The 72,089-nt window shown below is 36.8% G+C and overlaps 4 protein-coding genes across 17 annotated transcripts; 2 read left to right on the forward strand and 2 right to left on the reverse strand.

The window, feature by feature from the left end:
* Positions 1 to 14,689: 14,689 nt before the first annotated feature.
* Positions 14,690 to 17,553, reverse strand: LOC125211001 (beta-glucosidase 18-like). 2 transcript variants are annotated; one of them, XM_048110671.2, is made up of 12 exons: positions 17,363 to 17,551; positions 17,230 to 17,296; positions 17,055 to 17,113; positions 16,898 to 16,973; positions 16,736 to 16,810; positions 16,585 to 16,672; positions 16,237 to 16,489; positions 16,030 to 16,145; positions 15,682 to 15,955; positions 15,489 to 15,591; positions 15,315 to 15,417; positions 14,690 to 15,054 (listed from the first exon to the last, which is right to left on the reverse strand). In XM_048110671.2, the coding sequence occupies exons 1-12, from the start codon at positions 17,516 to 17,518 to the stop codon at positions 14,853 to 14,855; spliced, it is 1,572 nt and encodes a 523-aa protein (XP_047966628.1). In that variant the 5' UTR covers positions 17,519 to 17,551; the 3' UTR covers positions 14,690 to 14,852. The 2 variants fall into 2 exon arrangements, with proteins under 2 accessions (XP_047966628.1, XP_088923082.1); XM_089066956.1 differs by having other exon boundaries at positions 17,230 to 17,553.
* An 11,811-nt stretch (positions 17,554 to 29,364) lies between these two features.
* On the reverse strand, positions 29,365 to 33,744 carry LOC125211391 (beta-glucosidase 18-like). Of its 13 annotated transcripts, none has more exons than XM_048111155.2 (14): positions 33,441 to 33,743; positions 33,039 to 33,249; positions 32,879 to 32,945; positions 32,734 to 32,792; positions 32,543 to 32,618; positions 32,372 to 32,446; positions 32,215 to 32,302; positions 31,842 to 32,094; positions 31,653 to 31,768; positions 31,312 to 31,585; positions 31,139 to 31,241; positions 30,960 to 31,059; positions 30,605 to 30,745; positions 29,365 to 29,498 (listed from the first exon to the last, which is right to left on the reverse strand). In XM_048111155.2, the coding sequence occupies exons 2-14, from the start codon at positions 33,180 to 33,182 to the stop codon at positions 29,465 to 29,467; spliced, it is 1,530 nt and encodes a 509-aa protein (XP_047967112.1). In that variant the 5' UTR covers positions 33,183 to 33,249; positions 33,441 to 33,743; the 3' UTR covers positions 29,365 to 29,464. The 13 variants fall into 13 exon arrangements, 12 of the variants coding, with proteins under 12 accessions (XP_047967112.1, XP_088922838.1, XP_047967114.1 ...); XR_007174502.2 differs by having other exon boundaries at positions 29,373 to 29,498; positions 30,605 to 30,726; positions 33,441 to 33,742; XM_089066712.1 differs by lacking the exon at positions 29,365 to 29,498 and having other exon boundaries at positions 30,463 to 30,745; positions 33,039 to 33,114; positions 33,203 to 33,249; positions 33,534 to 33,744.
* Positions 33,745 to 49,378: 15,634 nt separating this feature from the next.
* On the forward strand, positions 49,379 to 50,404 carry LOC125209548 (uncharacterized). Its single transcript, XM_048109149.2, has one exon. It carries the CDS (start codon positions 49,379 to 49,381, stop codon positions 50,402 to 50,404), a length of 1,026 nt encoding a protein of 341 aa, XP_047965106.2.
* Positions 50,405 to 64,523: 14,119 nt separating this feature from the next.
* Positions 64,524 to 68,172, forward strand: LOC125216274 (ABC transporter G family member 9-like). Its single transcript, XM_048117947.1, has 4 exons — positions 64,524 to 64,607; positions 66,052 to 66,844; positions 66,917 to 67,233; positions 67,425 to 68,172. The coding sequence occupies exons 1-4, from the start codon at positions 64,524 to 64,526 to the stop codon at positions 68,085 to 68,087; spliced, it is 1,857 nt and encodes a 618-aa protein (XP_047973904.1). The 3' UTR covers positions 68,088 to 68,172.
* Positions 68,173 to 72,089: the final 3,917 nt, after the last annotated feature.

A 72,089-nucleotide genomic window follows, 5' to 3' on the forward strand; every position in this document is an offset into this window, starting at 1 on the left:
GCACCATAGTGTGCCCCTATAGGGTGCGTTAAAATGACAACACTCTTAAAATGACACTGTGACACCACACTAGACTGCAATATTATAAACGCTAGACTGCAATATCCAATACACTAGACTGCAATCTATAGATTGCAGTCCAACGTATTGGATATTGCAGGCGGGAAAAATTGCAGGCTAGCGTATTGGATATTGCAGTCCGCGAAAATTTACCCTTGAGCAATTTTTATGATTGCCACATGGCAGCTGATTATTCGTCCATGTGTACAAATGATTGGATAGGATTGGTGGTATGGTGTTACCTTAAGAGGTGCTATCATTTTAACACAAACCTATTAGAAATGAAATAATTGTTACTTTTAAGAGGTGTTGCCATTTCCTAATCTCTAGTTACATTTTAACACAAACTTTTAGGCAAGGAGGATAATAAATTGTGTTGAAAAGTGAGAGAGAGAAATAAAATAGAAAAGATAAAGAGAAAGTAAACTTGGTGTGGAATAAAGTAAAAGTGGTTTGATGTTTTGCTTTTAGTCAAAAAATGAAATGACTTAATTTAGTTGAGACATCTATAAAAGGAATACGACTCAACTTACCTGGGATGGGAGTATTATTTTTCAATTCGAACGATTAAATTATCGAATTATCATCGAAACAAATCAAATCCAATCACCTATGTTATCGGGCTAATCCTAAGTTAAAGAGAAGTCAGGAAAGAATTCATCAATTACCTACCAGAAGCACCTCAGTTTTCCATTCAAATATGTGGTGACAACAATAATTGCTTACTTGCACGGATTGTGTTAGTTCAAAACCCTCGTTTTTGCTGGCTTTAATATCGATAAGTTGGTTCATCTTGCAGGACTTTATCCGGATGACTTCTCGCCTATTGAATATATGACTCTTCCTTTATTGAGGAAAAGACTCCACCGACTTTGGTGAACATTCTGGTGAAATCAAGAAATATTAAAATATGTTAACTAGCTTTAAATATGACCGACTTAGTTAGAATTAGCTAGAATAATCTAGTTTTTGAAAGTCGGCAAAATAAACGGACTTGTAATCCTATATAAAGGCACTAAGCCTATTTTGTTAATGTACACAATTAGAGAGCTGAGAGAGTGAGTACACAAGTAGCAAGTGTGTGTGGAGTGTGTACGAGAGTTAGTGTGCGAGGTGTGTCCTCGTAGAGCTAGAGGTGTGTCCTCCAAGAGTGTATTTTGGGGTGTGTCCTCAAAAGTGTTGTAGTGTTGTGTTGGTGTTGTGTCACCTTCGTGTTGTGTATCAGTGTTTCGTACACCGTTGTCGGGTTTAATAAAATTCCGTTTGTGTGTCGATCCTGGAGTACCGCTGATACCCAACAAGTGGTATCAAAGCCACGTCACGTGGAGTTGTGGTGATCGTTGTTGTAGCCGTGATATTTTGAGGTGTTCGTTCGTAGGCCGAAAGTATACCGTTACTCTGCCGGAATTAATAGTTTGGGACTATTGTTGGCGTCGTTACTCTGCCAAAGTTGACAGCTGGAGAACACCAGTACCAGATGGTGGATTTTTCTGGAGTTGCAAATAGCGTCGAGAAGCTAAATATCAACAACTACGGAAATTGGAATATCCGTATGAAACATTATCTCATAGGTCAGGACTTATGGGATATTGTTGGAGGAGAAAGCGCCACACCACCGACTGGCGACGCAAAGGCGCGAAAGGAGTGGGATATGAAATGCGGAAGAACGATGTTCGTGCTGATGGTTGCAGTGGAAGACGAGCAGATGCACGTATCAGGTCAGCTAAGACACCGAAGGAGTGTGGGAGACTCTGAAGACTGCTTTCGCCAAGAAGAACGAGGCAAAGCTGCAGCGCTTGGAGAATGAGCTATTCTCCATCTCGCAACGGGATCTCAATGTAAGTCAGTACTTTTCTAAAGTTAAATCGTTATGTGAAGAGATTTCAAAATTAGATCCTGATAACGTGATTAACGAGACGAGGATGAGGAGGATCATCATCCATGGTCTAAGACCCGAGTTCAAGGGTCTTGTGACTGCCACGCGCGGTTGGGCTACACAGCCAACTCTGGACGAGTTAGAGAATATCTTGTCCAACGAAGAGACTTTGGATGATAAGATATCTAAAGTTGTAGTCAAGGATTATGAGGAAGAAGCTCTGTTCATCGGCAATAGAAGCCGCGCTGCCAGAAATGATAACTGGCGTAGGAGAGCATAAAGTGATCGAGAATATCAACGTAGAAGGGACGAAGGTGTTCGAGATCAATGGCATGGACGAGAAGAAGATGATCGAGATGAGAGGCGTTCTCAGCTAGGGGGAGCAAAACACAGAGATGGCCGGAGCAACGAATCTCAAAGAAGATTTGATGGAGTATGTTATAATTGTGGGAAGAAGGGCCACATAGCCACGTACTGTTGGACAGAGAATAAGCCAGTAGAAAATCATGCAGTGATAACTAGCGGAGCATCACCAGATGAAGAGGAATGGGACATGAAAGCATTAGCTATTCTGAGTGAAGGAGAGTTGGAGTCCCAGGTGTCCTCCGCTATAGAAGAAGAAGATTGGAACTTTGATGATTCCATGTTAATTATTGAAGACGAAGAGGGGAATATTATTGATGAGACTTGGGAAGAAGCAAATGGAGAACTAAAGCTAGAGCCGCTAGAAGTTGAGGAGGAAACTGACGAGCAATGTATGGAGCTTCCAGAAATGCAAGAAGATAATGAAGAAGATGAAGATATAGATATATCACAGGGTGAAGCTAATCGAGAAGCGATAAAGCTGAAGCAACCAGAAAAGATTTTGGAGTTCGAAGAAGTGTCAAAGAAACCACAAGCTCGGAGATCAAGCATAACACAAAAGTTAGCAATTGCCGAAGAAGAAAAATTTAGAGATGCTGACTCAAAAGAAGAATTGTGTCAAGGCATGTATCCCCAAGAGCTCAGTGATTCAAAGTTGCAGAAACTACAAGAGCAATTAAACATACGGAGGAGGAAGTCGGTGTCGAGGGGGAGTATTGAGGAAAAGACTGCACCGACTTTGGTGAACATTCTGGTGAAATCAAGAAATATTAAAATATGTTAACTAGCTTTAAATATGACCGACTTAGTTAGAATTATCTAGAATAATCTAGTTTTTGAAAGTTGGCAAAATAAACCGACTTGTAATCCTATATAAAGGCACTAAACCTATTTTGTTAATGTACACAATTAGAGAGCTAAGAGAGTGAGTACACAAGTTGTAACAACCCGAATTTCTAGGGTATAAAAAATATGGCGACTGCTACCAAGGCGGACTTAAAAGCAATAAGAACATAGGCTAGGGTTTCATTTAAAGAGATTAGACCAAGGTATTAAACGAACTATCAATGCAATAAGTCAACGGTTTAACCAAGAAAATCAATGAAGAATAGATACCATAAACTATGATCAAAAGTCAAGGGTTTGACATAAATTCAACAAAAGCACAATATGTCTCGATCTTCTAATTCAAAAGGAATAAGTTCAAAACAACCAAATAATACTAATAAGTTTCAAAAATTCAGTGGAAGCAACCAAGAGAAAGTGAAGCTATGTATGAAGACACAACTACACTCGAAGTTCAAAATATCCATCTTATTTTATTAATGTGCTCAACACCCACCACCGCTCGTCGCCGTTCAACCTGCACATAAGGAAAACACATGCAGGGCTGAGTATTTTGAAATACCCAGTGAACTCGTTGCCAAAACATTTTAATAGTTATGCCACCCTTACCATAGTGAACTCGAGTTTTGCAATTTATCAAAATAAAGATCATCGAGTATGACAAAAATATTTTCATAGACTGGCCAGTCAAACAACTCCACCGTTTTTTCAACAATTTCCACAATCACAACATTTCCATGGTGCGACGAAAGTGTGGCCACACTTTTCGCCCACGAGACCGGCCGACTAGCAAGGACGGCTCCCGATCCCACCGTGTACACTAGCCTGGTAGGGTTTGCGGCCCTACTCAGACCCGAATTCGTTTATACATATCCATAGCCCTATAGCCCAATGGAGCGAACTCTCAAACTAGGCATCAGGCGCATAACATCATCAAAACAATCACATGCATGGCATAACAGTTTAAACCACTCTTATCTCTCCACTTTCATAAATTTGCAACATAAAAGAGTTTAAGAATAAAGCCCACCTTGACTGCTTAGATTTCAAGTACGTTTCTCCCTTTTGTTATCCGGCTTCGCAACCAAGGTTTCACCTTTTAATCACATATGCACATATCATGTATTAGTTTCAACATCAACTCCTAAATCATGCATGTCTCAACGCTTCCCCTTTTTCCCACCGGTTCGGTTTATATTTATCATTCAAAACCAAGACACGTTCATCATATAAGTTTATACACTCAACAATCTTAGATCTATCATCAACTTATGTCACACATGAGCGTTATTCATACGTCACATACACACACACGCACGCACACACGCATGCACACGCACATGCACTTCCTATATACCATTTATCCCACTTTCACTCAATTTAGATGCATGAGGGTTCAAGAATACCGATTAATCGGTTAGATGAAGAATGATTAATATATAGGTACCTTTTCTTGCTAAAACGAACAGTAGAAACAAAGTAGAGACTTGATTCTTCAACAAGAACTCTTGAGGCTCAAACTCTAATTCTTCTCAAAAGATGAAGAATTATTGGAGAAAAGTAGAAGAAAATTGAGAGAGAGTGGAGAAGAGAAAGGAGGCGTGTGATATGGGGGTGGGGCGAAAATTTTGTGGTGCTAGGGTTAGGGTTTTTTTTCCTCTCCTATTTATATGGTTCAATAAAATCTCTAGGAAATTAAATAGAATATTTGGGAAGATTTGATTCTCCACAATTAAATTAAATAAATATTGTGAAGTAGAGGAGAAAGGAAAAATGGCGTAAATTAGGGTAGAGAAATAGGAGATATTTTTCGAAATCTTGGCTATTTAATTAGGCAATGATTTTGTTTGGTATTTTACGGAGTAGAATAAAATATCACGGAGCAAAAGAAAATCTCCCATGTAGAAAGGAAAAGTGGCGTGAATTATGGGGAGAATAGGGAGTAGGCGATTTTTTGCCTATAATTTATGTGTAGGATTTATTTAAATATTCACGGAGAAGAAAGATATCACGGAGCAGAATAAAAATAATAATTCTCCCACCAATTATAGGAAATAGGCGTGAATATTGATTTATCCATAAGGAATCAATTTTAAATATTAACTAAAATAAGATATGACAAGATCTCCTTGAGGTATGGTAAGATTTGCTAGAGTATTTTTATTTATTCATGGAAGAGAATAAATAAGGGATCAAATAATATAATTAAATAATCTCCTCTCCCATAAATAGGAGATTTTCAAAAATCTCCTTATAATAGGCATGGGGGTCGAAATTTCATGAAGGAAAATAAGGAATAAACGGACTTTTGAATTTAATTTAGGTAATTATCCCAAGCAATAATTAAATCCAAGAAAAATAGAATTTCTTCTCCAATAATAGTAGGGATCGAAAATATCAAATAATTAAATAATGATCCTATTAAATCTCACTCACCCCTTAGGTAAATAATTCACCACAATATTATCAACAATATTGACTATTTAATAGACACGTCATAACATCAACAAGTTTGACTATTCAACTCAAACTCAACCCTAGGCACAACTTGGTCATAAGAACTCATGCAATAAATTCATTCATCATTTAATTCACGTCTCCCACGTCATCAATAGTATTAAATAAAAATTTTACGGCTCTAAAATTAGGGTTCGAAATTTCGGGATGTTACACAAGTAGCAAGTGTGCGTGGAGTGTGTACGAGAGTTAGTGTGCGAGGTGTGTCCTCGTAGAGCTAGAGGTCTGTCCTCGGGTGTCTTGTGAGGTGTGTCCTCCAAGAGTGTATTTTGGGGTGTGTCCTCAAAAGTGTTGTAGTGTTGTGTTGGTGTTGTGTACACCATCGTGTTGTGTATCGGTGTTTCGTACACCGTTGTCGGGTTTAATAAAATTCCGTTTATGTGTCGATGGAGTACCGCTGATACCCAACATCCTTATCAAAATAAAACTTGTATTGGTGATGTAGTTGATAAAGGTGAGTTCTCCAACATTGAAGATTTGATAAATTTAGCAAATATTGATTTCTAGCAGAAGAGATAAAGCTATCCTACCATTTGCTTAAGTTGACATTGATTCTCTCATTTGCAACACATTGTTGAGAGGGTATTTTCATCAATAAAAGTTATCAAAATAAATTTGCGAAATAGAATGGGATATCTTAGTTCTATACATTGGTAAAGAAAATTTTAAAATAGTTAAAAATGAGACTATTCTTCAGGCGACTTTAAAATATGACGACTTATCGAAAACAGTTTTCAATCTGATTATTGTGTTGTAAAAAATTGTGTAGGAATTACATGTAAATCTTCATATTTTAATGAGCTCGGGATAAAATTTCCAAAGCCACCTACTTTTTGTTTGGGTTAATATTAATCTAAGTGCAATTGTATTCTCGTCAAATCATGTCTTGCATGTAGAATTGGATAGACAATTTGTTTGAGAATATGTTGCAGCGTGTGTATTGAATGAATTGCGACATGTACTTATATTGGATCAGATAGCCGACATCTTCACTAAATCATTATCTAGGAAATTTCTCCCATTGTTACAAAAACAATCTTTGGATTAGTATTGTTACAAAAACAATCTAAGTGAAAGCGTTCACATCTTAGCCGATCGCACCATTGCCACTCTGTCAGTGGTGAAAAAAGGAAAAGAAAATGGAGAATGGTCCTAGCTTGGACTCAAAGCATGGGAAGGCCAGCTTGGTTTTCTCATTGGTATCGGCTGGTTTATACTTATGTTGGGGGTTATTGTTAAACTCTTAGCTTACTATTTTTGGGTTTGAGCCTTTTATTTTTTAAAAAAAGAATAAATATAATCAAGAACATATTTATAATAAGTTAACGTTACAGGACTCTTCAATTACATGCATCAAATTTAGAATTTGAAGAGATTTAGAATATGTAAGTTCTAGTATTTCTATTAATTTCTCATTCAATGTGTTTAGCCTTTCTAATTAGAAGTTTCTTGTATTACTTTAAAATGATATTTTTTTTAATGTAGATATAGCAAAATAAATATTTTATTTTCACTTTGACTGATTCAACTATAATCATGTTATAATTTAATAAATGAGAAAAGAAAAGGGAGGAGCTCCAATTTCCATCCGCGTCTCGTCTGTCACATAGTTTCTTCCTTATACAATCTTCGAGTTGTGATATTGGGCGGAACTAATTCTTAGTGACGAGCCGTAGAACCAAAATATAGTTCATTACTAAGTAAGAAATACTTCATTTTAAGATCGTTTTAATTCAATCTTCTGCAATAAAGTAATATGGTCTAATAACGAAGTACATACAAAATAAAGTAAAACATTTGTCCGATTTATTTTAATAACTAAATTAAAAGAATTGATGGCTGAGATTTGATCTATAGTTTGGTATTTAAAATTAGTTCGACATTGAATATAGGTTAACTTCTTTGTGATGGACATAGATCTATTCTAATTTGTCCCTTATTCTTTTAGACACAATTTTTTACAAGAATTATTTTAATGTTAATACTAACTACACAATAATTCGTGTAAGTGATAACATAAATTTCTTAGTTAAAGGAAAAATGTGTTATGAAATATATTACTTTTCCCTCCGTTTTTTAAAATAAAATTTTGTAATGTCACGAGTTTTAATGCAAAAATAGTAATAAGATAAGGTGAGACACGTAATGCAGTAGTATTAGTGGAATATATGATTCACATTGTTAATAGTACGTGTAAATGTAATGACATGCAAATAAAATATTCTGAAATAGAGAGCTTTTATTTTTAGATAATCAGATCAAAAAGAAAGAATTTCCCTTTCTGAAAAAATGGAGGGAATTCTTCGTGATCCTTGGAAATTAAATCCAAATATAAAACTATAAATTCTTGGACTACGTATCAAATCACACGGTGATATAAAATAGCCTAATACTTGAAAATACAACCCTCACTGCCTCACACCGTACGAGAGTTATAATGATATTTTTCCACTCATTCACCTATGAAAATTCAACGTCAAACGTTGAAATTCAATTCAATTTTTCATTCCACACATGATTTAAGCATAAAATACTCTCATTTTCCAAATCCCTCCACCTATATATTACAATTAATAAAAACAAGAAACCACACATTATTCATCAAGCACACAAAACAAACGTCAAAAAAAAGAGAAAGGAATTATGCAACGGTCACTAGTAGACATGCACAAACCGAACCGCACCGGCGGTTAACAGTCGTTTCATAAACCGGTACTGGAAATGGCACGGCAGTTCCGAACCGCCAGACGATTCGACGGTTCACACAGTCCAGTTCAGGTTCAATGAAATGCGAAACCGGAACTGTCGGTTCAGAACCGCTGGTTCAATGGTTAAACCGGCAATTCAACTAAAAAAAAAATTAATATTTTTATATATAAAATTTAATTTTTATATTTATAAATTAATTTAATTTTTACAAATAAATGAATAAAAGAAATTCATAATAGTCCATATATATTTGATGGGCTTATGGATACTATGAAACCATTCTTGATTATTTCTCTTTTATAGAGACATCCTTGAATGTTTTTTATTTCACTTTCAATGTGGGACAAAAATATGTTGAAGTATTTTCTTTTATAAATAACTACATGTTTAGATCATTCATTCATCTTTTTCCAATGTAGGATACAAAACTTTTTATTGTCTTCTACTTTACTTCATTTTTTTTGTAATATATAAACAAAATTATTATTTTAAATATATTCTTGATAGAATAAACAATTATTGAGAAATATGATTTGTATATAGAAAAATAATTATTTGTATAATACTCCCTCCGTCCGCGAATAAGAGTCCCGTTTTTCCATTTTGGTCTGTCCACAAATAAGAGTCTCGATTCATAATTACCGTAAATGGTAAAGAGACTCCACATCCCACCAACTCATTCTACTCACTTATCATTTAAAACCAATATAAATTAGTGGGACCCACATTCCACTAACTTTCTTCCACCCACTTTTTTCAACATTTATTAAAACCCGTGTCGGAGATGAATGAGACTCCTATTAACGGACGGAGGGAGTAGTTATCAATAGATTTATACAATTTGTATAATAATTATTCTTTTAATGTGTATAATATAGTATTTAGAGTGAACTGCATAAAAGGGCCATAACTTTCCGGCTTGTAACACCGTTGACTTCTAACCAAAAAAACTCCCATCACAGGAGTCTAACAAAATATAGAATCACAAACCTTGCATATTTTGCCATTTTTCAGACGAAAATGCCCAAATTGCTTGAACCATGTTTGGTTGGCGGGAAAGTAAAGTTGGCAAGGAAAATGATTCCTAGGAAAATGAATCCCGGGAATATGATTCCTAGTAACATTACTTTCCTGTGTTTGGAGAATATCAAGATTTTAAATTTATACTTAATTTAAACACCAAACTAAATATATTTTAATTATTATTTTATTTATAAAAAAGAATAATATTATAAATTTTTTAATAAATTATTAATTATAAATAATAATAATTATATTATTATATTTATCATTACGATGGATAGTTTAAATATGGATTATCCATCATAATATATAATAATATAATTATAATTATAGTTACATGGAGTATTATACTCATTTATTATAATAATTAATATAATAATTATTATATTATAATTATAACATTTACAGATATTATAATTGAATAAATTTTATAAATTAAAATTGTATTATGACTTTATTGATTAATTATTAATTTATATAATATAATAATTATTATTCATTATACAATTTATATTATATAATTATATTTTAATTATTAATAAATTATTAATTACTATTATGAATTATTATAAAACATATTTATAATTATGATAATTTTAATTATAGTTATTTATTATAGTGAAATTAAGCATAATTTATAATTTTAAATTATTTTTAAAATATAATAATAATAATAATAATAATAATAATAATAATAATAATAATAATAATAATAAAACTATACTATATTGCTTAAATATGTAAGAATCCTAAAACTGGGAAAAAGAATACCTAAGAAAAGCTAAGATTTAGAATCCTGAAAAGTTGTACTAACTTTCCTTGTTCTCGGATTCTGATTACTTTCTCAGTTTGATTAAAAACCGAAACAAACGCAGGAATTTAAAATTTAAGGAATCAGATTACTTTTCCAGAGAGAATCCTGGCAACCAAACATGGCCGAAGGGTAATTTAGTCTAGTTATTCTTCAAACCTGCATAATTCTGTACACCTACGCTTTGACTACAAGCTGATGTGTAAGAGATGTCAAAAATCAAACAAGCTATTTGAATAACTTACCTGTTTCTATTGAAATATGAAAATCATTAATTCATGTGTTAATAGTGACTTGAATTTAAATTTGTTGTCTCGTTGTATTGAAATTTGCCAACAAAGCCTTTGCCTTCTCACAAATTCATTCATTATTTTAAAGTATAACAATAATTATCAGTCAAAAACCTACTAATATTCTTATTTTAATATTTTTAGCTAAAGTAAGACCCCAACATTCTCAAATGTTAATCCATTAACTACCAACAACTAAAATTATTTAAAATAAGCAACCATAATACTATTATTGTCACAATTAATAGAAATATATTATTTCCAAAAAGAAAAAAAAAATCAATTTTTATTTTACTAGTATAAAATTCCAACTAAAGCAAATCAAGCTTTTTGGAGAGAGAGAGCTCTTCCTATTTTCTTTTGTTTTTGTTTTAATTTCAAAAACCTCAAATTGAAGATCAAAAAATTCCACAAACCAAAAGTCCCCAAATCCAGAAACCCTCCTCGCCATGGACGGCCACCGCAATCCGCCGCCACTCCTCCACCACACCACCACCGCGCAAATCCTCCGCCACACCTCATCATTGTTTAATTCCCACCTCCTCACCTTCGTCTTCCTCTCCTCTCTCCTCCTCACCTTCCGCTCCAATGTCCAGAACACCTCCTATTACCTCTCCTCCCTCATCGACAACGACCCCTCCTTGAAATCCCTCATTTCCCGCCTCGATTTCTCCGCCTCCTCCCATCTCCACCACCGCCACCACCCCCGCTCCGCAGCCGCCGCCGTGCCTTCCTCTACCTCTCCCACGTTGGAACCGTCTACGACAACTTCTTCTCCGGCGATTCCAGTTTCGATCGCTCGTTATTCCATCCTTCCTCGAGGAAGCACGTCGCCAATTCCACCTCCATCGTCCTCTCCTATTCGGAAAACCTCTCAGAATGCTCCTCTGTTAGGGTTGTTAGAAAATTATATAAATAACAAAATTAAAAAAATATAACATATAAAGTCTAAAATCACAGCACCAAACGGGAGTGGAGTGAGATGAGAGAGCGAAAATGACTACAAGTGAAAGTGAATAGGAGGAAAGTGAAAAATATAGTTTTTATAGAATATCAATTCAGGTACACACAAGGTAGCTTGTGAGAAGCCAAACGTCTGCCTATTTTCAAGGGAGAGAGAGGAGAGAAGACTTGACATTTCAGTTACATCATAGGGTGGATGTCAGCCAAACTGCATGTTGTAGGTGTATGCAGACAGCTCTGCACATGCGACATCGGTAAATAGACGAGAATGCCCTTTCAAGGCATAAGGGTGTTATTGTCTGAAAAAACCTGGTTTGTGATTTTATATTTTGTCACACCCCTATGGTGGGATTTTTTTGTTAGGGGTCAACGGTGCAACAAACCGAAAAGTTAGAGCCCTTTTATGCAGTTCACTCTAGTATTTATTAGTTACTCCCTCCATCCCGCTTAAAATGACATGTTTTCTGTTTTAGTTTGTCCCAACTAAGATGACACATTTCCTTTTTTGGAAACTTTATCTCTCCAATGAATACACCCGACCACTCTTTCTCACTCCTATTAAAATATTCATCTTTCTTTCTCTCCCTTTTTATATACTTACACCAACCTTTTCTCACTCCAATCAAACATTTTAACCAATAACTTCTAAACTCTCGTGTCGGCCAAGAAATGTGTCATCTTAGCCGGGACGGAGGGAGTAACATATACATAAATTTATAAACATAAGCAAATCGATAATGATAAAGAATTAATGAATAATAGTTCATGTAATAATATTAGTTGCTAAATTGTAATAATAGAATATAGAGTACTAATATACACAAAGAATGATGGGAGATCTATCATATAGTTATAACTAATGACTTTTATCCCACAATGAAAGAAAGAGTAACACATCCATGAATACGTAATTATAAAAGAGAATAATCCAATACACTCTCTTCCAAATTAAAGGCTCAAATCCAACATTAAGTATCGATTTGATTATGTGAATAAATTTAAGAATATGTTAATTATACACTTGTGGCATATTTCTTGGGAATTATATGGATTTAAACAATCAAGATCCTTGTCACTTTTACTACGAAAAGATTGTGTCATCGATTATGATGACTTATTCCACGACTAGTGTAGGATACCTAGCTCATTTGCTCTTGTACATAAGCACGAAACATTTAATGGCTAATCAAAGACAATATGATAAAATTAATTCGCCACACAAGTCAAATATGATTTTTGGTATACCAACTACAACACCATACACCATCAATTATCCCCAAACACGATCCAACTTATAGCCACCATTTAAGAATCGTTTAGCACTCAAATTCATGGAAAGGACCAAAGGAATGGCTAACAAGAAATATATGATCAAATTGGATCAGAGATCGGCTCGAGGTGGCATCCTAAGATAGACATCAAACTTTTCTTTTTTAGTATGTTTTATAGAAGATGTCATATTTTTATTTTAAATTTTTTTTTATCAATTTTGTTTTTTTTACTTTCTACTTAACCTACAAAATAACAATAGGTTTAATTTGGCTGAGTCATGAGGGTCTCATCCGAACATGGCCGAGCCTGTCAAACAGAAGGATGAAAAAAATTGTTCAAACTCTTTTTAAAGATAGGATAGTTGTGGTTAGATGGTGGTGCCGCTGCCGCAGGATGGAAGAATTAGTGTGGGTATGACTTTATGAGTATGTGTTTTTTTTTTAATCTTTGATTTGGAGAACGAATGAGAGAATGTGATTATAGAGAATGAGAGTAATGAAAAAATGATAAATGAGTAAAAAAAATATGAGTAAATTGGGGAATACAGTGCGTCCAAATTTTTGGTGAATATTCGGAGTAGTATCGTTTCAAAATAAAAATAGTTTACCAAAAAAATACAGTATTTTAAGGTTCTGGGCAGAGGAGTGTAACCATACAGTCCCTTCGTCCCTAAACAAATACTCAACGTTTTCCTTTCTGGGCTGTCCCACTAAAATGAAACGTGTCCTAAAATAAAAACATCACTCTCTCTATTTTTACTTCTCTCTCACTTTACTTTCTCTTCATTAACTCATAAAATACCACTGCATAAAATCCTGTGCCGGAAACCAAATGTTTCATATTCATTGGGACGGAGGAAGTAGACAATATTTGAAATGACGTGAGTTTTAATGCACAATCTGTAAAATAAGACAAGATATAAAAAGAAAGTGATTGGAATATATTGTTAGTGGAGAATGAGACTTGCATTATTAAAAAGAAAAAAAGTTTCCTTAAATAGAATTGATCAATTTTTAAGGGACATCCAAAAATGGAGAAAAAATTCCCCAGTCAAGGAATGTCAAGTGACAATCCTATTTGGTATGTACTCTTATTTATTATACATAATGTGCAATCTTTCCATATAATAAATGGTGTATATTTATATTTAGAGTGTTTCCATATTTTATAATCTAGTTGGAATTGGGATTATATATAATTTCATTTGTCAAAAGTTTATGGATGTGACGTACCACGTAGGATTTCCACTTTGGTATTCGTTGTATAAGGATTTTTTTCTCCGCAAAATGACCAAAGTGGTCTATTTTTGTTGGATAAAATGAGAATTTATCTGTATGTTAATTTATTTATAAAAAATATTAATTGAATTCTTATGTACTCCTACTTATCTTCGTAACATAAATTTGAGTTCTTGTCATCGGTGAAAGCAATGAAAATTAACCATTGAATTTTCCCATCTCAATCAAATCATCGATTGTTTGTTCTTCCATAACAAATTATTGAAATGTCAATAAAAAAAACTACTCCCTTCGTCCCGGCTAAGATGACACATTGCTTAGCCGGCACGGAATTTTAGGAGTTATTGGTTAAAATGTTTAATTGGAGAGAGAGAATGTGGATGTAAGTATTAAAGTAGAGAGATAAAGAAAGATGAATATTTTAATAGGAGTGAGAAAAAGTAGTTGAGTGTATTAATTGGAGAGAGAAAGTTACCAAAAAAGGAAATGTGTCATCTTAGTTGGGACAAACTAAAAAGGAAAACGTGTCATCTTAAACGGGACGGAGGGAGTACTAATCAAGTTTCCCTAAGAGCATCCACAATAGCTCAAGGACTAAAACCAAACACCTCCTGTCATATCATCATGACTAAAAATTGCATGCCACATCACTAGGACACCCAACTGCACAATTGTGGACAAGAAACTGGAATAGCACTAGAACTAGCCACAATAAACAAAATTATAAAAAACAAATAAATTACATTCATTAATTTTTGTAGAAACGTAGTTGACATGATGGATATCATAATTAATGACCGTATATGCACAATACATAAAGACACTGGCAGGTCGAATTATTGCACACCTACTTCTGATTTAAACAAACACACATAGTAGTTTAGTTATTGAGATTGAAGGCGTGATGCATCAAAAATGGTGGAATTGTTCAAGAAATCTCTGTACCAAGTTGCTGAGAGTTTGGGAATCCTCTTCAAAGTTGGGTGCTCAATCTGATATAATCCGAATTTGATGCCGTATCCGTTCGACCACTCAAAGTTATCCATCAAGCTCCACACGAAATATCCACGGACATCTCCCCCTTTCCTGAAAATTGGAGGCCGTTCAGTTGCCATGTTTACTTATGACTTAAATGCCATGTTTATTAGCCTTTTTCTCATAAACAACGCATCTTGGTCTTGTCTTCACAATAACAATATTACATTGCTTATCCCATAGTTATATCTGACTATTGTCTTGTCTAACGAACCCAACATTACCAAATAGTCTACTGTGGGTATTCCAAGAAACCGTGGCAGAAATATTTGAGAGAACAGGTTGAACTTGATTCACTTTTGCATAGTTACCTTATAGCTTGAGCAAGATGTGCAAGATACGACCGATGAAACTGGATTCTCCCGACATCATGGAGCTGGAAGCTGTCGTCTTTCTCAACAGGATACGAAAATCCTGATTATTTTAAATTGGGATCAGCTTTCCATACCACGAAACAAAGCAAAAGCAAAGTTAAGCACACATACCATTTTCAGTGACAAACATTGGCACATTGTTGTATCTCTCCTTGATGTAATCCACGATATCTTCCATGCCTCTTGGTACCACATAGAATCGATCCATTCCAGTCTGCGAAAGAGTAATGGATCGATCGGGTAAGATGATCTATAATTAGTAACGTAATGCAGATCAAATGGAAGTATGTCAAGTGACTGATACCCTCTCCCCAATTGGAATGCCATCGCGTTCTCCAACAGTGTACACGAATCCACGGATTGCACGGTCACTACCTGCAGTGCAGCTGCTGTCATTGCATATGCAGCCTGAGTGGATGCAGTCCTTTGCATAGAGCGTGCCATAGTGGTTTATCCCGATAAAGTCTATGCTCTTGCTCAAGAGCAAGCTTTGCTCTCCAGTGAATTGTGGTAGTTCGCTTCCATGGATTTGCCTCATTTCGGGAGGGTATTCCCCAAACACGAGTGGATCCAACGTCCTTTTATTAAACAATCAGGCAAACATCATGTCACTAGTTGAAACAAAGAAAATTACATTATTCTGAACACTCACCAACCAGTGTTGAAAGCCAATGCCCGATTTGCAGCTTCCTTGTCATTCTCGTCATCTGTCAATGGCACGTACATGAAAGCCGACACTGTGATGCCCAGTACACCATCCATTTTTGACTGTTTGAAGATCAAGATCACTTCATACATGAAGAAAAAAATTCTTTTCATAATTCTGCTGCATCATATAGTAAGTTTGTTGATCGATTACCTTAAATCTCTCGCGATACAGCTTAGCAGCTTGGCCATGTGCCAGCAGCATATTGTGAGCCGCAACAAGAGGCTCAACATCCGAATTCCCACTAGCACAGTCACCAAACGGAGACGAGCAACGAAGGGGTGGAAACACCGCCCTTTCATAGGCGAACTCTGCATACAAGTTGATCTCATTGAATGTCAACCAATGCTTCACTCGATCTGAAAAGCTTCTGAAACACACTTCAGCAAAATAGACGTACTCCTCTCTGTCAAAGCCACAAACGATAATATCCTTAATCAGCGATTCAACAAACACGACGACATATCCTAGCAAACAAAGAATTGGATGATGTATGCTTACTGCATCAGAGGACTGAGCCAACCCCCAAATCGCTCTTCAAGTTCGTGAGGAAACTCAAAGTGGAAAAGCGTCACAAAAGGCTGAATGCCTGCAATATAACTCTATCAGTTTCTCTCAATCAACGGAATGGATAATCACAACGCCATACTACCTCTAAGCAGGAGATTATCGATAATCTTGCTATAAAAGTCGATTGCAACTTGGTTAATCACACCAATCTTCCCTCCTACATTCATAAACACAAAGCCCTTTTTCACCAAATCAAACTAAAAAATTGCAAAACTTCACCTCAAGACATGAAATACTATCATACTAGGCAGAACTCTACTCCATGAAATAGAAAGGCGGTAAGCAGTCAACCCCAGTGATTCCATTATCTCAATATCTTCCTGGGAGTAATCATCATCAACAAATAAATAAAACAAGAACAGAAGCTCAAAAATCAATGATTTTACTCTTTCTAATTATACCATGAAACGATGGTAGTGATCATCAGCTATTTCAGCAGTACTCCCATCTATCACATTTCCTGATCAATTTTTCACCATAACTTCAAAAGTCAAAGTTTTTAAACAAAAAGTATGAAGAAATCATGAAATTCTCAGCAATTATTATAGAACAAAGTAATAATTTATCAACAATTACCATCAATGTGGCAGAAAATATCCCAATTGCTTAAGCTCTTCCCATCTTCATGAAATGCTCCTTCCACCTGAAAAAGAAAGGAAGAAGATAAGGATACAGTGAGAGACATTTTGAAAATAAAAAAAACAGAGACCTGAAAGGCGGAAGTGGCAGCTCCAAAGAGAAACCCGTGTGGAAAATCGCTTCTTTTGACATCAGTGAGTTCTTCAGTGGAGGATTTCACTGCAGAAATTGATACGATCAGAAAATAGGTGCCAATTATAACACACTTGAGTTCGGCTATCTTCATATCTTTCAACTACTCTCTTCATAAAAGTCGGATCTGCTGCTTTATTAAATAACGTGAGCCTTTCATTTTACCAATTTTTTTTATAGTAAATATGTGTCAACATCAAAATACTTTCTACTCTTTTAAAGACGAAACACTTTTTTTTTTTAATTATTTCACTAAAAATAAAATGTTTTTCTACTCCCTCTGTCTGCCATTAAATATTCTATTTTTTATTTTTCGTACGTCCGCCGATAAATGTCCTATTTCATTTTTCCTATATTTGGTATGTGACTCTACATTCCACTAACTCCACATTTTATTATAAAAATAATATAAAAAAGTAGTCCTACATTCCACTAACTTCTCTATCTGTTATTACATAAAGTCAAACAATTTATTAAAACCCGTGCCGATCAAACATGTGACATTTAATCATGGACAAAGGGAGTAAAATATAATAACATGGTCATTATACTTTTCTCTCTTACTTTTCTTTATCTTCATTAACTCACAAGACAATATTAGAGCACTCCCAATGGGGGTGGCGAAAATCCGGCGAAAAATCGCCGAACATCGCCGGATTATCGCCGGCCGTTGTGGTGAAATCGGCGATAATTCGGCGATAATCTTACCGTTATTTCGCCAAGCGGCGTTTTTTCGCCGGATTATCGCCGAGCGATCGCCGGCCACTGTGGGCGACGCTCGGCGATATTTAAATTTTTTTTTAATTTTTTTTTCGGCCCAACGGCTATTTTTACATCCCACCCCTATAAATATTTCCTCCACTTCCTCCATTCATCACCCACAATCTTCATTCTCTCCATTTTCAATCTCTTCTCCCAATCTTCAATCTTCATCAATCTTCCAAAAATTATGAGCTTTTGGAAGAAAAATTCCCGCTCGGGTAAGGGTAAGGGTAAGGGGAAAGAGTCGAGTTCACAAATTCCCAACACGGATGAAGCAAACGAGCAGTGGATGCACTCGTTGTTGGCGATGGGTTCTCCTCCCGGCCAACTTCCATACGCGGGTCCGTCTCCTTTGCAGACTCCTCCGGCGCGGAGACTTTCTCCGTACTTCAACTTTGCCGGCAGAATGCCCTCTCCAGCCGACGATGTGTATCGGCCCCAGTTCGACACCCCCGGATCAACCCCAGGCGACCAAGAATCTCAGGCCGCGACACTGAGCGCGGAGGACTTCGAGGTGGAAGAAACGCCCACCGAGCCGCCTTCTAGGAGCGGGAGGGGGAAGGCGCCGGCGTCGTCGGCTGCGACTGATACGGGTTCCGATGAGAGGCCGAAGCGGGTAAGGACTACTTACACTCTACAAGAGTCCGAGCTGATAGCCACCTGCTGGGCGGACACGTCACAGAACGCGGAGCGCAGCAACTACCAGACTGAGATCATATTCTCGGAGCGGGTTGCCGCGAAGTACAGGAGCCACAAGACTGCCTCAATGAAGGACCATGGCAGCGAGGCGATCCGTCGGCATTGGGAGCGCCTCATGAGGGACTGCGGCCATTTCAACGGTATTTATTCTAACTTGTTGGCGAACATGCCCAGTGGCCAGAACGAGCATATGGTCCGAGATGAGGCCATGCAGAGGTATTGTGGCCAGTACTTGTCGAAGGGGTTAAAGTATTGGAACATCTACGATAAGCTGAAGGATCTCCCCAAATTCCGGACGGGGATGCACGTCGCGCTGCACGGGAAATCGGTGCGCTCGCGACTTAGCGTTTCGGAGAGCGAGGGGAGCGCGACCCACATCGACTTGAGTGGGGATGGTCCGCACGAGCGCCCGGAGGGAGCGAAGAAGGCGAAGGGGAGGCGGAAGGGGAAGGGCACAACGTCGGAAGTCGAGTCGGAACCCCACATCGACTTAGAAAAAGCCACTTATTCGAGCAATGTCGCCAATCTGACGCAGATGTACACGCTGTACTTCACCGGCGGCGGGACCCCTGAAGAAAAGGCGGCCCTCTGGAAATGCATCCAAAGCCTGCAGATTACGATGGGCCTCGATCCCGACGCCCCTCCGGCCCCTCCGTCTTAGTTTTTTTTTTAAAAAATCTTTGTTTATTTGCGTTTTTTATTTGTAGTTTTTTTTTTCTCGTTGTATTATATTTTCCAATGATTAATACAACGATGAATTGTTCATTATTAGTCTATTTATTAAATACATTTGTAGGGAAAATTAAATAATATAAAAAATAATGATGTAAAAATGAAATGTTGAGTTAGGGAGAAATAAGGGAGAAATAAGGGAGAAACCAATGTAGCAGTTGGCTAAAAACTGGGGATAAAATGTGATGCTGATGTGGCGCTAATGTGGCAGGAGTTAGGGAGAAATAAGGGAGTGCCATTGGGAGTGCTCTTACATGAAATATTGTGCCGAAAATAAAATCTTTCATATTTATTGGACGTGGGAGTATGGCTGGCAATTATTGGCACGACACGATAACCCCACACGAATCCGTACGAAATTATAGGTTTGAGTCAAAGCTTATTGGGTTCGTATCCTTATCGGGTTGACCCTTTAAGAACATGAAAAATTCATGTCGGGTTCGTGTAACCCGATAAGAAATAGTATTATAACATTATAAACTTATAGTATTTTAAAAATGATATTTTTTTGCTGGATTTTGTTGCTATGAATAAATTGATGTTATTGTTCATCAGATCATATTTTGTAATCAGATTTTTGGTTTTTAATTAAGCTCTTAATGATCAGATTCAAGGTTTTGTAACTTTTGATAATTCAAGGTTTTGTAACTTTTGATAATTAAGAACCGTTGTTATCAGGTTCTTACCATGTTATCAGGTTTTTGACCGTGTTATTAGGTTGTGTTGTTATAGTGTCGTGTCATGTACGTGTTGTTATTCTGTCGTGTTGACACAATGTGGTTCGTGTCGCTAATGGGTTCATGTTGGGTTTGTGCCGTGTTCGGGTTTGAGGGTAGCAGGTCGGCTTCATGAGTTTGGGGTTCGCGTTGGGGTTTTCGTAGCACGTCGGGTTCGTGTCCTTATTGGATCGGGTCGTTAACAGGTTGACCCAGTAACGACCCAACACTCCCGATTTATCACCCCGGGGGGGAGGGGTTTTTTTTTTACGCACTCCATCCACCATTAAAAGTGATACAAATATGTGATATTGATTTAGCATTTCATCACTTAATTAATCACGTTTCTATCATAGTCAGTGTATTGGTCGGTTATTTGTTTCATAGTTAGTGGATTAGTGGATGGTTAGTTGGTTAAACGTTAGTCTATAAATTCGGTAAGCTCTTTCAAGCATTTCATAAAACAAGTAATAGAATGTTTCCTCTTGTTTAATTTACCAATTTTCTTCCTCAAGTTTTCATACGTATAGTTCATATTAGTAGACATCTGGATATGGTCGAGTTGTTGTTGTAACGACGTGGGAAGAGGGGTCATACGTTCAGAAGAGAAATGTGTTGGCGATGATGGATGAGAAAATGGAGGGGTGGCTGGAGGCATAGTGACAGAGGAGGTAATAGATAACGTACTGGATTTTGGAAGAAGAGTTGAACGAGTATTTATTTTGAGAGGTAACAATGAATGTTAAAGGTGGAAGCTTTTGAGTAAGTTCTTACTCCAACTAAAATATTTTGCGGAAGTAAATTGGAATTACAAAATTAGATAACTAGATTCTTCTTTTTTTGATGATCCATGGAAATTACAAGAAGGCCCTATTTATAGCAAACTTGGAAATGGAAACAACTATTCTAACAAACTAGAAAGTGGCCACTAAACCACTACTGCAATGATGAAATAACTACTAATAACTACTACTAATAACTACTCCCTCCGTCCCAAGGTATTAGACCAACTTTCCTTTTTGGGATGTCCCAGCATATTAGACACATTTCCTTTTTTAGCAAAAAGCATCTATCTTATTTTATTCTCCACCTACTTTTTTCTCTCTTCTCTCCCCTACTTTTTCCCTCTCTTATACTTTATTCTCTCCACTTTAACTATTTAAATATCAATTCCTTAAATCATGTGCCCAAAAGAAGTGAGTCTAATACTCCGGGACGGAGGGAGTACTACTTCAGTGATGAAATAACTACTCTATTATACGCTCTATTTTACCGCAATAGTAGAGTCATTTTTTTATTTCAGAACATTCTAGTAGAGTCATTTTCCAAGTTAGCAAAGAGTAAAATTTATTCCCTCACTTATATTATTCTCTCCACTTTTTTTTTATCTTACTTTATTATATATTTACTTAATATATTTAATCTCTTTCTTAATCTTTGTGCCGAAAAGAAGTGACTCTACTAATATAAAGTAGAGGGAGTAATAAACTGCTACTTAGCAAACTAACAATCCCTAGAAATATGTAGAGCTCAAACATAATCTTTGAGGTGAGTTGGTCTCTTGATCGTGCGGCGTGTCCTGAGCAATGATTGGGCCATGACTCGTACTATCAAAAAAGTCTCATTTCTTTCTGAAAAGAGATTTAAGAAATGTTAAAAACAGTAAATGGAAAACGATAAGTGAAATATGAGTTCCATTTAGATATATTAAATTTAAATGATAAGTGAGTACAATGTGTTAGTGGAATGTAGGGTCTCTTTTCAACTATAGTAATAATGAACCATGAATAGGAGTCCCGGACAAACCAAAATGAAAAAAACAGGACTTCTGTTCTGGATGGATGGAGTATATACAATATTCCCTCAGTCTAGAAAGTGCGATTTAAAGTCTCATTTGATTTATTTTATTTTTGGTAAGAAGACCTCACTTCTCCACCAATTTATTAAACTCACATAATATTATAAAATAATAAAAGTGAGATTCATATTTTATCATTCACAATTCTTACAACTTGCATCGAGTCAAAGTAGGACTTTAAACCAAGAACAAAGAAGTATTATTTTTGTGAAATAAGTGGGAAAAATAAAGAAAGAAAGAATATCATTTAAAATAGAATACGCCAGAAAATAAGTCACTTAAAATGATATGAAAGGAGTAAGGATATTTAAAGCAGAGTCATAATAATGGCAGCCCATATGGTGGTTGAGTCAGGGTCTTACTGTCGGAAAACTTTGTTGGGGGCAGCCCCGATTTCAGCCGGCTGGAGCTAGACTGTGGAGATACATTTCTCTTCGGCATGAAGTTTAAAAAGAGTGTGTCAAATGGATGGTGAATAAAGTACGAGAGATGAAAAGAGAATAGAGTAAAAGAGAGCTACTTTTTTGCCAAAAATAAAAATGACTCAATTATCTAAGAACTTCACAAAATAGAAAAATGACTCAATTAATATAGACCGAAGGGAGTATTTCTGTGTAAAGTGATATGGGAATTTTCTTTTCTTTTTGTATTATTAAATGATTTTGGGAATACATTTTATACTACTCCATCCATCTCATAATAGATGACATACTCTGGAAATGACATGAGATTTTAGGAGATATTGTTTTTTATATTTATATTATTGTGAGAGTGAACTATTTCTAAAAGAAGGAAATGTGACATCTTTTGTGATACAAACTGATAGTGATTCCTGGGGGTTTGTCGGGTGTGTTAAATTAAAGGAGTCCGTCCAACTGATCAGGATGAAAATCTCAAACTAGCTGAGTCATTGGCATGACAACCGGAACCTGGTATCAAATAAATTTCATCAACCCACTTCTATTGGATAGTATAGTGGAGGTAAGGGTCGAATCCCACGAGGATGGACACGTTCGGATAACTGTGGTGATATTCCTGGGTGGTTTTGGTTAGCTACCACGCTTTTGGGGTTGAGATTCTACCTAGGCGGGAAATAAAGATAGTACTCTACTGACTAGTGGGCGTGAAAGTGACTGACATGTGGTTGTGTTCGTGGAAATGGGGAACAAAGTATCTTAGAGGCATGTGAAAAGTAAATAGTTACTAAATGAGGAAACTTAGACAACATGGCATATCTGGTGGCTGGGTGACTTTCTGACAGGTTTGGATGGTACAACTGAAAAGTTAAAGACAAAAGCAAAAAGTAACCAAAAAGTAAAAGTGGTCCAAGCAAAAGTAGATTGTGATGTTTTCTTCTTCAACAAGTATTAACAGAAATCATATGAACACAAACTCCATGGTTAAAATCAGATATCAGCATAACAAAAGTTCTGATTTTTCTCTGAATTATATCCGATCAAATATTTTGGTAGAACCACCGAAATTGATTTGATCTGAAAGTGATTTCATCACGACTTTCAGATTATCCGTTTTGTTTCCGTTCAGTATATTGAATCTCCCTAACAGCCCAAATGGGTTGAGTCGGGTCATACTGTAGGACAACTTTGTTGGGGGAAGCCTTGATTTCAGCTGGGTGGAGCTAGACTTCGGGGATACTACAATTGCAATTTAATGCTATACATAATCATGCAACATATCGTCATATGCACTAGAGGGGTCTTAGCCTATGTTGATCCCTGAATCTCCAGGCTGTCCCTACTAGTGGTGTTGTGTACTCTCTCTGTTCCTTAATAATAGAGACACTTCTTTTCGGCACGAAGATTAAGAATTGTGTATTAAGTGGATGGTGAATAAAGTAAGAGAGATTAGGGTTGGAAATTTTTGAACGACACGATAATCCGACTCGAATCCACATGAAATTATTGGATCAAGCCTTATTGGGTTCGCGTTCTTATAAGGTTGACCCGTTAAGACCCCGATAATTCCCGGTTGGGTTCGGGCTGGATGCAGTTTGGATATGGATAACCCGTTAAGAAATAAAATTATTATTTTTATTATTATTGAAAAGATATATTTTACTTTAATTTTTAAATTTATTGTAAATCAGGTTTAAATCATATAAAACAGATTTTAATCGTGTAAATTAGGTTAAAAATAAGTTCTGATCGTGTGATATTAGATTTAATCATGTAATATTAGGTTATAATCGTGTAATATCAGGTTTGGGTCGTTATCGTGTCGTGTCAACCAAAATTATATCGTGTCGTTAACGGGTTCGTGTCGAATGCGGGCCGTGTTCGGGTTTGAAGGTAGCAGGTTGGGTTCGTGTTCGGGTTTAGAGTTTCCGGGTTAGGGTTAGCCCTTATTGGGTTGGGTCGTTATCAGGTTGATCCAATAACGACCCAATCTGCACGATTTGCCACCCCTAAGAGAGATAAAGAGAAAATAAAGTAAGAAAAATAATTACTTTTTGCCAAAAATAAAAATGAGTCAATCTTAGAATTAAATAGAAAAATAATTTTAATTAACATGGAACGGATAGTATATTTTTTCAGAGAGATGGAGATTAAAATGAAAGGAAGGGGAAGAGGTTCTAGAGAGAGATTTATGCTCTTTTTCACTTTATAGTTGGCAACATCAGTAGGACTACTTTTTTATTTATGTTTTAAGTGATTTGGGAACTTTCTTTCTTTTTTCTATTATTAGATGATTTTGAGAATATATTTTATACTAATACTTTATTCGTTTATAAAAATTATAAACTTTTAATTTTGTAGAATTATAACGCATAATTTATAAAGTAAGAGAAAAGAGTAGGTTAGCGGAAGTACTATTAATAGCGAATGGAGTCCATATTATTAATAGGGAATGGGGTCCATATTTATTTGTGGAATAATGTTTGTGTAAATACTTATATTTTAATATAAAAAAATAATACTAGTAGTTATTTAAATTATAATGTTTAGTCAATTTTAATTATTCTACTCCCGTCGTCCCTAGAAAATGTGAACATTGAGACAGTACAAGTTATAATGCACAAAGTAAGAGAAAGATATAAAGAAAAAATAATTATAGTACTATCTCCGTCCAACAAAAGATGTCACACTTGTGGGACGACATGATTTTAGGAGGTTTTGTTTTGTGTGTTAAATGGAGAGAGAAAATATAATTTTCTTAGGGCTCCACAATGGGGCGCCCTATGCGACGCCCTATGCACCGCCACATCAGCATTTTATCCTCCGCCCCTTACACCTGCAGTGGGGCGGACTATAGCCCGCCCTAAGCGACGCCCTAAGCATTTTACTTCTATTTTGTATTTATATTTTTATGTTTGCAAATGTAAATAAAAATAAACATATAAAAACAACACAATTAAAGGGAAATTATAAATTTACTTAATTAAAAAAAAGTTACAAATTAAGAAATAAAAAAAAAGCACTAAATACAAAAAAAGGAGGCTAGTCTAGAGTAGTCCCAACTTGCGGCTGAGGCCATCGATCATCCGTTGGATGCCTTCGATTTGAGCCGGGTTGGTCGCCTGCATGAGGGCGGTGTGCGCGTCCAACAACGTCCAGTAGTCGGAGGAGGCCGCCAAATCCGAGTAGGCATGGGCCGCAGTCGAAGTCGCGGACGGCGTCGAACTCGGGGTCGGCGACGGGGCCTGGTCAGGCGGCGTGGCGGAGGAGGATGTGGCCTTGCCCTTGCCCTTGGCAGCGTTGACGCCGGGAGGACATCGGTGTGCCGGAACTCCATTCCTCGAACACCGGATTGTTGAGGTCCATTGGAGACGCGCCGCTATCGCTACTTGTATAATCAGCGAAGGTGCGCTTCGATGGCCTCCTCCTCGCCGCCGTCGATGGGGGAATCACACCACCAACGAATTTTTGCTTCTCCCTCAAGAGCGCCCAGGACTGGTAGTGCTTGAAATCTCCGTACAATGAAATGTACGGCTGCATAGCTTTGTCCCGCACATCCGTGAGGCTCTCGCCACTGCCCTGCTCCCTCTCGCACTTCTCGTACTCTCCCGCGAACAAATTTACCTACTTCTTTATTTGATCCCAGTGCTTGAAGAGTTGCTCCATGTGGCGCTTGTAGGCGTACGCCGGCTTGGCCGCGTTGTATTTCTCGGCGATGCGCTCCCAATACGTAGTCACCTTCTGGTTGTTGGCGTACACCGGATCCTTCGAAACATCAATCCAACACCGTTGTCGGAGTAGTTCGTCCTTCCTGGGTCGAACTCTGCACACACCTCAGTTGAAGGCAACTTCTGGGCTCGTGCCTTGGTCCGCTTCTTCTTGGTGGTGGACCCAGACGCGGCGGCGGAGGGGCGGTTGGGAGAAGGCTCCATGTTGGACAGCCCGTACGAGTCGGTGCTGAAGTCGGGATCGTACTCGGTGTTGGTGTTGAATGGCCGATATTCGTCGGGTTCTGTACTCGGCCATCGTGCACCACCAAACATCGGACTATTCGGATTTGGGTAATCTCCGGAATCCATTATGCTTGAAATGTAGAAAATGTAGTGTTTATTTGAGAGTGAAGAGAGTGAAAAATGAAGTGAAGATGAGAGGTATGTATAGGTTTTGAAAATTTAATAATAATAAAAAAAAAACGGAAACGCGTCGCATCGTTCGCGTCGTCCACACTGGCGGACGATGCCATGGACGATGGGGTATCCTCCGCGCATCGTCCGCGGACGATGTTTCGGGCGCGGACGATGGTTAACCCATCGTCCGCGATGCTGCAGTGGCGGACGATGCATCGTCCGTCGCATCGTCCGCACCATTGCGGATGCCCTTATTCTTGTGACAGAGAACTTTTTTCAAAAAAGGAAATGTGACATCTTTTGTGGGACAAACTAAAAAGGAAAGTGTGACATCCATTATAGGGTGAAGAGAGTATTATTAGTGGAGAACGGAGCGCACCTCTTCTTAGAGAAAAGAAGATACTAAAATTGTAATGAACTATTTTTATGCGACAACCAAAAATAGAAAAAATACATATTGTTATGGGACAGAGGAGTATCAAAATATTGAATCATATTAGTGTTTTACTTCTTCTTAATTGTCTCATCCATGTATAAAATATTGTCGATGTTTAATATGACTCGTTTATTAAAATAAATATTTCTTTACTTTCTTTTCTTTTTTCTCGTATTATTTAAGTTAAATACGAACGCTTTAAACGTCACAAATGATGACATTTTGTAGAAAATTTGGAAATTTATAAATTAATATTCTGATATTAAATGTTATTGGACTGACTAAAGTTTATTAAGCTTCATTATTTAAATGACCGTCATTCCATACAAAAATATATTACACCCTTCGTCCGCAATTAATTAAAGACACATTTCGACTCAACGCAGGTTTTTTATGTATTAAATTTACAGTAGAATGTGAGTAAAATGAGTTGTTGTGAAAAAAGGTAAATGTGTCCTTAAACGACAAACACCCAAAAATAGCAAATCATATCAAATTTTGGCTGACGGGGGGACTATTTAAATTTTGTGTTTGAAATTCATTATGTAGTAATTTTATTATTTTATAAATTAGTTAAATAAGTAGGAAAGATAATTAGTTAAAGGTAGGACATGAGAATGAACTAGATTTCTACATGAGCAGGGGAAGATGGTCTTTTGGCCTTGTTTCCCAAACTGTTTTGTCTATCTAATCAAAAGGAAGAGGCTTGTTCTTTGTGTGTTAGCTCAGCTCGCCCTCTTATCCTTAAAATAATTTATTTTTATATAAATAGTAAAATTAACATTACTTTAAAAAAATTTAAGCTGTCAGAATTGAACTAAATATATATAATAAAATACACACCATACATATGTCCTTATAAGAGTATGTGTTTTTGTTTGGGCACACATTTTAATGTACAATAGAAAAAAGGGGTAGAAAGAAAAAATAATTAAAATATTGTTGACAGAGAATGAGTCTCACCTTGTTAGAAAGAAAAAAATTTAAAATTGAAAAATGCACATCCTTATAAAACGTACTGAAATTGAAAGAATGTATATTTTTGTGTTGGGATAATTCTTAGGTAGGGTTTCAAGTCACTTAAGAGTTTCAAGACATGACTTTCATATGAAAATATTTTCCAGGTGATAGATAAAGAATTAAATAGCACCTAGCCAGCTGGAATTTCTATCCTATTTCTAATGCTAGATATGGAAATTATTCAAGCTATTAATTAGTTGAACCAGCTGAATAAAGGATATGGAGTATGTCCTACTTCAAATGCTAGATGTGGAACTATTGAGATTTTCAACCAATTAAACCCATATCCATGATTAACATTCTCGTTCTTTAGTATACTCCATAATTTTAAAAATATAAAAACAAGTGATTAAAAAAAGTTAGAAAATACTCCATCCCAATAAATATGAAATATTTAGTATCTGGGAATAAGATTTTATCCAATGTTGTTTTGTGAAATAATGAAGAGAAAAAGAAAAAAAATAGATATAGTGTTGTTTCCATTTTAAGAAAACGTTTTATTTTTAGTGCAACAGAGGGAGTATGTGTTAAGAAAAATATATTTATTAAGTTAAATGGATAAATAATAAAGTAAGAGAATGACTAAAGTAGTGATAAATTACGAGAGAGAAAAAAAAATAACTCCTCCCGTCCCACAAAAGATGTCACACTTGCGGGATGGCACGAGATTTTATGAGGTTTTGTTTTGTGTGTTAAATGGAGAGAGAAAATATAATTTTTATATTCATGTGAGAGAGAACTTTTTTCAAAAAGGAAAATGTGACATCTTTTGTGGGACAAACTAAAAAGGAAAGTGTGACATCTTTTGTGGGATGGGGGGAGTAGAAATGACAAATGACAATGTGACAATTATTTCCATCAGATTCGCGTGAGAAAAGGTTGAATTTTGGATTATGTTTTATGGAAATGGAATTTAGATATAGATGGACTTTAAGGTATGAAAAAATGAAGAAGAAGAGAGAAAAGAGAAGGAAGAAAGCCGGAGTAGAAAGGAGAGATCAATTAAATAAATTAATGAAGACCAAACAGTAAATAGATTGAAATATTCTCCACGGGCTTGGGGTTTTTTTCATTAAAACATAAGTTTGAAACATTGTAGTTTAAATAATATTATATCAAAATTTCTAGATAATTTTAAATGTTACACTTGAAAAATGATACCTCAACGAAATAAAAAAAAAAAGAAAAAAAGAAAAAAAAAAAGAAAAGAAGAGGATGTTTCCCTTTTAAAAATTAATTGGAGTCTATGAGCCCCCACTTTGCTTACTTCTAGCTCAGCCAATGACAGTCACAGGGGTCCCTACACTCCTGTCAAAAAAATAAATAAGTCGTTAAACAAATGCCGACATATTTAATAACCACAACTTGTAATCTTAATTAGATTATGTATCTAACTTTTTAGGTTAATCAAAACTTGTTTAATAGATAGATGTGGAGAATTCATGAAGCTCGCCGCACACGTAGTTTTCAGGTGGATATGCCTCTGATTTGGTATATTACTTTTTTAAGCATTATTGGAAATTAATTAGTGAACCATTGTTTATGCAATTTATGTATGAGTGGAAAACACTAATCTCTTTCTATAATAGATGTCACAATTTCTTTTTTAGTTTGTTTCATAAAAGATATCATATTTTTATTTTTAAAAAAAATTCTCTTTCACATAAATATAAAAATTATATTTTCTCTCTCCATTTAACATAAAAAACAAAACCCCTTAAAATCTCGTGCTGGCCCACAAGTGTGACATTTTTTTGGGACGGAGGGAGTATTAATAATTTTAGTGATAAGTTTTTAAAATAGAGAGAAAAGTCAGAACTCGAATTTAAAATATTATGCTAATAAGATACTCTCTCCGTCTACGACTAGGAGTCTCATTTCTATTCAGCACGGGTTTTAAGAAATGTTAGGAAAAGTGAGTGGAAGAAAGTTAGTGGAATATGGATCCCACTTGTATATATTAGTTTTAAATGATATGTGAGTGGAATGAGTTAGTGGAATGTGTGGTCTTTTTACTATTTATGGTAATTATGAACCGAGACTCCTATTCGTGGACGGACCAAAATGGAAAAACGGGACTCCTATTCGTGGACGGAGGGAGTAGATCTTATTTTTCATTAAGAACACTTCAACCACTTTTTCTTGCTATTTTTCTCTCCAACTTTATCAATTTTACATTAAAATTCATTTCGTCTATATTTAAATTAATCGTTTCATCTATAATTAAATTAATTTTTTATAGGCGGAGAACACTTTTAAGGGATTACATTCATACACGTAAAAGCCAATTCTTATTGATCTCTAAATTTTAATCCCATGGTTACACGCACATCACAATGTTTTCTTTTTCATTATATTGAGATTGAATGTTTGATGCATCAACAAGGCTGCAGTTGCTTAAGAAATCTCCATACCAACATGCAGAGTTCTTCGGAATTCTATTCAATGTTGGGCGATCGATATGGTACAACCCGAATTTGGGACCATACCCGCTCGCCCATTCAAAATTATCGATCAAGCTCCATACAAAATAGCCCTGCACATCCGCCCCTTTTCTGAATATTCACATCAATATAGGATCACTATCAAGTCGATGTGGGACAAAAATGACGATTTTCTACAATGGATTTATTGTTGTCAACTAATAGAACCAATGCTTGATTGTTATATAATCAATCAAGTAGCAACAGAAAAATCTCAAATTCAAGATGATTGAGAATGGTTCTTTATGATCTCTGAGTTTTAGTGATGTAATTGGAAATGAGATACCTCATAGCTTGAGCAAGATATGCAAGATAAGACTGATGGTATTGAATCCTCTTATCGTCATGCACAAAGTCGTTTTCTTCGTTGCCCGGAGATGCATAACCTGAGATTCAGGTCAGAATTATTGGTGATTGAAATGAACATATATAGATAAGAAAAGCAGCTGAGTGCGGTTTTGGTACCATTCTCTGTGATGATCATTGTCTTGTTATTGTACCTATCCTTCACATATTGGACAATTTGCTCCATGCCTCTAGGCACCACGAAGAACCGGGCCATCCCCGTCTGCAAGAGCCAAAGAAGGGTTATTTTCAATCATGTCCTCAAAGAAAAGAACAGTCAAGATTATTCTCACTCGCTCCCCAATTGGAACACCATCACGCTCTCCACCAGTGTAGGTGAAGCCCCTGATTGCACGGTCGCTGCCTTGGACGCAACTAGATATGTTGCAGACGCAAACGGAATGGGTGCAATCCTTTGCATAGAGTGTGCCATAATGGTTTATCCCAATAAAGTCTATGCTGTCCCTCAAAAGCTCCCTTTCCTCTGCAGAAAAATTTGGTAACTCGGGTCCGTGGATACTCCTCATTTCTGGAGGATAATCCCCAAAAACAAGTGGATCCAGCGTCCTTTTTCAACAACAAAAAAAACATCAGTATTCCTTTTTCCCCTCCTTTTGTTGATCATGAGACTTACCAGGCAACATTGAAAGCTAATGCTCTATCTGCAGCTGCCTTACCCTTCTCGTCGTCTGTCATTGGCACATACATGAAAGCACAGACAGCGATGCTCAATACACCATCCACTTTCGACTGCATCAAGATCACCTCAAACATAATCGCTTGAAATATAAACCTAATACGTTTACAAGGTTTCTGTACTTGCCTTAAACCTCTCGCGGTACAGCTTGGCAGCTTTGGCATGGGCCAACAACATGTTGTGCACGACAATCAGGGGCTCAACATCTGAATTCCCACTAACACAGTCGCCAAAAGGTGGCGAGCAGCGAGCAGGCGGGTAGTTTGCCCTCTCGTACGCCATTTCTGAAAACAAGTTGGGCTCATTGATTGTGATCCAATACTTTACTTGATCACCAAAATATGTGAAACATATTTCAGCAAAATGGAGGTACTCTTCCCTGTTATATGGCTACACATTAGTACAGTGTCAGTTAATAAGCAATCCAATCGATGGAAAATCAACCAAGAAGTGAGGACATTCACTCATAATCAGTTGAAAACATTATATATCTACATACTGCATGAGAGGGCTGAGCCATCCCCCGAATCTGTCTTCGAGTTCTTGAGGATACTCGAAGTGGAAAAGAGTCACAAAAGGGTGAATACCTGTGTTGGATATTATCAGGATTTCAATCGAGGTAAACAAAGTTTAAGAACAAAAACACTTAATCATACCTTTGGTTAAGAGATTATATGTAATATTTCTATAGAATTGGACAGCAACTTTGTTAACAGGGCCATCTCTCCCTCCTATGTCAACAATCATAAACGTGATAGTTATGAACACAAATGGCAAAGTAACAAAAGAAAAAATTTAAACGCTTAATGACATTGGAAAATACATACTAGGGAGAATTCTACTCCATGAAATCGAAAATCGGTAAGCAGTCAATCCAAGTGAATGCATAATCTCAATATCTTCCTGGGGTTCATTGGTGAAAAACAAAAAAAGCAGAACACACACCACACAAGTTTAAATCATTCAAACAATCTTTATAATTTATCTTGCTTATTTCAAGAAAATGCAAAGGTAGTACCAGGTAACGATGGTAGTGATCATCAGCTATATAAGCATTGCTCCCATCTGCTATGTTACCTGATGAATTCAAGCATATTTCAAAGTCTCAATTTCCACACATATTCTTGTCAAATTTTGGCAGGATTCTAGTTTTTCTTTATTACCTTCAATATGAGAAAAAATGTCCCAGTTGCTCAGACTTCTACCATCTTCAAGAACTGCTCCTTCCACCTAAACAACAGATGAAGATAATAATAAAAAAAATTTAATTCAAGAGAAAAGAAAAACAGGAATGAAACTGATTAAACAAAGGGTAACACAAACTTGATAAGCAGAAGTAGCAGCCCCAAAGAGAAAATCTGGTGGAAAATCTGATCTTTTGATGTTTACTTGTTCTTGACTGGATGATTTGAGCATAGAAACAAGTAAAATCAAGAAATTTGAGGCTATAATGCAAGATAGTCTCATGTTTTTCAGCTAATGTTTACCATCATGAGCAGAAGCAAAAAGGTACTAGCTCCTTTACTTTATTGGGCTGCAATGATTTAAAAATGATGAAATGTACATGCTTTATTCAGCTGTAACTAAACATAACATCAACCACTCTGAATAATTATTTTGCAGAGATAAATTAATGGATGGGGATCCTCTGCACTTGTTACATACAAACAAATAAAATAATCAAATTAAATAAATAAAAGAAATATATATACATTATTTTATTACATTGTGAAGAACAGCATGGGCTGCTGTGCACAGAGGATCCCACCTTCAGCAGGACATTTTGTCGAACAAGAACAGGGCAACTTCAAAAAATACCTAGCAAAAGACAAAACTGTGTGGCCTCAATAAGCCAACAGAATTCAAGATAACAAAGGATGTCTTTTGTCAGAAACGCCGCGATCGGATTTAAACGCCACCATTTCCGGCGCAGCACCTTTGTTTTCCATTGATAACAGACTCGCCGTTGCTAGTGTTATCCGAGTCACGAACGCATCAGTGTCATAGCTAGATTATGTATATTTACAAAATTAAAATCGTACTCCTTATACTCCCTCCGGTATCATTTATTGACACCAATTTTTTTTTTATCAGTCCCCAATTAATTGACCCTCTTATTTTTTTTTAACGGCCTATAATTTTTTAACTTATTTTCCTCATATTTTATTATAAAAATTAGTATCACTCCCATGCAATGCACGAATCTATTTAATTTAATTATAATAAATTCATATTTTGAATAAATTATTTAAAATCAAATATAACTCTATTATCAAAGGTTAAAAATCACAAACGTGTAGAACAATTTAAATGTGCTATTAAATATATGTACGATACATACATTTTAATTTATTTAATATTAATAAAAAATTATAAAAATAAAGTAATATCTACACGCAAAACAAAAATAAATATATGTAGATAAAATAAATATTGTTAATAGATTATTGAAACAAAAACAATTCTCCAATCATAAAATAATCTAGATAATGGATTGAGGGTGAAAGCAAACATTATTAATGCATAAATGAAAAAATCCATCTTATATAAAAACTAATTTCATATTAAAAAATGGAATCCATCATACAAAAAGGGCAACTTAGTAGAATCATTCATCTTGCTTTCCTTGAATATGACTTCAGCTATTTCTTTCTTTTTTAATAATAATAATAATAGTAAAAATAATGATAATAGCAATAGTAATACTAATAATATTAAAAACATATAATTGCGACAAATTAATATGGCATCAAAACGTTTAGGTGGACTTCAAATTTAGACTTTAACTCAATAATACTATTAGCATAAAGAAATAACAAACTGAATTTTCAACAAAATATACCCTAATTTTTACTGTCACATTTTTTTTGTCTTCTCTCCTACGTGACTGATACCAATTGTTCTTCATCCCTCACAGTCTTTTTCTACAATTTCTTTCGGTAGTTAAAATTTATGGCCTAAACAACCATTCAACCACACTCGTTTAGAGGCATCACACGTCGATTCATCACCAATGGTGCATCTTTTTCTTCTTGACAACGTGAAAGTGCCTAGTGAGAACGGTGCTAACCATATTCGCTTTGCCTCTCTTGATGTTCTCGTCCCTCGCCTCTCGATGAGCAATTTCAATACCTGGATGATTTTTTTTTTGTGTTGAACATTGGTTTTTTTTTCCATAAGCTTTACAAATAGTGCGGTATTTATAGAAGATTGTGGCTAGTATATTGTAAAAATTTAATGCACTCCATAAATGTCAATGTAAATTGACTTCAATTTTTTAGAATGTGAACCACCTTATGAGTTTCATTTTCCAATAGTTACTTTTGATCCATCATCATGTAATGTTTTTTTCTTTTCAAAAATGTTCAATGGCTTTTTGATTAACTTTAAATGCATAATTTAATAGTATTTCAATTAGTGGAGAACCATTTCAATTATATGAGGTCTGGTCTTTATCATATTACGGTATTTTTTAATGGCATTAACATCTTTCTGATTTGCTTGACTTTATAATATTGCTATTACTACAATATTTTCTTAATGGAATTAAGATCTCTCAACTACCGAAACTGCCCTTAGAAAACATCTCTTATCTACCTAAAATGCCTTAAATATATTGATAGATTATACTCCCTTTGACCCTAAAAATTTGTCAAATTTACCTCATATTCCACTAACTCATTCTCATTCTCATTCTCATTTTCATTTTATTATAAAACTAATATATAAAAGTAGGACTTTTTCAATCCAATTTTTATTACATTTTTTCATTTCTTAAAACTCGTGCCGAGTCAAATGGTGACAAATTATAAAGGATGGATGGAGTATAAAAGTAGGACACATATTTCACTAACTTTTTCTACTCACTTTTCACTATATTTCTTAGAACTTGTGTCAAGTCAAACAATGTCAATTAATGAATGACGGATGGATTAATGTGTAAGTACTCATTCTATCATTTGGGGATGACAAGAATTATAATAGGTAATTGATAAAAAAAGAAAAAAGTAGTTGAAATAGTGTAATGGATGTTGGAGCCCATAATATTAAAGTAAAAGAGAAATAGAAAAAATTTCTACAAATAAATATAGACTATTTCTAGTATAACATATTATAGTAAAATAGCTAGACATTAGTATCCTTTCTTTTTCTATATATATGTTATAGTATTTAATTTGTAAAAAAAAGTTCTATTTAAAAGATACTCTCTTCGTTCTAACCAAATTGAGCCGTATTCCTTTTTTGGATATTCCAATTAAGTTGAGTCATTTCCTACTTTATTTCTCTTTCTTACTTTTTAACACAATTTCTCAATCTCTGTACTAAAAAAATTTTGACTTAACTTAGTTAAAACTAAGAGAGTATATATTAACAGACTGATTTATTCCCAAATATAGAAAATGAACATTTTGAGTAAAAAACTAAAAAGGAAAGGTGGACATCTTGAGTGGGACGAAGAGAGTATATAATATCAGTAAAGAGAGTTGAATATTTAATTAAAGATAGAAAAAAATGGTTAGGTGTATTAATTGGAGATAGAAAATTACCAAAAATAGAAATGCATCATCTTAGTTGAGACAAATTAAAAAAGAAAGTGCGTCGTGTTAGTTGGGACGGAGGGAGTAGTTTTTATGACAACACTATCTCTTTCCTGACATTATCGATTCTTTTGTTGTTGATGTTTCTTTTAATGATAGCCCTCCCACGTATATCTATTCTATTGATCATCTTTAATTATTTCTGTTATTATTTTTATCTCCCTTGTTGCTTATATCACAAATCCTTCTGGCGACTATGATACCGAAAATACCATATAAATATTAAGAGTAATTTGGGCCCCCAACATTGTAAATATGGTTTTGCCACTGCCTGCTCTGAGATATTGAATCTGGTGGAGAGTTGCATTGGACTTCTTCAATAGTTTTCGTAACACCCCTTTATCTGCCGGTAAGGATGTCAATCCAACCCAAAACCTATGGGTTGGCCTTAGTTAGGGACGGAGACACCAGCGGCCAAGCCACCCTCGAGCGGGGGCTTGGCCGGTCCCAGAAGCCTCCCACCACTGGTCACCCTCCGCGCCTGCGCCTACGCCTGCGCGCTCTGGCACCGAATCCAAACTATCCACGGTTGAGTTTTGCGCCGCCCAGAAAGTTTGAAGGAGAAGATGATAGTAAATGGGCTTCAACTAATATTTTACTGGGCCTTGACCTTTATTCTATTTATTAAAAAAGTTTCATTGAATTTTAATAGTACTATATTAAAATAAGTTCAAGTTTAAATAATTAAACCCACATGCGGCATGCCAAGCAGCCGACGAGAAATTCTTTTTCATCAATTTTGCTCTCTTCTTTTAATTTACTTTTTACTTCCCATTTTATTTTCAATTTTTAAGCAAGGGTGGATAGTTATCACCATATTGTCAAAATTTTAATTTTTAAAAGAGTATAAAGTTTGCACACACTATAATTTGAATCTCCTCGCCTTAATATTTCGTAGATAAAATTCAAGTACAACACTCTAATTAGTTTTGCACACAATCTTCATCGATCTAATCATCAATTATATAGATTTTATGATTTAAGTTACTTTTGATTTTATTAAAGAAATAAAATCAAATTTAAAGATATATAACTAAGTTACAACAACTAAATTAGTTTTGATTCTAATACTTTTGTTTATTGATTTATTTTCAATCTAATATACTATCATTTAAGTTATTTTTTTTCTCCTTCCCTTAAAAACAAGAATTTTTAAAAGCGCATGAATTCTAATGCGCAAATATATTGATAAAATAAGAGAGAAAGAAAAAGTAATTTAATTTTGTTAAATGAATAATACTCTTACCTCATTAAGATAGAAATTTTTTCTCTAAAATCAAAAGTTCCTAAATTTAAGGAACATATAGAATTTTGGTTTTATTTTTAAAAGACACATAAATTTTTATTTTTTAGTTCGATTTGATTTTTTAGTTTTTAATAATATTATTATATATAAATTTTTAGCACAGACTAATTTATTTTTCTAGTTCCGTCCCTGGCCTTAGTAGCCAGGTAAAATTAGTGGATTAGGATGTAATTTTGTAACCTTAATACAAAACGGGTTAAACGTGTTAGCTCGAATGAGTTGTAATAATTTAAAAATATTAAGTTTTAGGGATTTTTTGTAGTTTTTAATTTTATGTGACACAATCATTAATCTTCTTCGATATTCATTCTACATTTTTTCACTCGATCCCACACTATCAACTTTCAAGTTCCACCTCGACTCATTATTCCATTGTCCCATCATCTGCCACAACTCTCTTACCACCACCAATGTCAATTGATATGCTCGGATTTTGCATTGTTCTAAGGCAATTTTTTGGTCCGTTTTGAGTGTCAAAGTTGCATTAAATGTGCAAATTAGAGCCTAAAAAGAGAGCTAAAAGTCGAAGATGGAAATCTGGAGCTTTCGAGCCGTCCAGCGGACCGCTGCAACACAGCCAGCGACCGTTGGCCGCCAACGACCGCTGAACAAATAGCGGTCTGCTCCGGGAAAGTTGTGCTGTAACGAAGAACACGCCCAACCACCGCTGAGGTGTGCGCAGCGACTGCACCAAGAGATCCAGTAGCTACGAGATGATTGCCAGCGACCGCTGATAGTCTCGGATTTTTGCACTGTTTTAAGGCCTTTGAGCAAGCCTATGGTAAACTTTGCATGATGTATGATTTGAGTGCTATACACTTTACCCTTATACACTTTGAGAGTGAGAGAAAGAATACTTCCCATCTTTGGAAGTTTGCCACATGTGAGTGCATGAATTCAAGGTGTTCCACGAGTTAGTAATGAAAGTGCACTAATAAGCCTTGCTTGATTTGATAGCGTTAATTCATGCTTAATCTATTCTTCCATCTTTTGAAGCAATTACGATGTCTAGTCCTTGTGCATTCCGTGCGTCTATTCTTGTGTCTTTATTATTTTGATCGAGGACAAACAAAAATGTAAGTTTGGGGGAGTTGATAAGCTCGGATTTTGCTCTGTTTTAAGGCCTTTATTTGGTCTGTTTTTAATGTCAAAATCACGATTCATGTCCATATTTTACATATTTTCTCTATTTTGATATTTTGACGTGTTTTGTGAGATTTGTGCATATTTGAGCCTAAAAAGACAGGAAAAAGTCAAAGTTGGAAATCTGGAGCGTTCACGAAGGCCAGCGGTCCGCCGCAACATGCACAGCGACCGCTAGAACCTAGTGATCTCCGCGCTAGTAGCGGTCCGCTCTGGAGAAAGTTGTGCTGAAATAAAGAACATGTCCAGCGACCGCTGTAGAGTGCGCAACGACCGCTACAAGAGCTTCCAAAGCTACGGTGATTCACAGCAACCGCTGCAACATAGTGTAGCGACTGCTGTCCAAGAGCCAGAGGCTACGGACCATTATGCAGCGACCGCTGGTCAAGGTGCAGCGGCCCGCTGCGAAAGCGCAGTGCACGAATTTGACCTACTTTCTCCCCAAGATTTACCAAACTTAGCCATATTTTACCTTATTTCATAGGGCTCTATTTTCCCATTATAAATATCCCCTCAAACCTCTTTATTTAGATCTTCTTTTTGCCTCATAATTCTAGAGCATAAAATTGATAGAGTTCTTCGTTGTGCAAGAGGTGAAGAAGGAATCAAGAGAAGATCAAGGCTACAAGGATTCAACCTTTGGGTTTTATTGCTTTAGTTCTTATGTTCACTTTGTTTTCCCTTCAATCTATGTTTTGAGTTTATTTAATTATGTGTAACTAAATTCATAGGATTCTAGGGATGTGCTAGTGATGCACTATTTTTTAGCACTAAATAAACCAGCAAGTATACAGAGTATATGTAGTATAGCTAAAGGTCAGTACCGAATATCGAACACGGGGAAAACAAACACAAAACGTCTATCCTCTACTAGACCTCAATTACTATCTAGAGAACCGAAAGTTTTGGGAATTTTTGAAAATAGAAAACAGTAAAAAACAATTAACAACTGATTGCAAATAATTCACGGAGATAAAATATAGAGATAAGGGGAATTCCAGGGATATGTGTTCACAGTTATGGTTATACAAATTCCAAACTCAAATACCCTAGCACAGTTATTACTTTGATAGGACGAGTCACCTAGCTTATGCTCATGCAATACAAACGACTGATTACAATAATTGGGGTGTCAATCCAAACACGTAACTCCAAAAAGTTCCTTAGACCCTTGAAAAGTCGTCACTCTCAATTAACAGTGTTGTTTTAAGGGAAGCTAACTGTAGCGTCTACTAAGTGGACCTAACTCGCTAGAACTCTCTCACAGTTATGAAACAAGTTGTATTAAATCATACAAAATTGTGTTACTCAATCATGTAGCATCAAGATTACTCAGAGAAGAAACAAAGTAAAAACAAAATAGATATTAAATAGAAAATTGGAATTGTATAACCAAAGTCGTTACTAACACATCCCTAGAATCCTATGAGTTTAGTTACACATAATGAAATAAGCTAAACAGATAGATTGAATGGAAGACAATTTGAACATAAAACTAAATCAAATAAAACCTGTAGGTTGAATCCTTGTCGTTTTTTATGTTCTTTAAATCCTTCTTCAGCTCCTTGCACAATGACGTACTCTAGCTTTTAATCTCTGGAAATTTATGTTGCATAAAGAAGCTCTAATTTGATGAAGCTTGAGGTCATATTTATAGGGGAAAGTCAATCCTCATTGTAGAAGGAAAAGATCTTCAAAATATGGTAAATCTTGGAGCAGATCTAGGGCAATTCGGATTCACCGCCTTTCTCCGGCGGGCCGCCGCACCTTGGCCAACGGTCGTTGCATTGCAGTCCAGAGTCTCGGTAACTTCGGCGGCGGGCCGCCGGACGAGACTCATTTCCAAGCGTGAATTTCCGAGGCGGGCCGTTATAGAGCACTGACCGCCGGGCGCCGACGATCGCCGTCTGAACTCCAGATTTCCAGACTTTGCGCTTTGAGTCCCTTTTTTCGGCTCAAATATGCACATTTCTCACAACACACGTCTAAATACCAAAATGTATAAAATATGCAATTATTGAACATGTAGAGTGACTTTGATATTAAAAACAAACCAAAATAATGGCCTTAAAACAGTGCAAAATCCGAGCGTATCAACTCCCCCTAACTTACATTTTTGTTTGTCCTCGAACAAAACAATAAAGACACAAGAATAGACGCATAGAATGCACAAGGACTAGACGTCGTCATTGCCTCAAAAGATGAAACAATAGATTAAGCATGAATTAACGCAATCAAATCAAGCAAGGCTCATTAGTGCATTTTCATTACTAACTCATGGAACACCTTGAATTCAAGCATTCACATGTGTGGCAAACTTCCAAATATGGGAAGTGTTCTTTCTCTCACTATCAAAGTATATAGGGCAAAGTGCATAGAACTCAAATCATGCATCATGCAAAGTTTATCATAGGCTTGTTCAATGTCTAATCCCTCCTCTACTCGATGTGATTAAGCATCAAAAGTCTGAAAGGTTTTTATTTTTTGTTGTAATGTAGGCTCTTTGGTAGGTGATGAATAATTGGCTAAAAAGTGACTCAAAATAAAATAACCCAAGTACAGTTAAAGTGGCTCCACTTTTCTAAAACCCAAGGCACTTCTAACACTAATTTTTTTCCTTCAACTCACTTTCCAATCCTTTGATTTTTTCTTTTTCTTTACACAACCTTTCTTTCTTTTTCTTTTTCTTTTCTTTCTTTTTCATAAGCATCCTTTCTAGATCAAGCACATATTTTTAATTTTTCTATTTCACAACTTGTACTTTCTTTACATTAAGCACACTACTTTTTATACTTTCCTCATTATCTCTCCAATTCCTTTACAAAAGATAACAAAAGCTAACTAACCCAAGGAATTGTCCCCATTTATTTTGGCTTCCAAAGAAAAGGCTTAAATGCTCAAAATTGGCTCCAAAGGGAAATTTTTTTAAAAATTTGAGAGGGTCAAAAATTTTGGGTATAAAAGTAGCTATGAAAGATGGCCTAACATCTTCCATTATCAACTTAAACACTATGTAAACTTAGGCAGACTAGGATCAAGTTCTAAAAACATATAAATTAATGCAGATAAATCACACAAGAAAGAATTTAAGGCTCGAATCTCACAAGGCATAAACATGATTCAAGGCGAACAAACAATTCACTAATTATGCACCTTTTCACCAAACCATCAAATCAAGACGTCAAGTCATACTTAAACAAGGATAGAATTAAATATCATTGGCAACTCGGTCTAATGTGTCCCTAAGCATGCGTGTTTCTAAGTTCTTCATGTTAAGTTCATGACATAGATTCACCTTCGGGTTTTAAAACAAAAACAAAAAAGAAAGCTTACTAAAACCTAGAACAAAACCTAAACTCACGGTCCACGACTTCACCCCCCCAAGCTTATTTACAACAGAGTGTAAAATAAGTTTGTAGAGTCGGTAGGGATGTGAGTAATTACTAAAAAGAAAACATAGCTTAAAAAATTTCGCGTAGACGTTGGACGGGGCGAAAATTCAAAAAATTCAAAAAATCGTGTTGGATTATGCAATTGTGCGGCGGTCGCCGCATCATGTCTGACAGTCACCGCGAATGGGCAGAATCCTTCCAGTGAGCAGCTGGCGGCCCGCCGCGGCATCTACGGCGGTCGCCGGGGATAGGTCAGAATCTGCGAAATTTTTTCAAAAGTATGAAAACTAAACAAAAACCAAAAAGTATTCAAAAACTAAAGCAAATATTTTCAAAAATGGTTGGGTTGCCTCACAACAAGCGCTCTTTTATAGTCATTAGCTTGACATGTCTATCTTGGTAAAGGTGGTCTTCTGGAAGTGCATGTGTGTTTTTGAATTTTTCCAACCACCACTCCCATTATTCCTTCAATGTTTTTCGTCTACCATTCAGCCATGTCTAAATGTTGTCCCACTAGAGTTGTTAACATCTTTTCTCTGCTCTTTTTCTTAGCCCTTCTCTTTTTCTTATTTTTCTTTGGTGGTACCTGCATTGAAGCACAATTATTAGGAACATTCAAGTCATGCACAACATGGTTAACATCTGAAACTACTAGTGAAGGGTCAGAGTTTATTGGATTTGTAATCCTTGACTGCCGTAGTCTCTGATCCTCTTTCCAGATCCTTTCTTCTTCTTGCAGCTTTTCATGTTCTATCATAACCTTTTGAATGCGACAAATGTACTTTTCCTCTTTCTCACTAATTGGAATCTCTTCTTGCACTCTATCAATTACTTCCTTGCACAAGTCTAAGAAGGGTTTCCCAAGGATAAGTGGAACACTCTTGTCTGCCTGCATGTTAACCACCAAAAATATCTATAGGAAAAATAAAATTATCAACTTTCACCAAGACATCTTCAACTATACCAACATCATGTGCAATTGTTTCATCCCCCATTTTCAGCTTGATTGTTGATGGTTTTAGATTCCCTATGTTAAACTGCACAAAAACAGACAAAGGCATTAAATTAACAGTCTCATGTAAATCACACAAAGCCTTACATGTTGGTGCTTCCCCAAGTGTACACCATATGATGAACTGATCTTTATGCTTTTGCTTGACAGCCCGATGGTCTACAATGATGTCCCCACTATTAGCTGACAACTGGATTTCTTCAAGATCATTCAAGTTTCTTTTCTTATCAACCTTTTCCTTTAGCATGTTGGTATAACTGGGAACATGTTGTAGAGCTGCTGCTAACTGGGAATTACTCAGTGCCCTGCAAAACACATCAAATGATTTTTTAAACCACTTATTTAGCTTCGACTTTTTCTGTGAAGATAAAGAAATTTGTGGTTAAAGAGAAGTCAAGATTGGGGTAGCTTTCGGGCACTCTTCTTTATTTGGTTCAACACTCTGGGTTGTGGGTTCTTCCTTTTGTTGGAACTGCATGCTTGCCATGTTGGTAAGTTGGGTGTTCATGGACATGACAGTGGAGCTCATGGTAGCAACTGTGGCCTCCAACCTGCTGATTTGCTTGGTGTTCTCCATAAAAGAATCCATCGCTCATCCTTCATCATACCCAACATGAATTCAATTATTAGCAGCTCCCTTCGGCTAATTTCCTCTTCTGCACCTACATTTGATTTGCAAAAACCACCATAATTGTTTGAACAATTCGAAGGATAGAAATAATCAGAACAATTATTATAATTATGTCCCCCCTAACTAGGGTCATAATATTCATTGAAGTATCCATTCTGATATCCTTGATGGCCATAGTGCATGTCCTCCACAGTAGTAGCTTCACTTTTCTCTCTTCTTAACAACTCGATCTTCTCGATTCTCATTCTCATGGCTGCCAATTCTTTAGCCATTTCCCTCATTCCTAATCACCAAACAAAAATAAACTTTTTTTATATAAAAAAATAAAATAAAATAAAATAAAAATAATAAAAAAATAAAGCAGTAAAATCCAAAGTTGTATTGTTTCCCTTTATGTGATATCAATCTATGTGTAAAAGTATTCCCCGGCAACGGTGCCAAAAACTTGATGCACTATTTTTTAGCACTAAATAAACCTACAAGTATACAAAGTATATATAGTATAGCTAAAGGTCAGTACTGGATATCGAACATGGGGAAAACAAACACAAAGTGTCTATCCTCTACTAAAACTCAATTACTATCTGGAGAACCAAAAGTTTTGGGAATTTTTTGAAAATAGAAAACAATAAAAAAACAATTAACAACTGATTGCAAATAATTCACGATGATAAATATAGAGATAAGAGGAATTCCAGGGATGTGTGTTCACAGTTATGGTTATACAAATTCCAAACAACAATACCCTAGCACAGTTATTACTTTGATAGAACGAGTCACGTAGCTTATGCTCATGCGATACAAACGTTGATTACAATATTAGGGGTGTCAATCCTAACACGTAACTCCAAAAAGTTCCTAAGACCCTTGAAAAGTCCTCACTCTCAATTAACAGTGCCGTTTTAAGGGAAGCTAACTGTAGCGTCTACTAAGTGGACCTAACTCGCTAGAACTCTCTCATAGTTATGAAGCAAGTTGTATTAAATCATACTCCCTCCGTCCCACAAAAGATGTCACACTTTTCTTTTTAGTTTGTCCCAAAAAAGATGTCACATTTGCCTTTTTGAAAAAAGTTCTCTCACTTGAATATAAAAATTATATTTTCTCTCTTCATTTAACACACAAAACAAAACCTTCTAAAATCCCGTGCCGTCCCACAAGTGTGACATCTTTTGTGGGATGGAGGGAGTACATAATTGTGTCACTCAATCATGTAGCATCAAGATTACTTAGAGAAGAAACAAAGTAAAAACGAAACAAATATTAAATAGAAAACTGGAATTGTATAACCAAAGTCGTTACTAACACATCCCTAGAATACTATGAGTTTAGTTACATATAATAAAATAAGCTAAACACATAGATTGAAGGGAAGATAATTTGAACATGAACCTAAAGCAAATAAAACCTATAGGATGAATCCTTGTCGTTCTTGATATTCTTGAAATCCTTCTTCAACTCCTTGCACAATGACGTACTCTAGCTTTTAATCTCTGGAATTTATGTTGCAAAAAGAAGTTCTAATTTGATGAAGCTTGAGGTCATATTTATAGGGGTAAGTCAATCCTCATTGTAGAAGGAAAAAATCTTCAAAATATAGTAAATCTTGGAGCAGATCTAGGGCAATTCGGATTCGCCACCTTTCTCCGGCGGGCCGCCACACCTTGGCCGGCGGTCGCCGCGTTGCAGTCCAGATCTCGGTACCTTCGGCGGCGGGCCGCCGCATTACCTCCGATGGTCGCCCGGCGAGACTCGTTTCCAAGCGTGATTTTTTGAGGCGGGCCGCTACAGAACACTGACCGCCGGGCGCCGGCGCTCGCCGATCGCCGTTTGAACTCCAGATTTCCAAACTTTGCGTCTTGACTCCCTTTTTTGGCTTAAATATGCACATTTCTCACAAAACACATCAAAATACCAAAATGTATAAAATATGCAATTATTGAACATGTAGAGTGACTTTGATGTTAAAAACGGACCAAATAATGGCCTTAAAACAGTGCAAAATCCGAGCGTATCAGCTAGTAACGACTTTGGTTTTACAATTCCGTTTTTTATTTAATATCCGTTTTGTTTTTACTTCGTTTCTTCCCTAAGTTGTTCCGCAATACTTCATGCTTGAGTGACACATTCGATGAAGATTTAATATAACTTGCTACATAATCGTGAGAGGAGGTTGGAAGATAAGATCATCTTAGTAGACATTATAATTAGCTTCCCTTATAACGACACTGTTAATTGAGAGTGAGACTTTTCAAGGGTCTTAGGAGCTTTTAGGAGTTACGAATTTAGGATTGACAACCCTAGTGTTAGTAATCTACGCTTGTACCGCATGGGCATAACTTGTGTGACTCGTTCTATCGAAGTTTAAACTGTGCTAGGGTATTGTACTTGGAACTTGTATAACCATAATTGTGTACGCATATCCCTGGAATTTTCTTATCTTTCATATATTTATCTCTTTAATTTGTTGCAATTAGTTGTTTTATTGCTTTTAAACTGTTTTTAGTTTTTAAAATCTCCAAAACTTTTGATTTTCCAAATAGTGAAAGAAGCTTAGTAGAAGGTAGACAGTGTGTGATTTTATTCCCCGTGTTCGATATCTGGTACTGACATTTAACTATACTATATATACTCTGTATACTTGCAGGTTTATTTAGTTCTAATAAAAACTTCATCAACCGCTGAAACAAAGTGCAGCGATCGCTGATCAAGAGGCTGAAGCCACAGAACATTCCACAGCGACAGCTGGCCAAGGTGCAGCGGCCCACTGGGAAAACGCGGCACACAGATTTGACCAACTCTCTCCCCATGATTTGCCATATTTATGGTACACGAATTTGAGGCTATAAATACCCCCTCAAACCTCACCAAGAAAGATCTTCTTTTTGCTGCATAATTTCAAAGCATAATATTTGAGAGTTCTACTTGGTTCATCGAGTGCAAGGGTTTTGAAGAAGGATTCAAGAGAAGATCAAGATAACAAGGACATATCGATGATGCTCTTCTCTTCACGCTCAGTGTGTGCGATTGGCACATAGTGTGCGTGCGATTTTCACACAGCGATCTTGCTTCTGTTGTTCTTGTTGCTCACTGTCGCCTTTGTTTCTGGTGGTAGGCGGCGGTGGGTGTTGGGGTCTGGTGTTTTCGCTTGGTGGGGTTTGACGGTGGTTTTGTGCCTTGGTGATTGGGGCTTTTCTGGGGGTATGTCGGACTTGGTTGAAGGAGTGCCGGTGGGTGGGGATATTCCTCCGGTGAGGGTAGAAGAGGGGATTTTAGCTCCAATTGAGGCAGGCGATTCTGGGTCACCGCTGAAGAAGATGCTGCGCCGATCGCGTGGTCGGCCTTCGAAATCAAGGCCAAAATCTCCTTTGTTGAGAATGGCTGAGATGAGGAAGTATGGGTTGCGTGGGAAAGCTCTAAGGAAGATTGAAAAATTAGGTAGTGATGAGCTTGAGCCCAGAATTTACAAGGGGAAGAAGGGATGTGGGAGCTGGGGGAAGGATTTGCTGTCTTCTTCCTCGGATTTTGACAAGGAGGGGGAGAAGGTGATTGATGGTGTGATTGTTGTGATGGCAGAGGACCAGAAAGCAGATGGCCTAGTTCAAAATCCTGATGTAGATGACCCAAAGCATCTATATGTGATCCCAGCAGGAGATGCTTCTGATCTGGCTCTTGACTTAATTGCTGCACAACCTTTGCAAGAAATGGAGTTTATAGGGATTGAGAGCGGAAATTAATTGCCAACTCTCTGGTTATTGAGGGTAAAGGGCTATCCATGTGTAAGGATGGGTTTGGATCAACTAAGGATAGCTGTTTGGAGGAGGAGCTGCCGGAAGTAGCTTCGGTTGGAACGAAATCTACTATGGATCAGGATGTAATCTTGGCTCAACCTTTGCAGGAGCTGGTGTCTTCTGGGGTGCAAGTTTCTCAATCTTTAAATATGAAGGGGGGGACGGATTGTTCAATGCTGGAACAGAATATGGAGGAGGCTCGTGAAGATGAAACTTTGGAAGATTTTCCTCCTTTGAGCAAGGAGAACCTCAAGGCTGATAGGCAGAAGATAAAGAACAAGGGGAAAGAGGTGCCAAAGGAGATAGTGCAGCCGGCTAAGGAGTTCTCAAATAGAAATAAGGAAAACATGAGTGGCAAAGTGAATGGTAATAGCTGGGCAGGGACAAGGAACTACAAGGCGACCCTAGCTGATGGGGTGTACTCGGGGGGGAAATTACCGGTGTGCTTCAAACCGGAGAAGATCAGGAAAATGGGTGTGCCAGGGGAAACATGTGGGCTCCCTTCAATCCAGTTTTCAAGCGCAGAGACCTCTTATTTGGCTGAGAAGTTAGGTTTTGCGATAGTGGGGAAATTCTCCCACTCTATCCCCTCTTCGCTCCATATTCAAAAAGCTTTCATGGGTATGAAATTCAAAGGTGAGTTCACATGGAAATATATAAATGCTAAGCACGTTTTAGTGCAGTTTGCTTTGATCGAGGATTATGCTAAACTGTTAAATGGGCCTAATGGATTGCCGGTTTGGTTTGTGGATCGTCACCCCATGAGAGTATTTAAGTGGACAACAGATTTTGATCCTTTTTTTGAATCACCTATTGCGGCGGTGTGGTGCAACTTAATAGGTCTTCCCATTCACTTGTTTGAAAAATCAGCATTGTTTGCTATTGGAGGACTTCTGGGTGATGGTTGCTAGTGGATCATGCAACAATATCTAGATCTAGATTGTCTTTTGCTAGAATATGCATTGAGATAGACATTTCTAAAACGCAAGTTCAAGAAATAATTTTAAACATGCAGGGGAGGGAGATTAGACAGTCAGTAAGATGGGATCGCATTCCACTTTTTTGCCAGGAATGTAAGCACGTGGGACATTCTAGTGATGTGTGCTATGCTAATGGTAAGGGGGAAAAACCAGTAAAGAGGAATTACAAGTTGTCGGCTGGTGAGGGGTTGAGGCAGGAGAAGTTAGGGGCTGATGGGTTGGGTGTGGGTGGTGTGGAGTCTGCTCTGGGTTCGGATTCCTTTGTTAATAGTCAGCCTGGTGTGGAGGGGATGAGTATGGATGATGGGAAAGGGGATGGGTTGGTTCAAGATGGTTTGCAAGTGTCTGATGATGGGGGGTTTCAGCACCAAGGGAGGAAGCGTGGAAAACAGGGGAAGGGGGCTTGGGATGTCTCGGGCTTGAAGGGGGGGTCTCCAGGGGCTCGGGCGCTAGGTGGGTCAGGTAGTGATGGGGAGCTGGCGCCTCTTCTGAAAGCTTCAGAGAACAGGTTCTCTATCTTGAGCTCGGTTCCTCTGGATTCTCCTGTTTTTTCTCTGGGGTCTATGGCAAAAGAACACCACTCTCAGCCTCGCTACTTAAAAATGCTTCCAAATGGTGATTTTGACTCAGAAGTGTATGAAGATGAAAAAGAATGGGAGGATGATGGTGAGATGGGGTGTGAGGCGGGGCTTTATCTCGACCGGCTGGTTGATAAAAGAGGGGTTGATTCGGTTGTGGAAAAGACTATGGAGGAAAAAGTGACAAAGAAGGGGAGGCTTTTAGAAGGGACCTCATCAGAAGTCGTTTAATATGTCGATGAACTTCCTGATTTGGAATGCTCGGGGTGTTGCCAATGCTAATACCCAGAGCATCATCAAAAAAATGGTAAGAGAAAATAAAATCTCTGTTTTGGCTATCATTGAGCCTCTAACTAAGCCGAGACCGGAGTTCTTCAATAGGGTCTTTGGGTTGAATTTTAAGAGGTCTAATTGCAATGGGCAGATTTGGATTTTTGTGGCAGAAGGCATAGAAGTGGATGGATGGGAGGATTCTGAGCAAGTCTTACATGCTCGGTTTATTTCCCCGATTTTATCTGGTCCACTCTTTATCTCGGTGACTTATGGCAAATGCTTTAGGGAAGGAAGGAAGATGATGTGGGATAAACTGCGAGAAATTGCCTCAAATCTGGATGGGGATCCTTGGCTGGTGGGTGGTGATTTTAATATTTTCGTCTCGGAGGAGGAAAGGCAGGGGAAGGGGAGTGTGAAGAGAAGAACCAGAGAGATGGCAGATTTTGCAGAGGCTATCAATGACTGCCAGCTTTTAGATGTGGGAGCGGATGGGCATAAATTCACATGGGTGAGAGGGGACACGTTTGAAAGGCTGGATAGAGTCTTAATTGGTGAAGGGTGGGCAAAGATGTTTGAATCTACCAGAGTGACAAACCTCCCCAGAATTCTTTCAGATCATTGTCCTCTCCTGGTAAGGTGTCAAGCTCCGGGTCCTCGAGTTAAGCCTTCCTTCCGATTTCAAAACATGTGGGTAAGGCATAAGTTGTTTCTTATGGAAGTTGAAAGATGTTGGAGGGAAGAAACAGGCATGGATGGCATGATTAATGTGCAAATTAAGTTATGTCGTTTGAAGAGGAGTTTGAGAATTTGGAATCGGGTAGTGTTTGGCAATATCTTCGAGAAGCTGAAAAAGGCAGAGTTAGAGGCCAAGGAAGCTATGAAAAGATATGAACAGAATCCCACCTTGTTGCTGAGATCAGAATCAAATAGATCAGCGGCGGAATTCCTTGTGGCTCTTAAAATGGAGGAGGAATTTTGGCGGTAAAAGGCATCATTAAAATGGGTAGCTGAAGGGGAAAGGAACACAAAATTCTTTCAAGGTTGGGTGAGGCAGAAAAGGGTTAAATCTAGAATCCTTATGATAGAAGATGGGGAGCATACTTTTACAGAAGATAGGGATATCAGAAACTCTGCAGAAAAGTTTTTTAAGGGGCTCCTTACTGATGATGTGGGGCATTTGGGAGAGCCGGATCTGGATATTATCCCCTCCCTCCCGTCACATGTGAGTATGGAGATATTGGAGAGGCCGCCATCTATAGAGGAGATAAGAAAGATTGTTTTTAGCATCAATGCTAATAGTGCTGCAGGGCCGGATGGATACTCTGCTCTATTCTTTCAATCTTGCTGGGAAATCATTAAGGAAGATGTGGTGGCTGCTGTACTAGATTTCTTCTCTGGTACTCCAGTTCCAAGAGGTATTGCAGCAACCTTAATTGTGCTTGTCCCAAAGAAGAAGAACCCTACGAGATGGGCTGAATTTAGACCGATTAGTTTGTGTAATGTGATGAACAAGATTATCTCTAAACTGATTGCCTCTAGAATGGCCCCTCTTCTGCCATTAATTACTGTTCCAAATCAAAGTGGCTTCATTAAAGGACGGTTGTTGAGTGACAACGTTCTCTTGGCTAAAGAGATGTTCCATGAAATTTGGAAGGGTGTGACGTCCCCAAACATGGTGCTCAAGTTGGACATGGAAAAAGCTTATGATAGGGTTCAATGGCCTTTTTTGCTTAGAGTGCTAAGGAAAATGGGATTTTCTGATACTTGGGTAAAACTTATTGAAAATTGCATCTCTCCTTGCTGGTTTTCGATCTTAATCAATGGGAGTGCAGCGGGTTTTTTTAAGTCATCCAGGGGACTTAGACAAGGGGACCCGTTATCTCCTTCTGTTTTCATCCTTGCAGCTGAGTATTTATCGAGGCTCCTTGACCGGCTCATTCTTGGTCATAAGGAGATGCTATACCGCACGGCAAGGTATACTAGGGAGATTTCTCACCTGGCGTATGCTGATGATATTATTGTATTCACGCAGGCTCAGAGTCCATCCATCTTGAAGCTCATAGAAGGTCTGGAACATTACATGGCAGTTTCGGGTCAGAAGATTAACGTGGGAAAGAGTTGCTTCTACCTCGACAAAAAGCATAATGCCTGGGCGAGAGAAGTGAGTGAGATCAGTGGCTTCCAACAGGGTTCATTTCCTTTCTTTTATCTTGGTGTCCCTATCTTCCAGGGCTCGAAGAAGACCAGCCTTTTTTTGTTTATTCGAGACAAGATATCGGCAAGAATTCATAGCTGGGGACATAGACATTTGTCGTTTGGAGGAAGGCTAACCTTGATTAAGAGTGTCCTTGGGGCTCTTCCAATCCACATTCTTCAGGTTCTTGATCCAACTAAGGGGGCTTTGAGGCAGATTGAGCAAGTTTTGGCGCGGTTTTTGTGGGGGTCTAGTTACACTTCGAGGAAGACCCACTGGATTAAATGGCAACAGGTGTGTCTCCCTATGAACGAGGGGGGATTGGGTATCCGCAGCTTGGGAGATTCAGTGGAGGCTTTTAGCATCAAGATGTGGTGGAGATTTAGAGAGCAAGGATCTCTCTGGGCACAATACATGTTTCAAAAATATTGCTCGGTGGCTTTCCCTATGGTGGCTTATAAGTCTAATCGCTTCAGTCCGATGTGGAGACGGTTGTTTAAGGTGGGTAACTTGTGCAGAGAGCAGGTTAGGTGGGTGTTAGGGGATGGGAACATCAGTTTTTGGTATGACTCTTGGGTTTGTGACTTCCCTCTTACAAGATTGTGCATCCCAGGTACGTCCTCTGCCTCTCTAAAAGTCAATGATTTGTGGATTGGAGATGAGTGGAATGAGATGGAGTTGTGGATGGTGGCGGAAGAGGAGAGTCTACCAGAGGAGATCATCGAGAAGATCTTACAAACACCCTTTGATAGAAGAGGCAAAGATAGGGGGAGATGGAAACTTACCGGGAATGGCGAATTTTCTTTAGCTTCGGCCTGGAATCTTGTGAGAAATAGAGCTGGAAAGAGGTTGATTCATGAGATGATCTGGGGTAAAGGTATTAGCTTGTCAAATTCCTTTTTCATTTGGCGGCTACTGGCAAATAGAATCCCGGTGGAGACAAAATTGCAGTGGAGGGGAATATCCTTAGCCTCGAAGTGTAGATGTTGTGAGAAGTCGCAGATTGAATCAAGATTGCATTTGTTTGTTAATGGGGAGGCGGCTAGGAGGGTGTGGCAACACTTTGAGAGATGGTTCCCACATGTCCCGCCTTTTGAGGATATAGGTGAGAATATTGATCTTAGAATTAGGTGGTGGCAGAGACACTTGGGTGTTCGTGGGGGGCAACATTTGTGTACAATTATTCCCTTTTTGATTCTATGGTTTATCTGGTCTGAGAGAAACGAAAATGTACATAGAGACAAGGCGTTTGAGGTGGAGAATGTGATTAGGAGGGTAAATGGCCAATTGAGGAATTTGGTTTTGGCTAAGGTTATTGGCCCAAACCAGTGGAGTAACTGCTGCCCTCAACTGGATGTTATGATTGGTATGGAGCGCAAGGTGTGTAGGAGGAAAGTGGGGAGGGTTCAGTGGAGGCCGCCGGATTTTCCTTGGCTCAAGCTCAATGTGGATGGCGCTTTTTCTCTGCAGTCCTGAAGAGCATGTGGGGGGGGGGGGGGGGTGTGCTGAGGGATTTCAAAGGTGAGATTCTGGTGGCTTTCTCTGCAGGTTTTGAAGGAGGCTCGGGTCTGGAGGCAGAGGTCTCGGCTCTTCTGCTAGGAGTTAGGATGGCTAAACAGCATGGAAGCAGGTTGTGGATAGAAGCTGATGCCGAGGTCTTGGTTCGATGGATTGCTACTGAGCAGCTGGGTGCAGCTGAGGTATGTACTGATCTGGCGAGAGTTAGGAAAGAATTGGAGAATGTTGAATGGAAAGTTTCTCACATCTTTAGAGAAGGTAATAAGGCGGCGGACTTCCTGGCGGGCTTAGGTTTACAGTCGGGGGAGAGGATCACATACACAAGGAGCTCAACCCCATCTCTGGTAAAGGCTCTTTGCAGATTAGATCAGCTAGGCCTGCCAAACTTTCGGTTTTGATAATTTGCTGTCTGTTTTGTTGTTCTCCTTCTAGATTTTATGGTTGCTTATTTTCTCCTTTGTAATAGGGTTGTTAACAGTTGTTGCTTTGGCATGATAATTCACTTTTGGGATTATCTTGATGTAAAACTTTTCTGTTTTGATGATACATAGGGGATGAGGGTCCTACTTAACCCTCCACCGTGAAGGTGTTCGATTAAAAAAAAAAAAAAAGAAGATCAAGATAACAAGGATTCAACCTTTGGGTTTTATTTACTTTAGTCTTTATGTTTTCATTTGGTTATACAGTTCCTATTTATTTAATATCCATTTTGTTCATTACTCACTTTTATTCTGAGTTCTGGATAATTGCTTCACGTTTGAGTGACACATTCTGTGATGATATATTTATTTGCTACATAATCGTGAGAGGAGATTGACGAGTTAGAACGACTTAGTTGAAACTACAATTAGCTTCCTTTAAAATCTAGGATTAACGCCCCTAGTGTATGTAATCTACGCTTGTGCGGCATGGGCAAAACTTATGTGACTTGTTCTAGTGAAGTATGAACTCTGCTAGGGTGTTGTAGTTGGAATATGTATAACCATAACTGTGAAAGCACATCCCTAGAATTCCCTTATCTCATCTGTTTACATCACTGTGTTTTATCTGTATTCAGTTGTTTTCATTGTTTTTACAAGTTTTTATTTTCAAAATTCTCAAATCTTTCGTTTCTCCAAATAGTAGTAGATTCTTAGTAGAAGGTAGATAATTTTGTGTCTGTTTTCCTGTGTTCGTTATCTGGTACTATGTATACTTGCATATTATATTTAGTGCTAATAAAAATTGCATCAAGTTTTTGGCGTTGTTACCGAGGAGAACTTTCACTACGTGATTGATATCTTCAAACAGACTATTTTACTACTTTGGTTTTTATTGTTTTTATTTAATTTTTAATTCAATAGATTTTTTCACAGAAATGGAGGGTTCATAGTGTTACAATGACGAGCAACAAGGAGAGTATTACGAAGAGTACTATACCCCGACCAGGGGGGAGAATACTATTATACTGATTTATCTGATTATTCATATTCTACACAAAACTGTTATGGATGAACATATTGATAATTCAACGTTGAGTCACTCAATTGATAAAGAAGTAGCAGGATGGTGTGAGGCAATGAACACTGAAGAATTGACAGATGAGGAGTTGGCAGAGGTAATCGAGGAGTTCTGTAAGAATCCAATGTCCGCCAGGTTAAGGGGATCTGCCCACCTGGCCAGTGTGGAAACACTGCCAGACCTGGAGGATTTGACCACAAAGGAAATGGAAAAGAATCTGCTACCCCAAGAGGACAATTCACCGAAGAAAGAGTTGAAAACACTTCCACCAGGCCTGAATTATACCTACCTAAAGGAGCATTAAACATTCCCCGTTATCATCAACAACAACTTGACGCAGGAGCAGAAGCTGGCCTTATTGGAGGTGCTCAGAAGGAACGGGAAAGCCATAGGGTGGACTCTATCAGACCTGGTAGTTATCAGCCCCGACCTCTACATGCATCACATCCGTTTAGAAGAGGGCGCAAAAGCCTGTCGAGATCCACAAAGGAAATTGAACCCGAACACGAGGGAAGAAGTCTTGAAGTAAGTATTGAAACTACTATCCTTGGGAATCATTTATTCAATCCCAGACAATGAGTGGGTGAGTCCGGTACACATGGTGCCGAAGAAATCTGGAATACAAGTGGTGAAAAATGAGAAGAACGAACTGGTACCCACGAGATTAGTCACATGATGGCGTATGTGCATCGATTACAGGAAGTTGAATACAGCCACTCGGAAATACTATTTTCCCATGCCTTTCATTGACCAGATGCTGGAAAGCTGGGAAACAATACTTCTGTTTTCTCGATGGTTACAATGGTTATTTTCAGATTTGTGTGAATTCAGAAGATCAAGACAAGACAACTTAAACGTGTCCGTTTGGGACGTACGCTTATCGAAGAATACCCTTTGGACTCTTCAATGCACCTGGAACCTTCCAGAGATGTATGATGAGCATCTTCATGGATGACTTCACTGTCTATGGGGATTCGTTTGAAGCGTGCCTAGGTCATTTGGATATTTTGTTAAGAAGATGTAAGGAAAAGAACCTCATACTCTACTTCGAAAAGTGCCATTTCATGGTCCCTGAAGGCATCGTCCTAGGCCATGTTGTACCTGAGAGAGGAATTTAAGTAGACAAAACGAAGGTGGATGTGATCTTGAAGTTATCTTATCCTACAAATCAGAGGGAAGTAAGAGGGTTCTTGGGCCACGCTGGTTTTTATCGGAGGTTTATTAGTGATTTCGCGAAGATTGCACAACCGCTTACTCGTCTCCTGCAGAATGATGTAAATTTCATCTTCGACGAAGCATGTCAAGGGGCTTTCCAACTTTCGAAAGATAAGCTTGTATCGGCCCTAATCATCAGAGCTCCAGATTGGAACCACCCATTCGAGGTGATGTCCGACGCAAGTGACTTTGCGGTTGGAGCAGTGCTAGGTCAAAGGATTGACGGGAAAAGCTATGTAATTTTCTATGCCTCGAAGATTCTCAACCAGGCCCAGAAGAATTATGACACTAAGGAGAAAGAAATGCTAGCTGTTATTTATTCATTTGAGAAGTTCCGACCGTATCTGTTAGGGTGGAGGGTGATTATGTTCACAGACCATGCAGCTATTAAATACCTTTTAGCTAAGAAGGAACCTAAGCCGAGATTAATCTGCTGGGTCTTGTTACTTCAAGCGTTCGATTGGGAGGTCAGAGACAAGAAAAGGCACTGAGAATAAGGGAGTTGATCATTTAAGCAGGATACTCCAAGGAGATAATGAAGAAGATATACCAGATACGTTCCCGGAGAAACATCTGTACTATGTATTGGAATTTCCTAGACCCATCAGTTGGGCGGCAGTGTTAGCTTTAAAATCGTTCTTAGCCGTGTTTTTTTAGGGTTAGATGATCATTCAATGGCCGAATATCAATAAAATAATGGCAACGGTCCTTATGTGAATTAAATTGTGATTAGCATGCGAAGACTCTCTTCTTCACTTAGTATTTTGTTTTGTTTCATTTTATATTAACGTTAATTAATTTTTATTGAATGTATCATAATTTTTCGTATACTTACTATTAAATGCTTATTTAATATTTGTACTTTAGCATGTTCAATATTATTAGTTCACCGTGGATCTCTATAATATTTAAAATGATTGCGAATCATTATATTCTTCATATTGAAGAATTTGTATACAGTGCAATAATACTTTATATATAATTCAACATATATAAGTAGGGTTTTATTTGTATACAGTTCAATAATACTTTAAATTGAAGAATTTGTATACAGTTCAATAATACTTTATATATAATTCAACACATATAAGTAGGATTTTGATATATGCAAAACTCAATCTTATTGAAAAAAACAAAATAAAAAATACGAAGGTTATTTTTAGGTTTCACGAAGGTCATTGTCAGTATATGTTTAGGTCATTTTAAAAGAATGACCTAAAATGATGACATCAAATCCGGATATTTTTAAAATGACATAAATCTAACTAATGACATCTGTATACACAGTGGTGAAGCCATAAATTTTCTAGTGGGGGGCCCAAGAAGAAGAGAAATTATACCTCTACCAATTTTAATAGTTGCATGTATCTCTCATCTCAATGTTTTTGTCATCAAAATTAGTCGTAGGAAGACGTTTTTATGTTGTGTCTTTAAGATCTTAAAATAACGAGATGTTTTTAGATATGTACTGGTACTCAAGAATGAAATCCATATCAAAACAAATTTAATCTAATTGTGAATAATTGATATTAACATTTTGTAATGACCTTAAAAAAGAATTCTACCTATTAATAAATTTAAGTTTTTCTTAAGTAAAGCAAAATTGTTTAATTATGTACTAGAAAATTTTGATAAAATTATTAATTATATTACAATACCGATAAAAAAAATAGTTTAAAATACAATATTGTATAATATATATTACAGTATTTACAAGTCATTGAACAAATGACATCCTTTCAAACTATAACCTTTAAAAGTTATTGATTAAATATAACACATCTCTTAAAAAGTGATTTGACAGTAAAAATTATTGAGTAAATATAGCACATCTCTAAATATATAATTTGACAACAAATAAATTAGAATAACATTGGGTAAATATTAAAAATAATCTTTAAAAGGCATTGGGTTTATATTGCACATCTAGAATGATGATTTGACAAGAAATAAGGAGTAGTACTAACTACTGCAATGGGTAAATATTGAAAAAATGAAGGCATTGGTGAGATGGGCGAAAGTATGACCTAAAGTTGAGACCACTTGCCAACTGCGCTATAAATAATTTTGATTAATATTTCTGAATATATATATATACTCCATGTGTTCACCAAAAATAAGACATATTGTGAATAAAATGGGTTTTAATGTGGAATTTGTAAAGTATGAGAGCATCTCTAAAGGGAGGGGAAAATGGAGAGGTAAAGTTATATAACTACCATATTTACCTTTTTTTCATGAAAAATCATTCTCCAAGGGGACAGGTATCTGAGAAGGTATTATACCTTTTCCCATTTTGAAGAAGTATCTTTACCTCTCCATCAATGGAGAGGTAAAAAATTATAACTACCAATTTACCTGTTTTCATGAAAAATCATTCTTCAAGGGAAAATGTATTTGAGAAGGTATCACTTTATGTTTTTAAATGCATTTTATACTATTATTTTATTTTTAAAAATTCATTTACCTTTCTATATGCCTTTTTTCCTTTGGAATATGTTACTTTTTGGAAAGGTATATTTCACCTTTTGAGGAGGTATATAGATGATATACCTCTTTTATTTACCTTTCCTTATTGGAGATGCTCTGAGAGAAAGGAAAAAAATAAGAGAGAAGTAGTGTTTGTGGAATGTGGGGTTCATATTATTAGTAAGAGAAGGGAAAAAAGTAAGAGAGTAATAGTGTTAATGGAATGTGTGGTCCATATTATTAGTAAGAGAGAAGAGAAAAACGTAAGTGAGAAGTTATTAAAATCTTTCATTTTTTAAATGTGCTCTATTTTTCGTGGATAACCATAAATGGAAAATTAGCTCCTTTTTTCGTGGATGATGGAATATATTATAAGAAAAACTCGAATGGCTGGAGGACCCAAAGGCCCCCCATGCCCCACCCTAGCTCCACCTCTGCGTATACAATAAATAGATTTTAACCATTAGATTGGCAAATTTTATGGTCAGGATTTGGCCTATGTTTTGAATTAGGATGAAATTTTTGATTTGATCACTTTCCTATATTTGTATACATATGCATTCAAATACAGGTTCATTTTAAACAATATATGAAACCTGCGTAAATTAATTTGTGCCATCAAAATTACAGATCCGACGGTCAAAGTTTAGTCGTTCCCGTGCTTGTTTTTAATTTTGTTCGAGCAAATATAAATACTTACGCGCTGCATTTAGATTTTAGGGTTTGTGAGCCTTATTGACGTATGAACTATTGAAACAAAATTAAAGATTTATTAGGTTTAATGACAAAAGAACAGTGTTTTAATTTGCTCTTTAACTGAAATCATATCTTTAATTAAAAAAAATTAAGAATGATAAATTTAAAGTGATGTTCATATAAATTGGGATCATTTCTGTTATTTAAAAGTTGATTTAATGGCGAAATATATTGAAATAGAAAAACAAAAATGTAATTAGTAGCTTTTAATTAGTTAGTTTAGCATTAATCCAGCCTATATATAAGGCATATTATTGTAAGTTTCTAGTTAACTTTACAAAAATAAACCTAGTCCATAAATGAATTTTACCTTTTCCTTCTCTATTCTCTCTATCGAAAATTTTCCCCAATTTTTACAGTTTCTTCATCCTCTATTGATGGAGGTTCCTTCATCCAATTTCTTCTACATTTCCAACATGGAAGTTGCAATTGGTGATTGCAGCAATTGGTGAGCCTCCTGTGTTGGTTATATGCTGGTAGTGTGAGCGTCCTGTGTTGAAAAGAGCAGCACTATTGCATATCTCAAATTTGTTGCTGAGATAATGATTGTTGAGATAATGATTGTTGATGAGATGAGGAAGATGTTTTTCACTCAATGAATCAAAGCTAGAAATTGGAGTGGAAATCTACTTCAGAGCTTCTGCTACTGCTCAAACTGCAGAAAGCTCTTGTTGAACTATATTGGAGGATGTTATGTGGGATGTTTAGTGATCTTGGCTGTACTCGATGCTAGTGAATGTTTTGAGACAGCAAGGTTTTACCATAATATGCAGCAACAGCTCCAATTCCATCAAGTGGATGATTTACAAATGTTGAAGATGGATATTCCAAGTTGAAGTTAGAAGTTAGAATGATATTTGATGTTTATAGTTGTTTAGCTTTTTGATGTTTTGTCAAGAGGGTTGCATTTGTTATGCTTTCATCTTGAGGGAGGCTATTGAAATAGAAAAACAAAAATGTAATTAGTAGCTTTTAATTAGTTAGTTTAGCATTAATTCAGCCTATATATAAGGCATATTATTGTAAGTTTCTAGTTAACTTTACCAAAATGTAGTCCTTAATAAAAAATTTCCCTTTTTCTTCTCCACTCTCTATCAAAAATTTTCCCCAATTTTTTACAGTTTCTTCATCCTCCATTGATGGAGGTTCCTTCATCCAATTTCTTCTACATTTTCAACAAAATACTAGAAAAATCAGTGTTTTAAAAATCGGACTGGACCGGCCGGTTCGACTGGTCGGACCGTGAACCGGTGCTTAGTCCGATCCGGTTTGCACTATAAAACCAGTAGCGCATCAAACCGCCATAAACCGGCCGGCTAGGAACCGGAAACCGATTTTCTAGATTTTTAAAATTTTTGTAAAATTTGAGTCTGGTGGGAGTTGAACTCATGACCTATGAGTCAAGAGACCAACATCTCTACCACTCCACCACATGTATATGAATGAAATATTATGAGCATTAATTATTGTTATACATTAAACCTGTAATGTTTTGTCCACACAAATTAATAATTTGTGTTTAATTTTATACTTTTAAATAATTACTATTAGTTGTGATATCTTAATATTAACTATCCCTCACTAAATTTTACTTTTATTTGTATAATGTATATAAATAATAGATTTTACCTAAGATTTAATATTGTAGTATATATATTATTAACATAGTTTATTACTCCATATTTACTAAATAATACTCCAAACTTATTAATAAATCATGTTTAATTTATGTATTAACTAATGATACTAATATAGTATATATTTATCCAAATTAACTAAAAATTCATGTTTATTTTTATATATTGTCTATAATATTATTTCACCACATAAACATTTTTGAATTAATATAAATTTTATTTATTTATATATGAAAAATATTGTACTTTTTTAGTTATTCTAATTAATAATTTATGTATTTAGTTATTATTTAAATTTTATCATTCACTTATTTTAAATGATCTTCATATTTAATTTATATACAAAGTTTAATAGTATATGTTTTTGTTATATATTACTAATTATAATTTATCACTCATTAAATTTAATATACTTTGTAAGGATATATTTAATTTATATATATTTCCAAGGTAAAACGGTTCGATCAGTGATTGAACCGGTCGGACCGGTTGAACCGTGAACCAGTAGCCTCACCGGTTCACCGGCCGATCCAGTTTTTAAAACATTGAGAAAAATATTGTCAGGGGCCTTTATGTGAAATAAATTGTGATATCTTATTTTGCATTTGTTCACTAATTATGTTTCGTTTCATTTTCTTATTCGAATACTAACGTTAAGTAATTTCAATTAACTGTCTTTATATTTTTAGTTTAGTGGTATGGTTAATTTGATGGTTATCAAACTATAAAAGGTTACTAAAGATTAATTTGTATCACTAAACTATAAATGGCGTACTTATATTATTTGTGATTTAATTTAATTTATTAAGTTATTTAACTCCACGCTACAATTAAAATAATACCCACCATTCTTTATTGGACAATACTACTTTTTTCCACCCAAGCTCCTCCTCTATTCAATTTCATATCATTTATTCTCTTTTCTGGACCCAAATAAACCATCGGAGATCCCCTCCTTTCTTCAATTTCATACGCCCTCCGTCCCTTAAATATTACTCCCTCCGTCCCATTTTAGAAGTCCCGGTTGAATTCGGCACGGATTTTAAGAAATACAAAGGAAAGTTGGTGAAAAAAGATAGTGAATGTGGGTCCTACTTTTATATATTAGTTTTATAATAAAATATGAGTGGAAAAAGGTGAGTGGAATGTGAGACCTATTATCAATTATGAAATATTCCAACCAGGACTCCTAAAGTGGGACACCCAAAAATAGTAAACTGGGACTCCTAAAATGGGACGGAGAGAGAATCATACTTTGACCGAACACGGATTTTAAGAAATGTAATGAAAAATGAATTGAAAAAGTTGATATGATGTGAGTCATACTTTTAAAGTATTAGTTTTATAATAAAATGTAAGTGGGGATAAGTTAATGGAATATGGAATCCACTACCAAAAATAGTAAAAAGTGAAATGTGATATATTATGTGGGACGGATGAAAATGGAAAAATGTGACAAAATTTTAGAGACGGAGAGAATATCAATTATTCTCTTTTCTGTACGCAGATAAACCACCGGAGATGGATGATTACATATAACACCCTACTAATTTTTCTAGTCACTTTATAATACTTAAGACTGATATTTTCTGTACGCAAATAAACCACCGGAGATGGATGATTACATATAACACCCTACTAATTTTTCTAGTCACTTTATAATACTTAGACTGATATTCATGAATAGACGGAGAGTACTAAATTTCGCAGTGCTAAATTGCCACCTTCTTTTAGTATTAATAATACTGGGGAGGGATCAATTGCTAACTAATCACTTAATTGCTAACTACAACTAATCTAAGGTCATGAGATTTTAGAAAATGTGTGGTCTACAATTTGCCACGTGTAATTTTCGTTTTTATTAATAAAATCAAAAAAGATAAAAAAAAAACGTCAAATTAGGGTTTTAGATGAAAATGTCAATATAGTGTTTCGAAAATATCAACACAATGCTTTGAGAATGTCAACACAATGCTTTAAGAATGTTAACCCATTGCTTATATTGACATTCTACATGTATTATATTGACATATTTTATATATTATGTTGACATTTCTGCTTTACGAAAAAATTGAAAATATTTTGAATTTTTTTTAAAATTTGACGTCGGAACATATGCATGTATGATATCGTTGGAATCCTTATAAAATTATCTTTAATTTGATATATGTTATATGAATTTAACGTTTTGGGATTTCTTTTAAAAGTTAGTTTTAACTAAACATGTAGTTAATTAACATTAATACCCCTATTGATATTTTATGGAATTAATCATATGGCTTTATTGACATTTTTTGTTGATCGTATTGATATTTCGTGGTTGATGATCTAGGCCCTTAATTTGAATATCTAATGGCTATTATTTAGTTATAATTAGCAATTAAGTATTGAATTAGCAATATAACACTCCCCTAATAATACTAATATTATATTCCATTTAATAACGTGATTGTATATTATAGAATGTATATATTCTACACGCGACAATGTATTTAATGCTAGCACGTCATTTGGTGAAAAAAAACAACTGAAAGTATCTAATTTTACAACCGAATCATTAAATATGACACAATTGAAGTGGAAGATTACTCCCTTGAATACGTGTGTGCATACGTATATAGTTGATATTCCTTATTCACCAAAGAGATGTATTTGAAATAGAAAGATAAATAGATTTCTTCGTCTCCTTACTTTAATATTCATGTTTCAATACTTTTGTATAGCAAAATCAAATACAGTATATTTATTCGGTCGGGTTCTTAACTTAGAAAGTTGATGTTTCATGGCCGAATTAAATGATTCTTTTATTTCGTGACCAGTTAACACAAAATACATTGAGTTCAAGAGATAGTGTCGAAACATATATGTTTATAAGGGTTTTGACCCCTAATATCACCAAACTTTCAAAAAATTTGTTTTTTATTACCAATTTTAAATTTGATATTTAATATCACCAATTTTAATGGTCGGTGTAATTTCATACCCAAGCTGAGGTGGCAAAAGACTGCCTATGTGGATTGCCGGAAAGTTTACATAGAATTCGCCAGCATTTAACTAAAACGACATCGTTTTAATCAGTGAAATTTGCACTCTTATTTAAAGAAAACGATGCCGTTTTGAATTCTTCATTCTAAACCTAGATTTTGTACCTGCCCGATTTTTTCTTTCTTCAAAACGTTTTTTAGTGTAGAATTAGTACATGTAATTTAAAATTGCTAACTAGATTCAATTTTTTCCAACTCAGTATTTACCACATTTCGATTTGGCCGGAACATTTTCGTAGGTGTCAAATTTAGTAAATATTGAAGTTAGTAATATTATATGTCAAGTTCAAAGTTGGTGATAAAAAACAATTTTTTTTGAAAGTTTGGTGATATTAGGTGCCAATACCCCTTATGTATACTTTTTTTTTCCATTAAAAATGAAACGTTTTTTCTTTTTAAGTTGTCATATTAAAAATGAAACGTTTCCTAAAATGAAGACAACATTATGTCTACTTTTTCATTTCTCTTACTTTATTCGCTCATAAAACAACACTACATAAAATCCTACGCCGAAAACCAAAAGTTTCAATTCAAATGGGACGGAGGAAATATTTGTTGTCCACTTTTACAAATAAGAAAATAAAGAAAGGCATATTTTTATGAGAAAGAATGCAATAAATGCAGCGGGTAATAGGGAAAGGTGGAGTAGTCTGATGAAGCAACACCTCCTAGCTTACGCAACACTCATTTATTTCCCATTGTCCTATCTCTCTTTCTCTCTATTTATACCTTCACCATGCACCTTGCTCTCTTCACTTCTGCTGAGAGAAGATGGCTGACCTCGAAGCTCAGAATCGCCACCCCCAAATTTCTCCTCCCATTTTTGCTCGAGCCAATATTCCCCTCACTCTCAAGGTAATAATATAATTTTTTTTTCACATGCATGAACTGTTGATGGTTTATTATATGTCTATGGTGTTCTTTTTTTGGGGATAAAGAAAATTATTGAGTTTAATATACGCGTCATTATTCATGAACAATCTTTTGAAATCCATAACGACATGTTGGTGATTGTTACTCTTCTATAGATGAGCGGGTTACTCTCCTCCTTTAAGGCCTTTTAAGGAGGTGAGTGGCCTATTTCTAACATGTTATCTTTATTGTAAGTTTGGAAGACTAGCAGATCTAGCTCATAATATATCCCAAATAAATGTGTTCTTATAATCTTATTGCAATATTCACGTTTGTAATGCAAAAGGTGTTATGGCCTAGCGGTTCCTTTACCAACAATTTTTATATTTGCAGGTCGTTTTTATGTTCTTTCTATTTAATTTTTAAGTATTAGGTAGTTTATATATTTATTGTATTTATTTTTAACTGATTTATATTTTAATGTATTTGTATGAATTAGATTTTCTTTTTTGTATTTTCTATTTTAGATACTCCTTTCGTCTCACTAAGAGTCATATTTTGTTATTTTTGTCTGTCCCACAATAAGAGTCTTATTTCACTTTTATCATAGATGGTAAATAGGTCACACATTTCACTTATATTTATTATAAAACTGATACTATATGTAAGTGAGACTCACATTTCAATAACTGATTCAACACACTTTTCTATACATTTCTTAAATTCGTGTCCAAATTAAATAAGACTCCTATTATTGGACGGAGGGAGTATTAGGTAGTTACAATTTATTTTAATTTTAACTAGTAGTAATATTTTAATACTTTGGTACGAATTCGAGAATTTAATTTGCGGTCATGTTTACTTTTTTATATATTAGATAGTTTAAATTTTTTGTGGTTATAGTAGTTAGTTTTTATGTAATGAAATTTTTTGTTTAATTATTCTGTAGTAAATATATTTTGTATTTTGGAGCATAACTTTAAAAGGACGAGTGACCCATTTTTTACACAATCTACCTATCACGAATTAATAGTCGAGATAGTCCTGTCATCTTTGTTTCTTTTGTTTATATGTTGTTACAATACATGCATATGAACTATTAATGGTTCATTATATGTCTAGGTATTTCCTGCTTTGGGCAAAGAACATTACAGAGTTTAATTTACTAAATTAGTAGTCATTATTTATGAGCAATCCATCTAAGTCATATTAATAGTTGATATAATCCTATCATCTTTTTACATTTGTCTATATGTTGTTATCATACACGCATGAACAATTAAAGAGTCTCTATTCATTACAATGAACCGTAGCTCAGTAACACGCTTCCCCTCTAACCAATTGGTCGAGGTCTGAGTCATCATGGGTGTAGGTGGGAAACCATTGTTGATCTTCTTAAAAAAAAAAAAATCGTTATTCTTACATATTAATTCGAATGCAAATGCAGTTTGATGAGGTTGTGTACAAGATCAGAATCCAGCCGGCGGGAGGCTTGTTTAAGAAGAAAACAAAATCAGAAAAGAGGGTAATATTAAACGGAGTCTCGGGCAGCGTTTTTCCCGGTGAAATGCTGGCAATGCTGGGGCCCTCGGGCAGTGGCAAGACAACGCTGCTGACGGCCCTCGGCGGCCGGCTAGGGGGCGACCTCACCGGCAACATTACCTACAATGACAGGCCGTTCTCCAACGCGATGAAGCGCAATATCGGCTTTGTCACCCAAGACGACGTGCTCTACCCTAACCTGACCGTCACAGAGACGCTAGTCTACACTGCCCTACTGCGCCTGCCCCATTCCTTCACCAAGGCCGAGAAGGCTGAGCACGCGGAGGCTGTGATAGCGCACCTCGGGCTGACGAGGTGCAGGAATAGCATCATAGGAGGGCCATTCCTTAGGGGGGTGTCCGGGGGCGAGAGGAAACGCGTCAGCATTGGGCAGGAGATGCTTATTAACCCGAGCTTGTTGTTTCTTGATGAGCCTACATCTGGTTTAGACTCCACCACCGCGCAGAAGATCGTGTCTACGCTGTGGGAGCTGGCGAATGGGGCCCGCACGGTCGTGATGACCATTCACCAGCCCTCGAGCAGGCTGTTTTACATGTTTCACAAGGTTCTCTTGATGTCGGAAGGGAACCCTTTGTACTTCGGCAAAGGAGCTGATGTTTTGACCTATTTTTCGAGTGTTGGCTTTTCGCTTAGTGTTGCCATGAATCCGGCTGATTTCTTGCTTGATCTTGCCAATGGTTGGTGTAATTCCTTGTTTTTCTTTCTTGATCTTGCTTCAGTACTTGAATCTATTGCTTTTTTTTTCGTAGGAGTTGCAACGGCAGATACGAATGAAGATCAAGAAGCGGTAAAGCAGAGTTTGGTGAAAGCTTATAAAACACAACTATCAAAGGTTGTGAAGATGGAGCTTGCTGTGGATGGCAGTCTTCACACTTCATCAAATGATAGGATGCTCAAGGGTTGGTCAAATACATGGTTGGATCAATTCTCAGTCTTGCTTAGGAGAGGAATCAAAGAAAGAAAACACCAGTTTTTCTCAACAATCAAGATTGTACAAGTTTTGATAGTTGCTTTTTTAATTGGAATCTATTGGTGGCAGTCCACCATCAATCACTTGCAAGACCAGGTTAGGCACATAAATTTTTTGAAATTTTCGATTTTTTGAGTTTTCAGTTTGGCTGGAAGGGGCTTTTGCATAAATACTACTCCCTACGTCCCCCATTAATTGAAGACGTTTTATTGGTGGGGCTTAAGCGCCCCACCAACCCTCAATTGTGTGCGATGGTCTGACACAAGTTTTTATGATCGATAATGCAGGTCGGGCTCTTATTCTTCATCTCAAATTTTTGGGGGTTATACCCCCTATTCCAGGCCCTCTTTACTATCCCTAAAGAACGCATGATGCTAACGAAAGAGAGGACCTCAGGCATGTACCGTCTCTCCTCGTTCTTCATGGCCCTAACCATAGGCGACCTACCCATGGAGCTAGTCCTCCCCACCGTCTTCTATGCCATAGTCTATTGGATGGCAGGCCTCAAGCCTACTGCCGGGGCCTTCTTCTCAGGCCTGTTTGTGATCCTCTACAACGTGTTGATCTCCCAGGGACTTGGGCTGGCTATTGGGGCTGTGGTGATGGACCAACAGACAGCCACTACATTTGGGTCCGTGATCATGTTAGCCTTCGGCTTGGGCAGTGGCTTTTATGTGCAGCACGTCCCCGTCTTCATAGCTTGGGTCAAGTACATTTCGATCAACCAATACTCACTCAAGCTTCTGCTAGCGTCACAGTACAAGTATGATCAGACCTACGATTGTGGTATGAATAAGACTTGCCTTGTCAGGGATTTTCCCTCGGTAAAATCGGTGGGGATTAGCACGTCAGGGACCATTTTGTCAGTGGGTGCCATGGCTGTGATGCTTGTGTTCTACAGACTTGTAACTTATCTTGCTCTCATGAGAGTTGGTGTCACCAGAAATTAGGCCTCTTTTTTTAAGGAATCACAGTTGCATTAACATCAAGCCTTTCAGAAGTGCTGATTTGAATAAATAAATACATTTTTTGTTACTTCTGAGTTAATGTTTTACTATATCTGTTTAGATTTAAATGTCTATGTTTGGAATTAAAGAGTGCAGATTTTGCTCCATTTTGTTTCCCTCATAACTCATTAGATGTCATTTTGCATATTTTGGAGAAGATTATATGTGTTGTTTTCTTGTAACAATAAACCCCAAATCAAGAGAATTTTGAGGTGTGAAGATTGAAGAGCAGTGATATTTTATTCTCTCAATGTAGAAATTCAATGGGAGAATCGGTTGTTTTATTCTGTCTGTCAATGATACATAAATTACAAGAATATATAGGCTAGAATATCACTACACATGGTAAATCTAATTTACAATAATTGCTATTCTATATAAGGCACAATATTCTCCCATATCAAATGCATATAATTTCCCTGATCTTTCGTGATATTTCTTCTAACACTCCCCCTCAAGCTAAGTAATGGGATTCCCAATGCTTAGCTTGCATAGTACTTCTTGGAATGACTTCGAATTCACTGCCTTTGTCAAGATATCCGCCAACTGATCTTCAGATTTGACATACGACATTTCCACCACTTTTGCTTCAATGTTCTCCTTGATAAAGTGTCTGTCTACCTCCACATGTTTGGTTCTATCATGTTGCACCGGATTCTCCGAGATACTAATGGCCGCTAGTTGTCACAAAACAATCTACAAGGAAGGGCAGGTCGAAGATCCAATTCCGTCATCAGTCTTAGCAGCCATAATATCTCTGTCAGTCCACTTTTGATTCCTCTAAACTCTGCCTCTGCGCTAGAAAGTGCTACTACCTTTTGCTTCTTACTTCTCCATGTTACAAGATTCCTGTCCACAAATGTGAAATACCCTCCGGTCGATTTCCTATCATTTGGATTCCCTGCCCAGTCAGCATCAGTAAAACCATGTATCTCCATGTGTCCATGCTTCTCAAACATAAGTCCATGTTCAGTTGTTCCTTTCAGATACCGCACTATTCTCAAAACCGCCTCCCAATGTGCTTCTTGCGGTGCATGCAAAAAAACTGACTTACTACTCCAACTGCATACGCAATATCTGGTCTAGTATTAGATAAATAGATAAGTTTCCCGACTAACCTCTGATATCTCCCCCTGTCGGTCGACTTTGCTCCCTACACTATCTGCAATCCATGATTCTGCACCATAGGAGTATCTGTGGGCTTACAATCGATCATCCCTATCTCGGCCAACAAGTCAAGTATATACTTTCTCTGATTTATGAAGATTCCCTTCTTTGACCTTAGCATCTCTATCTCCAGTATTTGAGGAGACCAAGATCCTTCATTTCAAACTAATGGAATAAGTTCTTCCTCAATTCGACTATCTCTTCCTCATCATCTCCAGTAATGATCATGTCGTCTACATATACAATCAGGCATGTGATCTTTCCTCCTCTTTTCTTGATAAACAAAGTATGGTCCGCATTACTCTGTTCATATTCGTACTTCTTCATCACTTTTGTAAATCTCCCAAACCACGCTCGAGGCGATTGTTTCAACCCGTATAGTGTCTTCTTGAGCTGGCAAACTTCCCCATCTACAAAATCTCCTGTGAAATCAGGTGGTGGTTCCATAAATACTGGCTTGGGTAACTCTCCGTGCAGGAATGCATTTGTCACATCAAACTGGTGGAGCGGCCAATCCTTATTTGCAGCAATCGAGAATAAAACCCGCACGGTATTGATCTTAGCAACCAGAGAGAACGTCTCAGCATAGTCCACGTCATACGTCTGAGTCTATTGTCTCATCTGGCCTTCTCTTTATCGTGAATACCCATCTGCATCTGACAATTCTAGCTCCTTCAGGCAATTTGCTTTTATTCCACGTATTATTCTTTATCAGGGCCTTCATTTCAATAAGCATGGCTTCACTCCATTTCTTATGCTTCATTGCCTCATCGGCTGTCTGTGGGATTTCTTCTTGTTCATATAGAGCTGCCTCAAACGCTCGAGCCATCTTAGTCAGATTTCCTTGCACAAAGTTTGCCACCCCATAACGGCTCTTCTTCCCTATCTTTTCGGGGGAATATCGTTTCGTTGGAATCCCCCTTGTACTTTTGAAAGGAAGCATATATTTTCCGGTGTCTTCGTCCACGGTGTTATCAACCTCTTGGGGTACTGTATCAACCGGATCAGTAATAACTATACTTTCAACAACATTCGGTTCAAGGATTACCTCGGATATCGTCGGAGGAGGATCGTTTGGGAGCGGATGAGAGGGTTCTTGTGGTTAGACGTGCTCGGCGGCAGTGACTACCACTGGATCTGTTGGTTCCCCAATCGAGGAGCTTAGCAATGGTACAACCCAACTTAGATAGTCCTCGGAATTGCTCGGACCACTCTCCCCCTGACTACTAAGGTGGGTATGATAGAAAAACTCGGTTTCCAGGAAAATGCAGTTCATGGTAGTGGTGATTTTTCGAGTGGACGGGTCATAGCATCTATAGCCTCTTTGATTCACTCCATACTCCACGAAGACACATTTGGTTGCACAAGGTGATAGTTTGGTTCTCTTATGTTTTGGATATGAGTATAGACGGTACAACCAAAGACTTTGGGCTGAAGGTTCAAGTGTTCGGGTATTTTGGCTTGTTTGGATAGGGAATGAAGGGGGATTTTCATATTCAGGATTTTTTTAGGAAGACGATTGAAGAGGTAGATGGATGTAGCAACTGCTTCTAGCCAAAAATGTTTCAGGACTTTGGATTCAATCATTATGGCTCGGGTCATTTCTAGGATTGTCATATTTTTCCGTTCGGCAACCCCGTTTTGTTCTGGTGTACAGGCACACGAGGTTTGGTGGATCACTCCCTTTTATGTGCAAAATTGGGTCATAGCACTGTTAACGAATTCCCTCTCATTATTTGACATAAGGATTTTGATAGTGGTATGAAATTGTGTCTCAATCAATTTAAAGAACGAGGTAAATCTATCAAACACATCAGATTTGTTTTTCAAAAAATAAACCCATGTCATTCTAGTGCAGTCATCAATAAAAATCACAAAGTATCGAAATCCATTCCCGCCCACCACTGGTGTGGGACCCCAAACATCAGAGTGTACTAAAGAAAACATGGATTTCACACGAGTATTTGTAGGCTTAAAAGACTGTCTATGGCTCTTGGCCAAAACACAAGTTTCACATGAAAAATCAGAAGAAATTGGAAGGTTCGGATAAAGCAATTTAAAGCAACCAGGAGAAGGGTGTCCTAGTCTTCGGTGCCAGAGCCAAGTTTCCTTTTTCGTGGATCCGTGAGCCAGCATTGCACTACCCTGTTGAGCTATCTCGTCCACGTAATAGTCCTTGCCTCTCAGTGCGACGCCCAAGAATCCTCCTCGTCTGAATATCCTGCAAAATACAAAAGTCGGGGTGCATTAGTAGCGTGCAATTCAATTCCTTGGTCACATGACTAATGGACATCAGTCTCTGAGATAAAGTAGGAACATATAGACAATTCATCAGTCTAAGTGTAGGTGAAATTTCAATTGTGCCTGATCCTTCAACGGTAATCAATTCCCCACTAGCAGTTCTAATATATGACTTCGTCCCATTACCAAAACTAAAATCATCCCTTTACGGAGTCATGGTATCAGTTGCCCCACAATCAAATATCCAACCTTTAGAATGTTTATCAATCACATTATGAACATGCAATGCAGCAGAAGTTTCTTGTAGAGGTTCAAAACGATTTTCAGACACATAATTGGGGAAAATATAATATTCTCGACCTATCTAGGGTTCAATTGTAATTTTTGGGCAGTCAGGGGGGCAAATATTAACAACATGGGGTATTTTTCAATATTTCCAATTTCTAGGGGGCTTTAATTGAAAATATGCAGGTTTTAACTTAATGTTTTGGATTAACCCAAACCCGTTACCTCCTTGCACCGTTCCACCGATTCCCG

Source organism: Salvia hispanica, chromosome 3, assembly GCF_029641045.1.
Source record: "Salvia hispanica isolate PSC_SH4W2 chromosome 3, Shi_PSC_v1, whole genome shotgun sequence".
Classification (NCBI taxonomy): domain Eukaryota; kingdom Viridiplantae; phylum Streptophyta; class Magnoliopsida; order Lamiales; family Lamiaceae; genus Salvia; species Salvia hispanica.

Excerpts from the sequence above, each read along its gene's own strand:
- LOC125209548 (XM_048109149.2), top strand. The coding sequence starts at position 49,379 with ATGTCGATGAACTTCCTGATTTGGAATGCTCGGGGTGTTGCCAATGCT.
- LOC125211001 (XM_089066956.1), bottom strand. The coding sequence starts at position 17,518 with ATGAAGATAGCCGAACTCAAGTGTGTTATAATTGGCACCTATTTTCTG. Across the intron at positions 16,811-16,897 it reads ATGGAGTAGAGTTCTGCCTA|GAGGGAAGATTGGTGTGATT; the intron begins GTATGATAGTAT and ends TTATGAATGTAG. Across the intron at positions 15,956-16,029 it reads TTGGCTTTCAACACTGGTTG|GACGTTGGATCCACTCGTGT; the intron begins GTGAGTGTTCAG and ends GTTTAATAAAAG.
- LOC125216274 (XM_048117947.1), top strand. The coding sequence starts at position 64,524 with ATGGCTGACCTCGAAGCTCAGAATCGCCACCCCCAAATTTCTCCTCCC. Across the intron at positions 64,608-66,051 it reads ATATTCCCCTCACTCTCAAG|TTTGATGAGGTTGTGTACAA; the intron begins GTAATAATATAA and ends ATGCAAATGCAG. Across the intron at positions 67,234-67,424 it reads TCAATCACTTGCAAGACCAG|GTCGGGCTCTTATTCTTCAT; the intron begins GTTAGGCACATA and ends TCGATAATGCAG.
- LOC125211391 (XM_089066709.1), bottom strand. The coding sequence starts at position 33,182 with ATGAGACTATCTTGCATTATAGCCTCAAATTTCTTGATTTTACTTGTT. Across the intron at positions 32,946-33,038 it reads CTGCTACTTCTGCTTATCAA|GTGGAAGGAGCAGTTCTTGA; the intron begins GTTTGTGTTACC and ends TCTGTTGTTTAG. Across the intron at positions 32,303-32,371 it reads ATATAATCTCTTAACCAAAG|GTATTCACCCTTTTGTGACT; the intron begins GTATGATTAAGT and ends TATCCAACACAG.